The sequence below is a fragment of the Suncus etruscus genome, chromosome 10, assembly GCF_024139225.1.
Source record: "Suncus etruscus isolate mSunEtr1 chromosome 10, mSunEtr1.pri.cur, whole genome shotgun sequence".
NCBI classification, from domain to species: Eukaryota; Metazoa; Chordata; class Mammalia; order Eulipotyphla; family Soricidae; genus Suncus; species Suncus etruscus.
The window spans coordinates 64540591-64612679 of record NC_064857.1 but is presented as its reverse complement, the minus strand read 5'-3'; the positions used below and the strand labels follow the sequence as shown (position 1 = coordinate 64612679).

The 72089-nt window shown below is 35.0% G+C and overlaps 1 pseudogene; it reads left to right on the top strand.

Annotated features, from left to right (window-relative positions):
• Positions 1-12373: 12373 nt before the first annotated feature.
• On the top strand, positions 12374-53656 carry LOC126020209 (dnaJ homolog subfamily A member 3, mitochondrial-like; annotated as a pseudogene).
• The last annotated feature ends 18433 nt before the right edge of the window (positions 53657-72089 follow it).

Below are 72089 nucleotides of genomic sequence, written 5' to 3'. Positions count from 1 at the left end.
AAGAGAGATATATTCACTCTCATCACTAGAATAATCCAGCAGTTTCTCAATGAAATTAAAGGTCAAGGTATTTTTCTGGCCTCCCTAGTTCTGCATTAGTTATATACTTCACCTCCATTAACTTTGATTTTCTTGTTATTTAAGGGGAGCACACCCAGCGATTCTTTGGGGTCAACCTTGGCTCTGCACTTGGAATCACTCTGACAGTGTTCAGGAGGATCATATGAGATGCTGGTAATAAAACCCCAGAAAAAAGTGCACTCCCCTCTGCACTGTATTTATAGTCCCTCTTTTCCACTAACTCTGATTTATTTTTCCCTATTCTAAATACTAAGTTCCTTGCTCTTTTATAATAAGACCAGATAACCTGATGCAGTAAATAACATATTTCACTTTTTGCTTTGTTGGATCTTTTTTATCTTAACTATCTTTGATACTTTAAGTCTTTTAGTTTAACTCTAATTTACATAATGAAGTAATAAATGCCCCTTTCCCCATTAATGCACCTCAAATATATAAAATAGATACTTAAATAAAAATCTCCTGCAAAGATTAACCTATGTTATCAGAGAAACGTACAACTCTTTGTCATCAACTGTCTTTCTGGGGGTGGGTGGGTGGTCCTAGGTAGAATAAGTGAAATCAAGAGATCTGTATAAAATTTATATTCCCCTCATTTCCTTTTTCAGTTTTTCTCAATAACTGGGTTCTTTTAAATAAATAGTTAAATGATTTAAACAAAATCAAATAAAATCTGAGTTTCCTATAACAGTGACATAGCTAAATGAGATACAACATGATAAATAAATAAAACAGGTAAGTTATATTAGAAAATGTTTTGATGGTAAAGCACATTGCCTAAAAAAGCACTGAGTCATGAGTCCAACTTCTTAGAATCTACTAAAAGTAAAATATACAATTTAAAAAGCAATTAGAATCTGTCCAAAATATCAATTTCTACTCTCTACTATAAATTAGCTGGCAATAATTTTCTATGGTAAAAGATTAGTATTTATTATTACAAGAGAAGAGATAATTTTAAAAAGACAATTTATTGCCGATGTCTCCAGGTATATTCTATCAATATAAAATATGTTGGATTTATAACTTTTGAGAGCCAAGTATTAATAGATGAGAAGTTAAGGTTAGATATATAAAATTCAATCAAACTGCAAGTCATTCAGTTAATTCTTTCCAGTTTTATTATTACATAAGTCTTGGAAACTGTAGCCCAAGCAATTGAAATACCATTACCATCAAGTCACTAAAAGACTATCTCACTACTGCCTTTGGCTCTATTTGAGTGTCTGAAGTCATTGACTTCAGTTAAACTATCCTAGAGATTTGCCAAAAGAATGAATTGGAATTGTAGATGAATGAAAAAATATACGTTGTCACTATTTTGAAGCCTTTGTTGAAGGTTGTAGTTGCCCCACTTGGATATACATAAAAAAAAAATCTTCCCATGCTTTGAAAGTGTTAAACAGAATGAATTAAAAACATGTAGTCTTATGGGCCAGAGAGATCGCACAGTGGTATTTGCCTTGCAAGCAGCCGATCCAGGACCAAAGGTGGTTGGTTCGAATCCCGGCATCCCATATGGTCCCCTGTGCCTGCCAGGAGCTATTTCTGAGCAGACAACTAGAAGTAACCCCTGAGCATGGCCAGGTGTGGCCCCAAAACCAAAAACTTAAAAAAAAAAAAGACACACAAAGACATGCAATCTTAAAGAGAATCTAACTGATGACTCTAACATTCTAATATTATCAGAGACACTTTAAATGTTAGGAGATGAAAGTTACAGCTCTCAAAGTTAAAGAAGTTTTAGATGACTAAAGGGGACTATCTTCAAGAACTATGCAATACATATATACATATAATTCCTATATTTTCCAGATCATATAACTCAGGATCCTTTTTAATTTATGTTTTCTACTATGCAATATTATTTTTCCCAAAATAGAATGATATAAATAATAAAATAAGTACTAGAAATGGAGATTCAATGCTTTTTTGGATAAAACACCTCATAGGTATATCCATTATTTTATACTTTTCTTACTATTCTTTTAATAATCGTGTCTTCACAAAGGTTTGTGGAAGTGAAGCCATGCAAGTCTCTCAGAACCAACATTACAATATGTATTAAATTTTCTATATCTCTGTGTTATATTTTTGTAAGTCTAGCAATGTTTCAAGGGTTTTTGATTATAATATCCATTGATGATCTGTGATCAGTGATTTTGATAGCACCTTTGATGGTGCTATTTTAACTGTTTGGGAGGAGCTTCAAAAGGTGTTCATATATCATACCATGCTTCATCAATAAATGGTGTGTGCTCAAGAAATATTCTTTGTTCTGACTAGTCCCCTTAAAACCATTCCAGAAAATCCCCATATACCTATACCTGTCCTCAGGTCCCCCATTCCTGATATATTAAAGTAACCTATTTTCAGTATTACTGCATTGAAATATAACACAACATTGACCTCTACATATTTATGTGAAAGTCATCTTCCACAACTTTAATATAAACTAGAAAAACAATAAATGCTTTGTGTGTAAGGACCAGAAAAGCACAAAAGGACCAAAGCTTGATCTTTTGTAGTACTCAGTTTAATTTGGGAATGTGAAGGCATAGCTATTTTTAATTACTTTATTTAAACATTGACATGTCATTTGTTCATAATAGAGTTGTTTGCTTTTGTATCAGTTACAATGTTGTTCATGACTGAATTTCAATCACACAATATCCAACACCCTTTACTAACCAGTATGTATTCCCTGCCACCATTTTTCTCAGTTTTCTTCCTTCCTTCCCTATGCTCTCTCCTCTGCCTGCCACTGAGACAGATATTCTTTCTTTTTTATTTTTCTCTCATTCTCTCTCCTGTTTTTACATTTTAGACACAATAAACAATATTTAACATAGAAAAGTTAATTTGTAAATAGGATTTTACCCAAAAAAAGGTGCTGAGGGATATGAACCTTAGATAGTGGGGAAAGCTAGGGATTAAACTCGAGTACTTAAGGCTGAGAAACAGGTAAAGAAATAGTTATGCCGTAATCTAGATGGCAATTTAGCCAGATTTAATATCATGGGAGAGATTATTTATGAGCAGAGAGGAAGAAAAAGGACCGTAGCTGCTTTTCTTTTCCTATTTTATTTCTTATTAGTGTTTATCATGGAATAGCCTTGCTGAATCCAGATGACAAGGGACCCTGGGGAATTTGGTATATAAGGTACAGTTGGGTAATGATTGGTAAATATATGATACCACAGCTAAGTTTTCTAATAGTTGACATAGTAAGGTCTAGTGAAAAACCTAGTGGCAAAGCAGGTTAGTAAAATTAAAAAAAATTATATGCTGTGACATCATCTTTGAATCACTATGACAACACTTTCTAACCACAAAGGATCACAAAAAGTATATGGATAACTGAGTTATGTGTATAAACTGGTTGCAACTGAAGAATGTTAAGTATGACAGAGACTTGTCTCATAGCCTGATCTTTTACTTCACCGTAAAAGGATTGTAATGAAATTTCTAGAATCCCCCTCTCCCATCATGCACTTGACATAATGACAGTGCTGGAAATACCATAAATGTTGTGGAAAGAGTGTGACCCCAATCTGAGAAATCTCTATCGAAAGAGCCAAACTATTTTTTCTCAAAAGCCTTCCTTCTCACCACCATTTTAAAATAAATAATTTAAATATACACAGGATTCATTTTGCTCAGGAAATATCTACCTTCAGTTTACCTTGAACTTATTTTTCCTTAAAGCATATACAAAATCACCACCAAAAATTTTCTTTTACTTCACATATTCTAGATTAAAAGCTAGAGAAATCAGTTTTTATATGCCATATTTAAAAACCTACATGAACATCTTTGTGTCATAAACACACATGGACCTGCCAGCCCATGAAAGGAGCCATTAACTTGTTCCTGAATTCAATTCGTTAATTTAGTTTGAGATTAAGTCCCATCATCCAGATTTTAGGAAGCTTGGTCCTCAGGTTAGGGTGAAGTCATACTCTTTACAGGAAAAGAGAAAAAAATCAGTCCCAACCTCTACTTGGTGTCCACTTCTTTCTCCTCTCACAGAAAAGAATTTCAGACCAGATCTCTTAACAATCTGTTCTGCATGGTCAAAACAAATGGCTTCTTTCATCTTGAGCAGTCTTGGGAGCCCTTTTCCCATCTACCAAAAGAAAATGCTTTTGAAGATGTCTTCTAATTTTAATGAAGAAGCTGTGGACACTGTTGAAATGATCTAAAGAAAAGGCTTTAGGCAAAAATTTGTATGATAGAACACTGTTAGTATTTGAGAAAATTGACTCCAGTTTGGAAAGAAATTCTATAATGAAAAACATTGCACCAACCTCATTGCATTCTACATAAAACCTTTTTTCAAATGAGTGGGGGTATGGATCAACGACTTTATTGATGCATACTTAGTAAGACAACTTATTGGAGTGGGGCTCAGGGGATATCTGAGGGACAATCCTAGCAGTACTTAACCAAGTGAGGTGAACCTAGTAGTTCAATGGTTGGACTGGCACTGCTAGGGTCATGGTTGGCCACTTAGGAACCAACATGGAAATACTCAGATTCAGGCAATTAGGGATCTACCTTAGCATCACAGTCTCAGGTATGCAATGTACTGGTATATACTCTACCAATCTTTAGAATTATATCCCTGATTCAGCAATAAAATACCTTTTAAGAGCACAGATGCTTTTTAAGATATAAAGTTCTTGAGCTCTTTTCAAACCAATAGATATCAGTATGATATAAAGATAGTTATCATAGCCACTGAGGTTTTTTTTTTTAATAAATGTAATCATCTCTATTATAATACTTGAATTCTATCAGTGGCTTCAAACTTCTACTACAATATCTTTGAGTAGTATGTTGAGAGATGTTTATTTTTAAGAGAATTCCTGTATTAAAACCAGAGGTAAATGTTTCAAATAGAAAGAGTAGGAAGTTTTCTCACTACTAGAGAGAAAAAGAAAAACAATAACATGGAATAAAAAGTGAATGTTTGACCTATAAGAAACTGAATGATCTGGGGCCGGGCAGTGGCGCTAAAGGTAAGGTGCGCCTGCCTTGCCTGTGCTAGCCTTGGACGGACCGCGGTTTGATCCCCCGGTGTCCCATATGGTCCCCCAAGCCAGGAGCAACTTCTGAGCGCATAGCCAGGAGTAACCCCTGAGCGTTACCGGGTGTGGCTCAAAAAAAAACAAAAAAAACAACAACAACAAAAAAAAAGAAACTGAATGATCTAATTATTCTCTAGTACTTTTGTTTCTAACCTGAGAGTTATTAACCCTTTTTGAATAAAAGAGAAGATGAAAATTAGAGAGAAGAAAGAGGACATTTTAGTTTTTACTGGATGCCAGCAACTTGGTCATGAGATTTACATTTTATTAAATTTTCTTGAATGGCCCTGAAAACATATTATCCTAATTTATAGAAATGACCCCTGGCTAAGTTGAGTCTTGTTAGACCTTGTTGAGCACAAAGTGACTGGCATGAAATCAGCAAATGCACCCGGAAGAAAAATGTTTGCTAACATGTCGTAGAAAGGAAATGTGACTATATATATATATATATATATATATATATATATATATATATATATATATATATATATATAATCTGCATATGTATAAATATATGGAATGCAATCCCTGCATTATTTTGTGTTTTGGGGTAGCCAAATTTGGGGACATTCATGGGTTATTCCTGGCTATTCCCTCAGAAATTGCTCCTGACAGGCTGGGGGTGGGCATATAAGATGCCAGGAGCCAAACCCTGGTTCATTAAAGGCAGGCCCTTTTTAATGCAAACATCCTGCAACTGTGCTATTCCTCCAGCCCCCAATCCCTGCATTATTAACAGTATTCAGAATACAGTCTTAAAGTTGGTTGGAATGTTGCATAAATCTAACAAAAATTTAGCTGTTGTTTTAAATCTTTAAAAAATCTTAGGACAGAAAATTGTTGCCATAGAGTAAGAATTGAACATTATCCAAGACAGACATATTGGCTTTTTAATGATGGTGAAGTTTTGTTCGTTTATCTCCTTATTTAAAAGTCAGTAGAAATTATCTGATTCAAAGACTAGGAATAAGAAGAGTATAGCTGGTTAAAAGCTCTTAGATCCTGTGAAAGTGCTGATTGGTACAAGAGGTCTAACAAGATGGGTGACAAAAGGGTTTGGGACCAATAAACCCTGCATGGCTGCATTCTTCGACAGGTGGCTGCAGAGTTCTCACACTATAAATGAACAGGAACAGTTGGAACTTCCCCTAAACATCAGCCTTCCTGTCAGAGCACTCACGGGGTGATCTGTGGCACTGGCATTCTCAGCAACTGTTCAGAGGCACATTTCTCGTATCAGGTGCTTAGTTTAAACAAAATATGTTCTGTTGCCAAGAAACTGCAGCCCTCAGTCTACTCACATCTTTTCTCGGGCCTGCCATTAAAGCTGAGCCTTATTCATTTGGACGAAGAAGTTAGGTTTAAGTTTAACTCCTTAATTGAGATGCCAGGTTGAAAGAATTAATAAAATAATTGCAAAACTGATTTTGTGAATCAAGTTACCATCATTTAGATGGTAGGTTCCCCCATGAGCTTTTAATCTTTATTTGAATGAGATTTAAAAGCCATGTTACTTTATAAATGAATGTGTATTTGTTTGTTTTGGGGGTGTTTTGTTTTGCTGTTGCTTTTTTTGTGTCATACTTAGTAGTCAGTGCTCAGGGCTTACTCCTGCTAATGCTCAGGTGAACATATGGGGTGCTGAGAATTAAACCTGGGTCAGGTAGCAAAGCAGGCACCCTACATGTTGTACTATTGCTCTCCGCCCTTATATTAACATTTATTTCATTCTTGGGTCTGTTATGAACTTTTTTATTAGACAGAACCAAATTAGGTATATATTGAAAAAAACCTTTTTTTGGTTTTTTTTTTGGGGGGGTGGGACACAGACAGTGACACTCAGAGGTTAGTCCTGACTATGTGCTCAGAAATCAGTCCTGGCTTTGGGGTCCATATGGGATGCCGGGGGTTCAAACCATGGTCCATCCTAAGCTATTGCCAGCAAGGCAGACTCCTTATCGCTCTGCGCCACCGCTCTGGACCAAAAAAAATTTATTAGAGGAATACTCAACCCCTCATAAACTCACCAAGTCTGCGTTTTCTTGGGTCTTTCCATAATATCTGGTAACGGTGATGAGGAAAAGTTGGAGGAAGCAGCAAATAGTGATGAATTTTTTGACTTTGTCAATGCCGACTTATCTAGTCAAAGGCAAGACAAGACTTAAAAGATGTCAAGATGCTTGTTAATTCATCACCTTGATTTTTGGCTGAAATTTGTTTAAATTAAGGATCCAAGTTTAAATGAGTTTGATGCAGAGAAGAAATAAGTTATAGTCAGTGGTGAAATGTGAACTTTAGAGCTAACTGGAAATTGCAGCTGAGTACCTGGAGGGAGGGACCAGAAAACATTCAGCTTCAGAGCCAAGTTGGAGAAGCAGTCAGGTGAGAAGGGAAAATTACTTCCTTCTGATTAGAAACAGAGAGCCCTGGGAATTTGTTCTCCTGATGAGCAGACACGTAATATAATGGAGAGCTTTTTCTTCTTCTTCTTTTTTTTTCGTTCAACTTCTGCCCGGAGAGAGAAATAGCAAAAGTCTTATAACAAAAAGCAAGAGGAAATAGAGCAGGAACTTTCTAGATGATTAGGAAAACCAGGAAAGCAAAAAGGATAACATCTCCTTAATAGACTTAAAGAGACTGAATAGAGGAAACTTGCCGCAGAAAACTCACTCATAAATTCCTTTCCGCCCAGCTGCCTATGAATTTCCAAGTCCCTGTTACATAAGGACCGAGAAGGTTGTTTTGGTCTGAAGTCATCTTAGAGCTGTCGTGTGAGTGTCGTGCCTTGGAATATAGGCTGCCTGGAGTTTCTGTTTTAGAGCTGAGACCTTTCCAAAAAATCTTAGGTAAGGGCTAGAACAATAGAACAGTTGGCAAGGCGCTGGTCTTGCACACGGCCAACCTAGGTTCAATCCTCAGCACCCCTTCAGGCCTCCTAAGCCCCACCAGGAGTGTTACCTGAGTGAAGAGCCAAGAGTAAGCCTTGAGCAACATTATTTGTGACTCCCTTAAAATTCCCCCCAAATAAAAGATAATCTTAAATTAATAACTCAAGCTCTTTAAGGTTCAGCTTCTTTTCTTTTCTTATAAAAGATAGATAATAATGGTGAGAACAAATGAAAATAACCTTTACTTAAATTTAAGGTGCCTTGCAAAAAGACTCAACTACAATTCATTATCGTTCTTCATCTCAAGCTGTTCGTTCTCATCTCCCATTGATTTACCTTTCCCCGGGATTCTCACATAACACCTTTTTCTCTTGACCTTGATTCTGTGGCTCTCCCTACAGGCAATATTACCAGTACTACTCAACATTAATGTAGTCGATGACTCTAATCATTGCATACATAATGGTACCTCACTGCAGATATAAGTTTCTGAATGCCAGAATTATATTTCAACCAAAAGCTCATGTGCATCACAAGGAATGTCCTGCCTTTCATATGTCATCAGAGCACCTCTAAGACACTATTGTTTCCAATAACCACTCAGTCAAATAATGCCTTTACAACATCATTTGTTTTTATTTACTTATTTATTTGGTTTTTAGGCCACACCAGGCCACACTCAGAAGTTACTTCTGGCTTCTGCGTTCAGAAATTGATCCTGGCAGGCTACGGGGACCATTGGGATACTGGGATTGAACCTGGGTCTATCCTGGGTTGGCAAATACCTACTGCTGTGCTATCTCTTCAGCTCGGTCATTTGTTTTTAAAGCTTTAAGTCAGAGGTTGACTACTTTATTTATTATGCTGGCATGGTTTATAAATGGGACTTGGTACTTCCTAAAAGGTGGACTGTGATATATTCCCAACCTCTTAGCATTACAATCCGAGTTCATCACTTAAAACATCTCTTTGCCTCTAAACAATTAACTTTCCAGTGAATACAAAATATGAGTAAGATGCATGCAAGCACATGCACACATACACAGTAAAATAGTCTGCATAAACTAGGGTCTGAAAGAATGTGAAGTTATAATAGGCTGCAATACAACTACTGTGTTGAACTTACATTATCATATTTCTTGCCATTAAGAACCATAATTATCCATAACTGACTTAGACATAATTGGGTAGTTTGGAAATATAAAAAATAATGAAGGCTTAAATCCTTGTACCTTGTACCTTCACTCTCATCTAATAAGATTAACTTTTTCTTGAAAAGATTGACATTTGTCCATATGTGCTCATATCACCTGCCCAAGTTTTTAAAATGAGCCACTTGGCATATTAGCAACTTTCACTCTTTTACATGATGGTTATTCTCCTATTCTTGCTTAAGAAAACATGGCTTTTAATCACACATTTATAGTAAAATTAGAAGGGGTAGAATATTCATAGATATTGATGTGTGAATAGTAGATTTAAGTTCTGCTCTTCAGTTTTCTGTGTCATAATATTACCTTACTCTTAATCCTTCAACCCTTTTTAATAAATTGTCCTATTTGTTGTACAAAAATCTACATGCAATGTATTCTTTAATAAGAATAAACTCAAGGAAAAGCAATAATTAGGTCTGTTGACTCTGTTACCTATTACTCCTTAATCCATTCTTTTGCCTATCAAATTTAAGCACCATTAGATGTAGCCAGTTCAGTTTCTCTTCCCTAACAATAAACATTTGGTTTATTTTATTCAAAATTGCTTAAAAATAATGTTTTACAATTGATATGCTATTATCAGTACTAATTTTAAGTCCTTGAATAAAGTTTTCTAATGTCAATTTAAAATCTTATCTTTGTTTAGCTCTGAGAATTATAGAATTTTTTGAAAGAGTTGAATATACCAAATTTCTGCTTTGAGTTTTATGTTACTTTTTAGAGTAACATTTAATTTATTTACAATTCTAACATTTAGAAGTCAGAGTTAAATATTTTATTGTATATAACTTATAGAATGATAATATTAACATGCCATCACTATACTTACTGTACTACTACAGACTGTTAATTAGACCAATGAGGTCACCATCATTGGATTAGTAATTTATAGTTAGTGATACTCATATGGTATTTTCTTTTTTTGATAACTACACCTTGCAATTCTAATTGAGTATTCATATTATTACAGGTGTCATTTGATTCAAAAACATCATAGTCTAATCTTAAAGAGAATTATCTTTGACATTATTTAAAAGTTTATCATTAAAGAAAAAATTATGTCCTCCTTTGATAAACAGAATTATACTGAAATGTGATTTGTTAGAGCCACACATGGAATAATCTGTAAGACAATTCCTAGAGACCCAAATTTGTAGATATGGGAAGCAGAATATGAAAAAAATCATGGTATTTCCCAAAAAGGAAGTTTCTCAATCTCTAAGTTTACATGTGGATATGAAACAGCTGTGTCAAGATTGACAAAACAGTTTATTTCAGAAAAAAAAATTGAGGTCCATGGAAAATGGTAAAAATCCACTGAGGGACAAAGCTTTTCTTGATCCAAGGTGACAAGTCAGAAATATACTACACAGTCTAGCAGGCTGGGTATTTGCAGTATAGAACAGTGATAAACTGACATTTCTTACTATTCAGTCTTGTTTATCAAGCATAAAGTTATATTTTATTATTGCCTTCTCTAAGTACCTTTATAAGATGAATGCATATTTTTAGTTTTATATTTTGGATAAATCAGAACATAATTTAAATAAATAAGCATCCCTATGCTCATCATTTTTGTTTAGGGATATACACGACTAAGCAAAATTGATCATATTCAATGGAAGGACTATCACGTGGGAGAAAGAAATGCTCTGAGTTCTAAATGCCATTATGAAAGGACACAGTTTACCACCCTGTGGCCTGAGATTTGAGATTATGGATATGGATTTATTTTGATGTGGACCTATGTTTTCTATTATTTGTAACAAAGATATATTACTTCAGACACCCTCTTAACCCCCAGCTATCTGGGTTAGAAATTGGAGGCAAATTTGGTCTTTCAATAGTTTTGCATGCAGGGTGTTCTACCCACTAAATACATTCATGTTGCTTCCCACACAAAGTTGTAAACTGACTCACTTAAAACTGAAATGGAGAGAAAGATCAAGTATATATTTTGCACTTGGGGTTTCAGGTTCAGTCTCTGAGGGATTTTTTTTTATACATTATTTACACAAAATAGTCCCCTCAGCCTTGTCTAGAGTAACCCATAAACAAATGCAAAAATCAAAAAGCAAAATGCTGAGGTGTCTCAGGCTGTGGTCAGAGTAAACCTTCTAATTAAGTCATATGAATTTGCTCATCTTCACTAAAATGAACTATAATGCCTCCCAGATCATGTCTCCAATTTGGTCTTTGGACAACATTAATGAAATGGCCTATTGCAGTTTCTATTTATTTTCAACTATTTAACTTGAGCAAAATTAGTGGAAACAGAATTAATGAGATAATAATGGGAACCAATTGACAATCACAGGTTCCAACAAATAGAAGTGTTGTTTCTTTTGCTATAATTTCTCCAGAAAACTTTTACTTGTGGCAAATAATGCAGATATTTCCTTTGTTTTCTGACTTACTGTTTCTGGTTATTTTGTGGGCTTATAATACTAAATCATGTGCTACATTTTTACAATAATAATAACCTTTCATGTTCACATTATCAATGAAAATATGAATATTGAATCATAATAAAAATTGAAGACATGGGCCCAGAGAGATAGCACAGCGGTGTTTGCCTTGCAAGCAGCTGATCCAGGACCAAAGGTGGTTGGTTCGAATCCCGGTGTCCCATATGGTCCCCCGTGCCTGCCAGGAGCTATTTCTGAGCAGACAGCCAGGAGTAACCCCTGAGCACCGCCGGGTGTGACCCAAAAAAAAAAAAAAAATTGAAGACATGACATTTATATTGCCAAAACTTTCTCTCCTGCTCTGAAAAGATCATGTGATAAATTCCGAATAATCCCCTGGTATTAAATATAATTCTCAATTACTGTAATTACATGTGTGGTGTCTCTTTTGTAAAGCAGAACAATATATTAATATGCACAATACCAAATAATAACAGTTGATAGAGACTGAGACAAAACAAGTAAATAACATGAGGAAAATAAGTTCTAAAATATTATGACTTACGTATGTTGATGTTTTTATGTATACAATTTGCTGTTGTATCGTGTAATTGGGGTTCAAGCTGACAAATGATAAACAGAATTCCTGGAGCTCAAGTCCAGTGAAACTTGACCCATGAGACCGGATGATTCAGGCCATGCTGAATCTGCACATTACAGTAATGCTGAGGTCCAAGACCACACCTGATGGTGCTTTCATGCTCCTACAGTTCCAGGTATTCAACTCCAGTTGAAACCTGTACCCTAATCAACCTCCCACAGCCAAGTTTTACATAATTTTTAAGATAAAAAAGAAAATCATTACTATCAAAATAAAATGTATAGGATTATTAATACAACTAACTAAATATCTATTAGTTGTAGGGTTTATATCACCAGTTTTACTCCCTGCGATAAGAATATTTTTTATTTAGAACAGCTGACTAGGCTATTTTTCATTTTATTGGGTAATGATAAATAATCTGCCAGAATCAGACAGTAAATCAAGTATCTAATTTATGTAGCCGAGGCAGAAAAAAAAAACATTATTACAGACTAATGGAAGAAGTGTCATTCTATATTAACCCAACGTATGTTTCTTGGAATGAGATTCAGAGAATGTGCTCTAAGATACCTGCTTAGGTGTGGTTGTCTTTCATTCCGAGCTTAGAATTGTGATGCATTGTGATGCAGATTTTAAAACAAAGTAAACACATACATTAGGGAAAATGCTATGCAACTGTTGTGTAGAAATATGAATTTGCTCTGAATATCTTTTAATTCTAACAGCTCTAAACATTTGCACATATTAGCTAATAATGAAATCCAAGATTAATCAGAAAGTCTTTCCAATGACACATCATTATGTGGTGTGAAATAACGTCACACAACTTAGTAAAGAAACTAAATTGTTTTCAGATTAGTATATATTAACAGCTCTCCAAGTGAAAGTACACAAGGATGACTTCTTTCATTTCATTGGTACATCTTAAATTATTTTGAGGCTTATGCGTCTAAGTGGGATCACACTCAATAAAAAATGTAGCTGTAAAAAAATGTAGCTGTATCTACATTGTAAATAAATTCTGAAAAATGCACATGCATAAACAAACAGCCCTTGGGATATGTGACAGTATTTCTGCGAACTGATTTTTAAAATCACTTAGTTTTTAAATACATTTAAATAATTTTCACTTTTGTTGACTGTCCTGCCCCTCAGGATCCAAGTGCCCTTCTTGGTTTGATGTAAAAAGGAGACACTCTCTTCCTTGGTGGCTAATGATGAGAATACTGCAGGAGACTATGATCGATGGCATTTATTTCCCCAGTACCTTGGAGCTGTGAGCCAAGTGAGGGAGTTGACAGGGGTTTATACTTGGTGATATAACTGGAGATAATCAAGTGATTTTTTACACATTATTTACACATCACTTCTGTCAATCTGATGGCACTCTAAAGAAGAGAGTATCCTCTCTATGGCACTCTATTGTATTCTGACTTGGCAAGTAGGTTAGAACAATTATATTTTTGACAATGTAAGAGCCACTGCGTGTGATTCATATTTTCTGATTAGAAATAGTATAGGATGTGATTAACACTCACATCCCTAAAATACATCAAGGAAAATATAGTATGATGATTTTTTTAACTGTAAGAATCGATAACTGTGGAGTGAATCAATTTAATTTTTTACCTAAAATACGATATGTCGTCCTTTATAAGATGTTATTTATTATGATTTCAACGATAATATTGAAAAAGGAGATAAAATCTTTAAAACACAAACAACACTCAGTTCATATTTTAATGGCACTATAGTTTAAACTCCATTCTTCTATCAATGAAATAGTTTTTATTTTAAATCTAATTATAAGGTTGAAGATATAAAAATTTCATCGTTCATGCTAAGAATATATGTTCTTAAATTGGAATAAATATGGGTGGTAAGCTTTCTGTAGAACAAAATGGCTACTGTTTTCCAAATCAACACTATGATTAAATAATAAAATGATCAACTATAATAAAATATTGAAATAAAGTAAGGTTAAAATTAAATCAAACAAAATAAAAATGCAGATAAGTAAGTAGATTAATAAATCGGTTTTTCTAAGTATACTTTAAATTGCCTTTTTGTACTCCTCTTTACTTAACTTTTTAATTCTCCTTGTTTCTCTAATGCAGGATTTATTAATTTATCTACGACACATGTAAATACAGATACTCAACATTTAAGACTATGCATATTAAAGTTTGTATGAGTACATAGAAGTATCTAACTGCTTTGAATGTCTAAGAACATCAATGATCAAGTATGATATAATAGATTAAGTAAAATAATAAATGAAGAAAATATGACATAAAACTAATGCATGCTTCACCTAGGAATAACACGACCTATCACATCTATCAAAGATTGTCAGTCCAGGGACCGGAGAGATAGTATGGAGGTAAGGCGTTTGCCTTTCATGCAGGTCATTGGTTCAAATCCCGGCATCCCATTTGGTCCCCCGTGCCTGCCAGAGGCGATTTCTGAGCATAGAGCCAGAAGTAACCTATGAGCGATGCCGGGTGTGGCCCACAAACCAAAAAAAAAAAAAAAAAAAAAGATTGTCAGTCCAGATAATCAGGGGGTATAATACACGATTGTTAATAATGCTTGTCTTACATTAAATACAAATTTCTGTCTTAACCAAGTGATCCATTAGGATAATTTTAAGGGGTAAAAGCAAACAAAACTTATGTGTTACTTGCCCAGGTTCCTGGCTCAAATATTTGTCAAATATGTCTGTGCATTAAGAGATGTCTTGAACTTCACTATCTACCCCAAAGGTGAAGGTAAGGAAAAGAATTTCTGATGCCCTTGATTCAAGGACAATTTAGATTTAGACATAAATATGTATATATATGAAGAATCCATTAAGACTCATTCTTGAGAAGATTATAAAATAATTCTAAATTCTAAAGTGATGAAGGCAATGCCTTTTGTGCTCATTTTGATAATTCTAGAACTCAAAGTTCACAAGATCTCATGAAGCAGCAGCAGCAGCATGTGTAGAAAGAGTAAAGTTTGCTGAGATCCATAAAGTTGGGTGCAGGAAGCTATAATTAAGCAAAAGGAAATAACTGTGCATGTGAACAATTCAACACCAGGTAGATATAAAAATAGAGATGCAAGTTCTGGCAAATCACCCGTCAAGGGGCTAGCAACTGTATTTTGGGGCTGCGGAGAGACAATTAACATGAGCGGCAGGAAAGACAGCAGGTAATGCATTATAATTATCAATCAATAAATGCATGACTACATAGATCAACGTTTAAATGTCTTCAGACTTAAGCAAAGGGTATAATGGGGCTATAATTACTACTATTTGGTGAAATCCCAGAACAATATAGTCAAGGTCAAACATAACACTGAAATATAAAAATGTTGGGTAAATGGTCCAATTACAGTGCTTGAGATAAAATCAGGACAATTTATGCCAAAAAATTACAAAAAATATGTCGTTAAAATTTTAGTATATATTGGAGTTTTAACTGATTCATATTTGAAGCTCAGATTAACACATAACTAATCAGGAAGTCAAATAAGTTACTTTCAGTTTTTAAGGTAAGTTTTGTGTATGTTTGTGTAAAGGGATAAATCATTTAGTCCTCATGAGGGGCCAGAACAATTCAACAATTTACTTGCTATGCCTGAAGATAATATAAACAACATAAATAATACCTTTCATTTTGCTATTAATAAGTGTTTAAAATGGGGAATTTTGATACACTTAAAATGTACATGATTCCCAGTTTTACAAATAGCTTCAACTTACATCTTTTTGTTGTGTCACTATTATTGATTAGTTTAGATTTGGTTTCTTTCAGGATGCCTTAAACCAATTTTGTTGGCTAGCCCTAAGTGTTCTAGCTGACAGATTACTCTTCTTCATGTCAGTTAAAGGGGATTGCAATGATTTTTCTGAACTCTGTAAAAAGTGTCATTAAGGATTTCTTCCATAGTAGGTATTGGCTATTGCCTTCAACCCTGTTTTGACATTTCATTTATTCAAGTGTGTCCTTGTTGCTTTCTCCTCATCCAAACTCAATAATTATGGTGCCTCCATTTTCTTAGAGATGAATTTCCAGAACAAGTCTAGAAAGCTAAAAGCTAAGAAAACAGTTGATATATTTGCTCTAAAAATAATAGAAGGCATTGCATCATAGAAGAACTTACAGTCTAAAAATAGTTTTTATCAAATAATTAAACATAGTATTTTCTCTTTTAAGAAACAAATAACTTCCCATATCGAGAAGGTTATATCATGAATACTTCTCATCAATATTTATTAAAATTCAAATCTAAATTTGAAAATGAGATTATTGATTTTGCATCACTGTTGACAAAATGAACAACTATCAGAAGTATAAAACATTAATAAACATGTATCTCAAATATTTTATTTTGCTTCAGGATAAGAGTGGGTACAGTGAATACAGTGAGTAGAACATTTGTCTTACATACATCTCACCAGATTTGAACCCTCCAGGGTCAGTAAGTCCTAAGCACCACTGTGTATGCTTTCAAATCAAAATGTTTTATTATTCTAAATACTGTTCTTTTTAAGCTGGTAAGCTTGTACCATTTTATCCTTCCATCCATTAATTTTAGTTGACAAATCAGTGACTTCTCCATATTTCTAGAGTGACTGGATCTTCTACTGCAGTGTATTTCTTCCTTGTTAACTTCAACATCATCAGTATAACACCTCCAAAGTGAACATAGTTATTTCATTCAACTTTAATATATAATTTACACCTCCTTTAACTACATGTTCTAGGTCTAGATCTTGACATTTTTAATAGCTTTATACCCTACAATGGAGGATATCATCTATATCCCTACTTCACCAATCCAATTATTCTAGTTTTACCAATCTGAGACTTCATAAACTCTAATTCACTGATAATGTGATTTTAGAGGTGCTTTGACTGATGTTAAAATGAAAACAAAATAAAGAGAAAAAATAACATTGGAAAACATATATTGTAATCAAAATACTTTTGAAGCAAATAAATATTTCACTTAAGAAGAAGACATATGTATAGCATTGAAGCAAAGCATGTTTAGTGCTAAAAATAGCTATATTTTGGCATGATGTTACCTAACTTAACAAGTATGAAAATATCAATTAAAAACTTTAATATATGGGTTTTATCAACCAAGCATTATAACAACTTTACATTCTAAAAATTCTTTCTATGTACCATTTTATTACTTTGTCACCCTTAATAGCAAAACTCCTTGCAAGTTGTCTATCTACTTTTCTTTAACTTCCATTGTTGTCTTCTATCCTTTCCAAAATTAGTTTATATGATTATCCTCAAAATCCCATCTGCTTTACCCTATCCACTCTACTGTGTCCTAGAGAAGTCAGTCTAACAGAGAGCATAACTTCCTGAAAAACATTCTGTTTGGACACACTTCTTTCACTTAATTTTGAAGCAACACACTCTTAGAATTAGCCTCATGCATTAGCATTAATCACTATTATTTCTTTTCTTTTCTTTTTTTTTTTTTTTGGTTTTGGTTTTTGGTTTTTGGGTCACACCCAGCAGCGCTCAGGGGTTACTCCTGGCTCTATGCTCAGAAATCACTCCTGGCAGGCTTGGAGGATCATATGGGATGCCAGGATTTGAACCAATGACCTTCTATGAAAGGCAAACACCTTACCTCCATGCTATCTCTCTAGCCCCTATTATTTCTAATTTACCATGGGTTATATTTCTTTTGGACTCTGAATGCTGACATAGTCCAGGACTTCATTTTTATCCTTAGACACCATCTGTGAACACTCTCGAAATTTCCCTTGGAAACCTTATTTCAGCCAAAGACATTATATTACCATCTAGCAGTTATTCACTATGAAAGCATTAACTTAAGTCCTAAAAATTCCCAGGAACCAAGATTTATACAGTTCAATAGTTACTTGATAGCCTCATGGTAGGCATATAAACAGCTGTACCTTAGAAATCTAAATTATTTTCTTCAGTTCAGTATTATTGATTAATAATACGAGAAAATATTCTAAATGTATTACCATTTTATGCTAAATTAAATTAATATATTTAATATATATTTAATATATAAATACATTAAAGTCAATATAAAATATTATTCAGTTTAATAAAAATAACATTTAATAATTTTTAAAACTATCTTACCAATAGGAAAATGAAGAAATAATCATTCAATGTACTTCTTCACATTGTACTCAACCATACATGATGTCATTTTATGTCTAAAATATAGACCAAATATTCCTGCCAGTATCATTCTATATTCAACTTTCATTGTATTTAGACAAAAAGTTCATTTAGCGTTGTACATCAGATTGTATAACTCTACTTAAGTTTGTGAAGTGATAGCATCATACACAAGAGTTAATGCAAAATTGATTAACTACTAGACTCAAATCCATAAAATTCATCAAGTAAAACAGGCAGAACTTTAAATGATATTGACCCTACAGGCATCTTGAATATTCAATGTCATTGGCCAAAAATAAATAAATAAAAGCAAACAAATGGACCTGCATTAAACTAAGTGTCTTCACCTCAGGAAGCTCACCACAAAGAGTGATGAGTTTAGTTAGAGAAATAACTACATTTTGAACTGTCCTAATAACGAGAATGTATGAGGAGAATGGAGAGCCTGTCTAGAGTACAGGCGGGGGTCGGGTGGGGAGGAGGGAGACTTGGGACATTGGTGATGGGAATGTTGCACTGGTGATGGGTGGTGTTCTTTACATGACTGAAACCCAAACACAATCATGTATGTAATCAAGGTGTTTAAATAAATTAAAAAAAAGACTGAAAAAAATAACACCAACTGACTAGAAGAAAATATTGGCTTACTACACATCAGACAGAGAGGTAATATCCTAGATTATGAAACACAAAATTTAACAAACATACCAACCATAAGAACAGTCACATGAAAAATCGGAAGGAAAAATCTGAGCAGCACAAAGAGGACATGCTAATGGCCAGTCATTGTATATGAAAAAATGTTCTTAATCACTTATCATAATGAAATACAAGTTCAAACAATAAAATCAATAAAATATTGTTTTACTTCAATGGTGAACATGTTCACATTAGTGAGATTGACAAGAAAGAAAGAAGAAAGAAACAAAGAAAGAAGCAAAGATAGAAAAAGAAGAAAGAAAAAGAAAGAAGAGAAAGAAAGAAACCTGTCCTGTGGGTTAAAGGAGCACTTAACTTATGAATGTATGTTGTCTGGTACAAACTCATGAAAATGTCATTGCGAAAATGAAGAATTGAGCTGTGATAAGACCCATTGTTTTTAGTCCTTGACATCTATGAGTCCAAAAATGTTCTTTTGCAGTTATTTGAAGTTCTATGTTTATCGAAGCACTATTCACAATAGTGAAGTTCATAATGTTCCAACTCTAGAAGCAATGTGTCAATAACAGATGAGTGAATAAAGAAATGAGGGTATAAGATAATATCCTAAAATTCAAAGCCATGTGGACAAAACAAGAGGTATTATGTGGAGTAAAGCTGGTCAGAGGGAGACATATAAAATGATCTTAGTCTTAATTTTATAAATAATATGGGCCATGACCAAAACTCAACAGTGAACAATTTTGTACAAGCAGTGCTTAAATAAATTAATTATATATTAAAAAGATAAAAATAAAGAAATGGAGTAGGGTTAATTAGAGAGGATAAAAACAAAATTGAAAGAAAAAATGGGATCAGAAGTCAGCCTTAAACAGAAGGAAACTTAGAGAATATCTTTCAAAAGTGAGCATAACTGAATGAAATTAAGGCACAAATTATTGACTCACTGGTGTTTATTGATATGGAGGTTGTGCTTGAAAAACATTATATGCCAAAACATTTCCAAAAAACCAAGATATTACCAAATACCCATTACCAACCTTACCAATGTCAAAGCATGATGTCAAAATAAAACTTGTCTTATTGACACTCTTTCATTGTGTCCTTTAACTATAATCAAACCACTTTAGTCTCCCCTGCCTTTTTTTATGTGGGTAAAGTTTTGGCCCCAGACCTGTGAAGAGCCAAGTCAAATGTTCATGAGTTCTGCTTTTTCTTCCCTCTTGTAAAGCACTGTCAATTCCAAATGAGTCCAGGAATCAAAGCAGATGAAGAGCAGCCATAAGAGAAGAAATAAGTGTTCTTTTGGGCTTTTTTGGGGGTGGTGGTGGGGGAGACACACCTGAAGGCACTCAGGGGTTACGCTTGGCTCTGTGTTCAGAAATCACTCCTGGCTGGGGGACCATATGGGATGCTGGGAATTGAACCCACATTAGTCCTTGGTCAGCTACATGCAAGGCAAATGTCCTACCACTCTGCTATCACTCAGCCTGAATAAAATGTTCTTGGTGCTGAACTAAAATTACCAAGGGGAGGTAGCTTTTTTCTTGACTGCCTGTAGCCAACTGACTTCAATTCCTGGAACAACATATGGTTACCTGAGACTGCCAAAACTGGCCTTTGAGTTCTGAACCAGGATCAATAAAAATAATATAACATCTAACATCTATTCTTTATAGGAGCCACATGCATTCCAGTTGTCTCATTGGTAGTATCTTCACTCCATAGTAGGAGACTTACAGTTTGTTGAGCTCTTTGCTTCTCTCTCTCTCTCTTCCTCTCTCTCTGTCTCTCTGTCTCTTTGTCTCTCTGTCTCTCTCCCTCTCTCTCCCTTTGCTTCTATCTTTCTGTTTCTTTACCTCTATCTCCCATTTCTAACAACCTCTTTTTCCCTCACCAGGCACCTGAGTTCATTCTTGCATTCAAGGTCAGTTTCTTCCAGTGGTGTGACCCTAACTCATGCGTCTCATGAGCTCTGAGCACCCTTACAGGAAATAGTATCACTAGACCTTGGCATTGACACAAGTTTTTAAGGACTCAACAGCTCCCTTTCCAAAGTCCTAACCTCTTCTAATAGGACATCATGTGAGTTTAAGGATTCTTTCCCAATTCAGATATCAAAACCATATTATAAAGCATTAAAGTACAAAGAGCTAAGTGTACTAACATGGGAGAAATACCTGAACCTTCTATCCATAATCCACACTTCTACTTCTTGGTTAGTCAGGATTTAAATACAAGGCTCCCTAAATTCATATTTGTGTTCCAGTCATAGGTCAAATAATAATGAAAGCAATGTTTAGGAAGTGAGTAAACATTTTATAATCAGAGCATTGGGATAATTATCTCTAGTCCGTTTCTCAGTGTGTGGGTTTTATGGAACTTGTCTTTGGTAACTTATTCTTTACCAATTAACTTTTATCCTGTCTTTTTTTCATCCCATTGGGCACTTATGCATCAGAGGATACTAAATTTACCTGGCAATATTGCTGAGAACTGAAACTTTTTCTCCTTAAACAATGTTCTTTATTCACTGGCCTTTGTAATTAGGTTAGTCCACAGATGCAGAAAGGTTAAAAATGACTGGTCTACCACCTTGAAGATAACTACCCAGACTTTGACTGTTAGATAGGATAAGTGCCATTCAGCAGACATAAATAATGAGAAATGTCTTAAAAAAAACACATAATGCATAGAATGGACGCAGCCCACACGTGGTCCATGCACTAATAAACTAATATAATCATGACTATTTTCTCATCTAGAACCAATTAATTTTTTAATTCTAGAGTTTCAAGGCCTTTAGCAGCTACTTCATTTTTATTTGCATTTTATAAACATAATTGGAAAGGCAATGTATGGATACCATTATCATTCCCATTTCCTAAAATGTCAACAAGGAAATGAAGAAATCAATCATGGGCTCTAAGTCTAATAGACCAACTGTTCTTATTCTACTTGAAAAAAATGCTTTGTTTTATGAATTTTGTTTTGTTTTGTTTCTATTTGTTTTTTTGTGGACTACCCTTGGTGGTGTTCAGGGCTTACCCCTGGCTCTGTGCTTAGAGATTATTCCTGGAAGGTTCAGGGGAGCATGTGTAGTATTGAGAAACAACCCAGGAGGTCTGTGTAAGGCAAACAACTTACCCTTACTGTACCTTTTTGTTGTTGTTGTTATTTTTGTTTTTTGGCCACACGTGGTGACACTCAGAAATTACTCCTGGCTCAGAAATTGCTCTTGGCTTGGGCAACCATATGGGATGCCAGGATATCAAACTGCGGTTTATCCTAGGCCTTATGCCTGTGGCCCTGCGCCACCACTCTGGCCCCAAGAATAAATTTTTTGTTTTTCGGGCCACACCTGGAGGTGCTAAGAATTTACTTTTGGTTCTGTACTCAGAAAATTGCTCCTTTAAAGCTCAGGGACCATATAGCATGCCTGGAAATGAACCTGGCTACATTTCCGGTCTGCAAGGCAAATGCTCTACTGCTGTGGTATTGCTCTGGCCTTCCTTACTGTACCTTTAATTTGGCCCCATATCTCCTGAATTTCTTAATTTGTATAATTTATGCTTGGATATCATTATCTTAAATGATTTTTAGAATTTGTCTCACAATTAAATTAATATTTCCTAGCTGGAATCTCCATTAATATTCCTTGACAGCAGTCACTCAAAAAACACCAACATTTTTCACATGTTTGAGACCTGGCTTCTTTCAATTTAGGTTTCATGTTTTCTTAGATTCACACAGGTTCTGCACTTCTCAGTCAACACTATTCTCATTTGGGATGACAAAGTAACTGTTTTAGGGATTTTCCTTCATATGAATGGATTTTTCAAAAATTTCCAGGAGTACCTTCCCCAGAGGTAATGATGAAAATGTTTCATATATTGTGGTTATCCTAGGGAATCACAACTCACTCAACATCTTTACCCAATTTCACAATGAGGACCACAGCTATAGCTAGAAGATCACAGGAACAGACTTTCTATAAATTATGTCATATTGATGACAAAATATTAATTTTGACTTATTCTCTACCTGTCTGCTCCATCTTTGTTTTCTAAGAGAAAACTATGTCCTAGGATTCCCATTTTTTAATCCTCTGTTTCTCTCTTTGCCTTCTAAATGAATCCTAGGAAATTGCTACCCATGACTTCAATATCAGCTTAACAGCTGTTTTCCCAGGAAAAATCCCCAAAGCTCTAGAGAGGCTAGTGTCACTGTCACACTCTAATAAGTCTATTGCTTTCTCACACAGAACTTGTTTTAGATTGCAATTCTTTGGAGAATTCTCATAATTACAAAACTATTTTTATTAATATCTATCTCTCACAAAAAATAGCAGTTTCCTGTGAAGTGAAAGAATATATGCTATATATTCCAATAGAACTCAGTTTCTGAGTCCTATGAACACCTTGGATTTCCCTAGGCTAGACATAAAATATAATCTTTGAATAGCTATATAACTAATATTATTTCTGACAATACCCACTTAGTTATCTTTAATAACCCAGAAAGTTACAACTCAGTACACTCAGCTTTCTCCCACTTGCAAGATTTATCTTGACTATCAGCAGTCACTACTGGGGAAAACTTCATTCAAGAAATTGTAAGAAATTGTGCCTATGGTCTCTATGAGATTCAATAGGTGAACTTTTGCCCATTGGTTTCATTTGATGTTGCCTGAAGATAGTCTTTATTCTCTACTCCCTCTTTTAGACTTTTCCAGTCTTTTTAATAAGATTTAATTTTCTCCTTCACAATCAGAACTTGTTAAATATAATTTTTGCCTATGGACAGATATTTTGATACATTAATGGCTTAAATCAAAAATGAGTCTCATACCTAGTTGATAAGCTTACCTACTAAAAAACTTATTTTTTATTATACATAAAGCAGATGACTTGAATTCTTTGCCTTATTTTTAACAAGTTTCATGTCCCCAAACCACAATCTACAATGACCTTATAAGTATAATCAAGTTTAAACATGAACTTTCTTTAAAGCCTTGTTTAACTACAAAGAAAAATATATACAATCAAATACAATCACAAATTAGAAGTGTGTTTTCCCATAAAGTCTAGTATTAGTTGTCTCAACTTATGAGATAAGAGAGCAACAGAAATGAAACTTAACCAACTCTCAGAATACTTTATAAGATTTTAAGAAATTGTTTATTTTTTAATTATCATTTAGTCATTTAGTTAGGTTTTAAAGCATATTAATGAGAAAAATACATGATTTAAAAATGAAAATAACATCCTTATTCTTGATTGTCTCCACATCACATCAAGCTGTTGGACAATATATATATTTTCTTTTTTGCTCTTTAATTTTCTCACTTGTAGTGATAAGAGTATCCAAATTCTTTTTTTTTTTGTTTTGTTTGTAATTTTGGCGGTCACAGCCAGCAGCAGTCAGGGGTTACTCCTGACTCTATGCTCAGCAATAATTCCTGGCAGGCTCAGGGAAACAACGGGTTTCTAAGAATTGAAACTATGTCTGTGCTGGGTTGGCTGCATGCAAAGAAAAATGCTCTTCCACTGTGCTATCTCTGAAGTCCAGAAGGTATTCAATTTTTATATCTAATTTTATCTTCCCAATAAAAAGGTGCTGTAATATACTGTATATGTTAATATATTTTAATATGACAGGTATTATGTTACAATTGTTTTCAGGTTTGGAATAAGAGTAACAAAGGAGTTTTTATGCATTATTTTTAAAATGATAATTAAAATTTTGTTGAATTGCTCAAACATAAGAATCTTGGTTATGTATTAAATGTGAGAAAATATTAAAATCCAAAGTTTTTATATTCTATATCTGAGGGTCATCAGAGTACCAGATCCATGTTGCTCCCACCTCACAGCACTCTAGCCTTAACCAAAACACCCATCACCCAGATAGGTCACAACAAAAGCTTTTAATTATCTCTTAAGGTTAAAAATAGGAACACTTTCTCAAAAATTAACATATCAATAAATTTATTCAAATATGCAAACTAACTGGGCTGAGTAAAATAATAATCATTATTTAAGTAAAGTTTATTTTAAGGGTTGTAGATCAAGTATAGAGATGGGGTGAATTCTGAGCTCAGAGTTAGAAATAATCTGTGACCAATTGTAAAATTGTAAAAAAAAAAAAAGGAGAGGAAATAAAAAAAAGAGAGAGTTAAAGAGAAAGAAAAGAAATAGAGGAAGAAAGAAGTTGAAAGAAAAGAGAAAAGGAAGAAAAGAAAGAAACCAAGAAGGTAGGAAAGGAAGAAAAGAAAGGAAGGAAGAGAGGAAGGGAGGGAGGGAGGAAGAGAGGGAGGGGGAGGAATGGGGAGGGAGGGAAGGAAGGAAGAAGGGAAGGAAGGAGGGAAGGAGGGAAGGAAGAAGGGAAGGGGAGGGAAGGAGGGAGGGAAGGAAGGAGGGAAGGAAGGGAGAGGGAGGGAAGGAAGGAGGAAGGAAGGAGGGAAGTAGGGAAGGAAGGAGGGAAGGAGGAAGGGAAAGAGGGAAGGAAGGAGGGAAGGAGGAAGGGAAGGAGGGAAGGAAGGAGTAAAGGAAGGAGGGAAGGGGAGGAAAGGAGGAAGGGAAGGAAGGAGGGAAGGAAGAAAGGAAGGAGGAAGGGAAGAAGGAAAGGAAGGAGGGAAGGGGGAAGGAAGGAAGGAAGGAAGGAAGGAAGGAAGGAAGGAAGGAAGGAAGGAAGGAAGGAAGGAAGGAAGGAAGGAAGGAAGGAAGAAGGGGGGAATGTTACCCCCCACTTAAAGCATGCACCAGACATGGCTTTTTTCTTCCCTGGTGCAGTGCCTTCCTCTCAAAGAATTATTTGCCAAAAGGCCCGTTCAGAAGTCAATCATTTGACCCTTTGCGTGGATCATTGGCAGTAATTTCAACATGGCTGTAACATTACATTTTTCTCTCTATTTGGCCACTATAAAAATCAGGCCTCAGCTTTCCTTCAAACAAAGAAAAGACGGTACCAAAAGCCCGCCAAAATTTCCCCGCTGGCTAGCTTATTTGTAACTCGTATGAACTGTTGCCAGCAGCTTGTTTTTCTAAGTCTAGCTATGATGGTAAAAAATTATTTCCGTTCCCCCAAAAGATCTACTTTCCAGAGACCAGATAAACATAACAAATATTTTTATCTCACTCCTCCTGGTTTCTTGAAAAACCTGTTTTTCTCCTTACCCTAAAAAACAATTTCTCTACTAACACCCAACAGGACTTTTCTTCACCTGAAGAAGGGTCTTTTAATATGTAGATTTAAGGCTTGTTCCCTCATTGTACTTTCTCTGGAACATCTCCCACTCTTTGTTCTCCCTGACAACACCCTGCATTTCAGAGCCTGTGCTTAAAATATCATCGGCTGAAAAATAAATTTGTCTCTCGTCCCTTGGACGAGGGTCCCCATACAGTGTATTTTGTGTGGTCTCATTTATTTCATTTTCATATTTTATATTCGTCCACTCGTGCTCCCGCTTCTCTTCCTGTGAAAGGTTCCCAGACCCCACAAAGGTTCTGCTTAGCAATGCTGGCCATCTGCAGCAGGGGAAGGAAAGGGAGAAGGAAGAAAGGAACAAAGGGGGAAGGGAGGGGGGATGGAGGGAGGGTGAGAAGGAGGGAGAAAGGGAAGGAAGGAGGGAGGGAAGGAAGGAGGGAGGGAGGAAAGGAAGGAAGGAGGGAAGGAAGGAAAGAATGAGGGAAGGAGGGAAGGAAGGAAGGAAGGAAGGAGGGAAGGAGGGAAGGAAGGAGGGAAGGAAAAAAAGGAAAGGAAGGAGGGAAGGAAGGAGGGAAGGGGAAAGGAAGGAAGGAAAGAAAGGGAAGTATGGAACAAAGGGGGGAGGGAGGGGAGGGAGGAAGGGGGAAGGAAAAGGGAAGGAAGGAAGGAAGGGGGAAGGAAGAGGGAAGGAATAAAGGGGGTGGAAGGAATGGGGAAGGAAGAGGGGAGGAAGAAAGGGGAAGGATGAAAGGGGAAAGGAAGGAAATGAGAGAAAGGAAGAGGAAGGAAGAGGGAGGGAGGAAGAGGAAGGAAGGGGAGGAAGGAAGAGGAAGGAAGGGGAGGAAGGAAAAGGAAGGAAGGGGAGGAAGGAAAAGGAAGTAAGCGAAAGAAAGGAAGGAAAGGACAGAAGGAGAAGGAAGGAAAGGAAGGAAAGGGAAGGAAGGAAAAGGAAGAAAGGGAAAAGAAGGAAGGAAAAGAAAGAAAGGAAGGAAAAGGAAGGAAAGGGGAGGAAGGAAGAAAGGAAGGAAAAGAAGAAAAGGGAAGGAAGTAAAAAAGGGGAAGGAAGAAAAGGAAGGAAAGAAGGAAGGAAAAGGAAGGAACGAAGGAAGGAAGGAAAAGGAAAAAGGGAAGGAAGTGGACAAAAGGAAGGAAGGATGGAAAGGGAAGGAAAAGAAACAAATGAAACAGAAGGAAGGAAAAGAAAGGAAAGAAAAGTAAGGAAGAAAGTAAAAGGAAGGAAAAGGAAGAAAGAAAAAAGAAGGAAAAGCAATAAAGGAAAAGGAAGGAAGGAGAAGGAAGAAAAGGTAGGGAAGAAAGGAGATGGAAGGAAAAAGGAAGGAGGGAAGGAGAAGGAAGGAAAGGAATGAAGGAAGGAGAAGGAAGGAAAAGGAAAGAAGTAGTAGAAAGGAAGGAGTAAAGAATGAAGGAAGGAAAAGAAAGGAAGGAGTAAAGAAGAAAGAAGGAAAGAACAAAAAAGAAAGAAAGAAAGAGAGAGAGAAAGAAAGAAAGAAAGAAGAAAGAAAAGAAAAGGAAAGAAAGAAAAGGAATGAAAGAAAAAGGAAAGAAAAAAGGATGGAATGAAGAAAAAAAGAAAAAATAAGAAAGAAAAAAGAAAGAAAGAAAGAAAGAAGGAAGGAAGGAAGAAAGAGGACAAAAAGGAAGGAAAGAAAAAACAAGAAAGAAAAAAAGAAAAAAGAAAGAAGGAAGAAAGAAAAGTAAGAAATAAGGAAGGAAGGAAGGAAGGAAAGAAAGAGAAAGAAAGAAAGAAAGAAAGAAAGAAAGAAAGAAAGAAAGAAAGAGAAGAAGAAAGAAAAAAAGAAAGAAAGAAAGAAAGAAAGAAAGAAAGAGAAAGAAAAAAGATTGAAAAAGAAAGAAAAATAAAGAGAATGCAAGAACGGAATAAAGAAAAAGAAAGGAAAGAAAGAGAAGAAAAAAAGAAAAGAACGAGAGAAAGAAAGAAAGATAGAAAGAAAGAGAGAAATAAAGAGAAAGAAAGAAAAAGAGAAAGAAGGAAGGAAGGAGTAAGAAAAAAGAAAAAATGAAAAGGAAGGAAGAAAAAGGAAAGAAAAGTAAGGAAGAAATTAAAAGGAAGGAAAAGGAAGAAAGGAAAAAGAAGGACATGGAATAAAGGAAAAGGAAGGAAATGGAAGGAAGGAGAAGGAAGAAAAGGTAGGGAAGGAATGAGATGGAAGGAAAAAGGAAGGAGGGAAGGAGAAGGAAGGAAAAGGAATGAAGAAAGAAAGAAGGAAAAGTAAGGAAGGAGTAAAAAGGAAGGAGTAAAGAATGAAGGAAGGAAAAGAAAGGAAGGAGTAAAGAAGGAAGGAAGGAAAGAACATGGAAGGAAGAAAGAAAGAAAGAGAAAGAAAATAAGAAAGAAGGAAGGAAGGAAAGAAAGAAAGAAAGAAAGAAAGAAAGAAAGAAAGAAAGAAAGAAAGAAAGAAAGAAAGAAAGAAAGAAAGAAAGAAAGAAAGAAAGAAAAAGAAAGAAAGAGAAAGAAAGAAAGAAAGAAGGAAGAAAGAAAGAAAGAAAGAAAGAAAAGAAAGAAAGAAAAAAAGATAAAGAAAGAAAGAAAGAAGAGAAAAGCAAGGAAAGAAAGAAAAGGATGGAATGAAAGAAAAAGGAAAGAAAGAATGATGGAATGAAGAAAGGAAGGAAAGAAAGAAAAGAAAGAAAGAAAGAAAGAAAGAAGAAAGAAAGAAAGAAAGAAAGAAAGAAAGAAAGAAGGAAGGAAGGAAGGAAGGAAGGAAGGAAGGAAGAAGGACAGAAAGGAAGGAAAGAACAAGAAAGAGAAAAGAAAGAAAGAAGAAAGAAAAGAAGAAAGAAAAGTAGGAAATAAGGTAGGAAAGAAAGAAAGAAAGAAAGAAAGAAAAAGAAAGAAAGAAAAAGAAAGAAAGAAAAAGAAAGAAAAATAAAGAGAATGAAAGAAAGAACGGAATAAAGAAACAGAAAGAAAGAATAGAAAGAAAGAAAGAAAGAAAGAAAGAAAGAAAGAAAGAGAGAGAGAGAGAAAGAAAGAAAGAAAGAAAGAAAGAAAGAAAGAAAGAAAGAAAGAGAGAGAGAGAAAGGGAGAGAGAAAGGGAGAGAGAAAGGGAGAGAGAAAGAGAGAGAGAAAGGGAGAGAGAAAGAAAGAGAAAGAAAGGAAGGAAAGGAAGGAAGGAAGGAAGGAAGGAAGGAAGGAAGGAAGGAAGGAAGGAAGGAAGGAAAGAAGGAAAGAAAGAAGAAGAAAGAAAGAAAGAAGAAAGAAAGAAAGAAAGAAAGAAAGAAAGAAAGAAAGAAAGAAAGAAAGAAAGAAAGAGAGAGAGAGAGAGAAAGAAAGAAAGAAAGAAAGAAGAAGAAAGAAAGAAAGAAAGAAAGAAAGAAAAGAAGAAAGAAGAAAGAAAGAAAGAAAGAAAGAAAGAAAGAAAGAAAGAAAGAAAGAAAGAAAGAAAAAAGAAAGAAAGAAAGAAAAAGCAAGAAGGAAAGAAGAACAAAAAGCTGGAGAAAAGTATAAAGGTTGAAAAAAGAGAAGTGGTGAAGGAAGTGTAATAAGGGTGTGAGAGGAGTAATTCCCCAGGAAACTAGCGTAAACTATGAAATATTTTAGATTACAAGTAGAAAAATAATGATAATAATAAAATAAACTATGCTTCTAACAGAAATAAATGCAAGATGCCAACCATATTTCATCATTTGCATTAGCTTTGCAAAGTGTAAACTGTGTAAAAAGCACATTGAATATACATTGAAGACTCATAACTTTGCTCAGAGAAATCAACAATGAAAATTTCATACATCAGTTCATGATTGGATAAGTAACTGCTGTATGGTTATGATTTTACTAAATTAACTTATATTTTAATAGAATTCCAATCAAAATCTCAGCAGGAATATTGCTAAGAAATTCGTAATAATATTAAAAATTAATAGGACAATAAAAATTCCTTGGCATTCGAAGTAACTTTTGCCTAAATAAACAGAGCTGTCCTAATATATTTCCTGGTTTCAAATTTTCTTCATAGCATAGTAAAAAATAATTCCTCAATTTTAGATTAGTATTTGTTTAAGAATAGACAGATACATCAGTTTAATTTATTCTGCCATCATGATGAAAAAATCAATTAAAAATAGGAAAGCAGCTGTAAGTGTAAACACACAAATTAAAACACGAAACTTAATTCTTCTCGTTGAAAATAGGCGATTTCTATGTATTCCTTTTTCTTAGAGCTTGTACTTTAGAAAACTTGTAATTATGAGCTTTCTCAGACTCTTTAAATTGTATTTAAATCTTTTCAGAAGCTGAACAAATCTTTCACCATCTTTGCAAACCAGGAACACCTCTCTGAAAAACCCATGAACCATCTCTTTGAAATATCATCATTAATGGAAATAACAAGCCTATTTCTGTGTTGGTCTTACTTGGATTCAGGCCCAGTTCCAAAATAGCAGCCTATCAGAGGGATAGAAATAATATTTTTCCTTTTGACAAAGTTAATTATTGAATACAACGCATTTAATGCAATGTTGATAAATTAATATATCTGAAAAATCAGATACACAATGCTAATGGGTGTTGTCATGTTCTTACTTGGAGACCAGTTACTGCTTATTCTGTAAAGATGTCTTTAATTAGTTATAGTTGTTGGGCTCTTTAATAGGTTGGATTTCTCCAGTTTTCAGTCTCTAAAGATTTTGTGCTGTGCATAACATTCTGGTTAAATGCACAATGAATTTTAAAAAGTTTTTTTTTCCTTACTTTTTCACCTTTGTGGTGAGTTTTCTGAGCTGAGCATATTTTCCTTCTTGCTTTTCTCCAACCTTATGTGTCACTAATACCATCCCTCATTGCCTATAATTTCAGTGTCTCCTTCTGAAAATTCCTTGCATAGACTAGGCTTTCTTCCAGGAAAGCCAAATGTTTAATCAAGTTTCCTTCACTTTCAGTACTCTATCATATTCTGCATTCTTTTTCTCAATGACCCTATACCTTAGAATTACTTCCCCCTAATATTTAATACCTGTGCCTTTATTACACTATCTGCAGACAAGTATCCCTCATCTTTCGAAATTTGTCTAAACATAGCCAAAACATCATTCTTCACAGGAACCAAACGTTTCCTAAAGGGGTTGTGTGTTCTAGTCAATGCCCCATTTTATGTTGTATTTTTCCAGGGGGACCCACTTTCTATCTCATGTGAAGGTTTGCTTTGCCTTTTAGATGATACAGTCTGTGAAGAAAAGTTTCACAACTGTCTCATCCCCAGCAATTAGCGAATGGTAGACATGTAATCCCTCTCCCAAGTGTTTGCTGACTACACACATGGATACCTTCATTAATAGACACCATGATGATAAATGAGATTGTTTGCGGTGATCAATCACACACAGTAGAGGAGTACTTTGTCTTCATTCCCATAAAGTCTCACAAACACAGTCTGAAAACTAATATCTAAATTTCACAAACTATCCAGTTATATGATGTACCCAACTTATTTCTCAAAAATTAGTGATAGCATATCATAAATAAAGCTAATAATACCTGACATGTACTTTAGGTAATTTCTCCATTTTGGGGGCAGGGGTGGGTCACACCAGCAGCTCTCAAGGGTTCCTCCTGGCTCTTTGCTCAGAAATCGCTGCTGGAAGGTTCAGGGGACCATATGGGATGCCGGGATTCAAACCACAAACCTTCTGCATGCAAGGCAAATGCCTTATCTCCATGCTATCTCTCCAGCCCCAATTTATTCATTCTTATCTCTACATAAAGAGCACTTTCTTAGGTTTGTGATTCTTTATTTCCAGGAAAGTTTTGTTTTGTGTTTATTTATATACTTGTAAGTATATTGTTATTTAAATCTCTATATGTAACTTACACATGCATGCTTATACATTTATCTGAGATGTAGTTTATGTATGTATACTTATATTAATGTATATTTATTTGGGCTTAGAGATATATTAAAGAATAGTCATATAATGTTCTGCAATAAGTTTATAGACACTCAACTGTCATGATGGTGTGCTCTGGGGAACTTGCAGCTGACATCAAGGGTCATGGGTTCTCATTATTCAGCTATTTCTTTAGACTAGTGATATACTGAATATCTAATATTACTATGCAAATAGTAATTCACAGGAAACATTGAATGTGATGTCAAGCATTATTCCATGGATATTTTCTGCCTGATTGTTCTCTGCCTATTGATCTGTTCGCAAGTCATCTCCCAGTTGATATCTTACTCATTTAGGAGCTCTCCTTGATCATGAAGGCTTCACAACAATGATCTTTCCTCATTTCAGTTCTGCATATTTGTGTATTGATATGAAAGAGTTGACTGTGAGAGCAGACACTGAAAGTGCCATAAAGGAAATACTAAAAGACAGAATTTCAGAGGAATCTGCAGACTGGGTGAGGAGTCCAATTGTCAAAGATGCTTGTGTTACATATGCAAGGACCATAATTGGCTCCTGGAACCCTGAAAACTACCACCTGGATCTTCTCCAGTATCAATCACTGGGTCCAATCAACACCACTTTGCCCACTTGAGCATTGAACTGTCTAGCCCGGTTAGCCAACTCATATGGAGTAGACCCCAGGTCCTATGATCGTGGTTTGGAAACCCTCATTCACAAAACTGACAAATTCAAGCATTGTTTCACATAATTATCTTCCAAGAAGAAAGAGAACTTTGTGCCAAAGTAAGCAAAAATAACTTGAATAAAAATAGGGAAAATGTCTAGTTGTCTTTAGTTATTTTACTTTTCTTGATGTAACATTGTTGAGAACAAAGTTCATGAGTAGTTTTGTCACATGCTCTGTTTGCCTTTAGAATATGGGTATTTCGGGGCTGGAGAGGTGGTGCTAAAGGTAAGGCGTCTGCCTTGCAAGCACTAGCCAAGGAAGGACCACGGTTTGATCCCCCGGAGTCCCATATGGTCCCCCCCAAGCCAGGAACGATTTCTGAGCACTTAGTCAGGAGTAACCCCTAATCGTGAGGCCCCAAATAAAAAACAAACAAAACAAAAAAGAAAATGGGTATTTCTTAGTCAATTAGGGATTCAGCAAGCATTGTGCCTTACTTTGACCAACCTAAGTTTGGGCACTGTTTTTGTAATGTTTTGTTTTGTGGCCATGCTGGTTTACTCAGGGTTTATTCCTAGCTCTGTGCTCAGGAATTACTCCTGGGGAATTTAGGGAATCATATGGGATGCTGGGATTTGAAACTGGATCAACCATGTGCAAGACAAGCACCATACTTGCCTGTTATAATATAGCTCCAGCTCCTGAACACTAGCTGTAAAGCATATCAATATTTGATAAGATCTACTTATTAGAACCATAAAGGATAATTTTGATTCCAGAAAATGTTAGGGTTCTTTTGTTTGTTTTTGTGCCACACCCGGTGATACTGAGGGGTTTTTCCTGGCAATGCGCTCAGAAATCGTTCCTGGCTTGGGTGATTATATGGGACAGCGGGGTATTGAACCAAGGTCCATCCTAGGTCAGTGCATGCAAGGCAAGACGCCCTACTGCTTGAGCCACTGCTCCAGCCCAAAATGTTAGTTTTGATTCCAGAAAAGTCACTATAATATTTTGATACACAAAAAGAAATGATGGGGGGAAGTGTGTGTGTGTGTGTGTGTGTGTGTGAGAGAGAGAGAGAGAGAGAGAGAGAGAGAGAGAGAGAGAGAGAAGGAGGCAAGAGAGATTAAGAGGAGGAAAGGTTTCAGAAAAGGTAGAAAGAGAAAAGACAGCAAAGAACAAAATGAAAGCAACAACTGCATTTCCCTCCCACCTTCCTGAGAGTGATAGTTCATAAAGCAGAATAAATTGCAAGTACCGAGATCTCCTGAGTGTACAACTGAAGAATTTAAAAACTTCCTTTCAAATCCCACTCGACTTAACCTTTATCGTTTCTGAAGTAAATTAATTCTCAAGTAGAGTATGTGAGGGTCTTTCAGGTGAGACTGTAAAACCAAAGTTTTCTCGGCGGTGCATGGATATTAAACATCTCTCGACCTCCTGTACAAAGATAAAGTTAATCCGGGGGTGACCTTGCTGGGCCTCATTTCTGCCTTTCCATTTGTGAATGTAGCAGCTCCAACAGCAAATCACAGAGCCTGGAGAATGCCACAGCCAATTCCCCACCAGGCATTAATAAACATTCATAAGATTCATATATCCATTGTAATTAAAATATAATGCATTAATTCGATTTTTCTGCAGCATTTCAATAGAAACTAGAATGTATGCTTATGTGCATGGATTTATGATATATATGGGTATACAAGGACACTATGAATAGATAAATATTGCACTCATGTGAGAAAATACAATTGAATAAAATGACTAAGTTATGTGTGTTTCTTAGTTATTCATTTGTGGGGATTGGTTGGTTGGATAAAATTTGGGCCACTTTCTTAGAAGGTGCCTTTTCTTAATCTTAAAAGTGATTACTGGTGGAGTTCAGGTTACCCAACGATGAGCTAAAGATTAAATTGGCAAATGCATAACTCCAGTTTTGGCTTCTGGAACATTTCTTATATAAAACTAGTCATTAGAAATCTGTAATCATTCTATTAAGAGTATTTCTCCACATTTTTAATATGTATCCATTTTACAATGTTTATTGGAAACATTTTGATAAATTATAATTATTAACTTGATTTGAAACTGTAGCATCCTTACATTGAATCTTCCCTTCATATAGATGATAAATCCTAAATTAAATTGAATTTTTATTTGATCATTTGAAATAGTAGTATTCAATACTCTTGGTTCCCATATAATCTCTTTATTCTCTCTACATTTTTAAAAGTATTTAATAAAATTTATAGATGAGTTATAATTTTTGTAACCAAGAAAGACCTCTGGAAATGCTAATGATTGCAAATTTTATTCTTTTTTATTTTAAAATTATAATAGATACAATTCTTAACATTTATATTGAAAATTATGTGGAAATAATTTCTTATTAAATGATAGCATAATAACCTTTCATCAAGGCAACAAACATTGGTCCAACTCTGAGTGATATGTGGAAGAGACATAATTTCTGTCCTAAGTTTTGGATAAATAAAAACGAAGGTGAGTCATTACTCTTGGTTTTCTATGCCTCATGCACTCAAGTGGTGTAGCTTTGCAGATTTCAATTCATTTGATTCCCAACCCTAATTTACAAAATTGTTTTATTTATGCTTGACTAACTATCCTGCTAGATACTAAATTGTATATATATTCTCATATACTCTAGAGTACCTGGAAAGTATAGATGCATCAGTAGAGTTGGGTGAGTAACCTACTTAATCATTATTTTGAAATGTAGATAAGAAAATAGAACAAAGCTTACAATCTTTGTACAGCTTCTTCAGACCAGAATATTCTTCACCAAATAATGATGCAGACTATCCCACTATCAACTTGTCACACCTGAAATATTGCTGTATCTGTCAGTTGATTAGTGACAAAAATTTATATGTTCAAACCATGTCACATATTCTTTTAGTGTATTTTCCTTGCTGCTTTTCTCTGGGTCATTTATTACTATTTGAGATATCAAATAATTTTATATTTATTTATATGTTAAATTAGTCTTCATTTGTAAGAAAGGTACTTTAGAAAAACACATTTTTATTCAGCTAGTCAATGGTTATGCCCAATATCTGAACAAAGAGTTATGAAGTTTCCAGTAAAAATATTGTCTTTCTATTTGTATTTGCAATATTCATAATTATTTTATTTCCATCTAAGCTTACTCTGATGTACTTTGTGATTTTGTTAGCATAACTATGCATTTGTTGACCAATTATCTAATTATAATGTCCCAGTTTATCTTTTTTTGATCTTCTATATTCTTCAGTATTCATTGTCTGAAAGTGATCCAGCTGCTCACTTTTCTTTATCAGTAGTAAGATGGTGTATGCATTTATCCAATTTTCATATATCTGAATCTTTATCATTAATTTTTGTATTTAACATTTTAAACATTTATACTTGCATTTAATTTATTTTTTCTGTAGATAAGTCTTTCAACTAATGCTTAAGATCTGCATACTTGAAATGATTGTAGATACAACTGAATAAATATTAATATATATTAATTAATATTTACCAGGTTTGTTTGACTTTTCTAGTCAATGCACTTGTTTTTTGCTTCATTATTCCTCTTTTCTAGTGCCACATTGTTTTAGTTGAATATCTGAGATTCATATATTTTATTTCCTTCTTTGCAGATGAGGTTTACTTGAGTGTAGTGCCTAGAGTTTCTGATATATATTTAATTATTCCAGTTCCATCCTCTCTTTCTTTACCACTTTACTTAGATACAAATAACTGATTCTCAGAATTTTCAACTTCTCTTTCTCATTCCTATGGTATGGTGGTTATCTGTTTCATTATCAACACTCTAAATTCAGTCATGTTCTAGTTATGTTTGCTGAAATAAAATAATTTTTTGTGGACTAAAATGGAATTTTGTTATGGTTGTCCTATTTTCTTTGTAAGCCAGTCTAATAAATAGGAAATATTTTTGACCTTGATACACTCACATAACCTTCATAACTTTAGCATCTATTTGTTTGTTTGGTTTTGGGGTCACACCTCGCTGTGCTCAGGATTGGGAACCAAATGGTCTAATGAATATTTAACTCAGGCAAGCCACAGTCAAGAAAAATGCCTTACACACTGCCCTATCTTTCTGCCTTGAAAACATCATTTTAAAGAAAAAAACAATATTAGTTCAATTTGGAATTTAAAAAGTTAAATAATTTTAGTTTGGTTCATAATTTCTGACTGTATTTTATTTTATTCTAGCCATTTCTTTCTCCCTAAATATATTTTATTTTGATATATTCTACAAAAAATTTTACTAGCAACACATTCTCTAAATTTATATTTCTCAAAATACAATTTTTGTTCAATTTTGTAAAATGACAATTTTCCTGGCTGTAGAATTAAATTTTGGTAGTGTTTTTAAATTTTAATTCACCAATTAAATATTCAATCTTTCTTTTACTATATATTTTGTAAAGAGAAATTTATTGTAATTTTTATCATTGCTCATTTACAAAATGCTTGCTTTCTCTGACTTCACTCAGGAATTCTTCTCATCTGGGGTTTCCAACAGCAAAATACCTGGGTGATATGCCTCAATGCAAATTGTTGTCGTTTTTATTGTGTTTGGTTTGGTTTCCTCATGAGATCAGTTCTCCAACTCATTCTAATGAATTTGATTTTCCTTCCTTTCTGTTTTAGGTAGAGTTGGGCTTTTATTATTACAAAGAAAGGAATGATAATATCTCATCTATTTTCATGTGAAAGCTGAAGGTGAACAGTTTAATTTATTCATATATCAGAGAAATTAGAGTATAGTAAAACATTCATTGTAACATTTTTGGAGTATCAGAATATTATTAGAGAAAACAATTTTAAAATTCTGAAATGTCAACTGTTTTTAAAATGAATTAACACAAAATTGGGGAAGAATGGAAATGGGGGACATTGGTAGTGGGAATGTTGTACTGGTGAAGGGGTTGTTCTTTTTTTATAACTGAAAGTCAACTACAATATGTTTGTAATCATGATGCTTAAATAAAGATATTAATTTAAAATGAAACTCAAAATTTGCTGCAAATAGTTTAAACCTAGAGAAGTAAACTAAATAACTGGGAAAAACACAGAGCATAGCATTTTCAAGAGCCTTTTCTTGTTGAAGACTTTATCACATAGTAAAGACACAAATTTCTTCTGAACTTAATGAAATTTTGTAAAATATAGGAATGGGGAAGGAGAGATTGTACAACTTGGGTTTATCCTCGGCATCCATTATAGTTGCCCAAGCACCTCTAGGGGTGAATCCTGAGCAAAGACACAGCAATAAGCCCTGAGTACACCAGGTCTAATCCAAAAAAACAAAGGCAAAAATAAATACAAAAAAAATAAATTTGCTAAAATAAAACCAACTTATTAAGATTCTATCATTTATCGGGTACAATTACAGGCACCTGTGAATCAAAGAAGTGGGGGAAACTATGCTCCATGCACTAAAATATTTGTAATTAGTAGGAAGCATATTAATTCATAATATTAATTAATTAGGGGCCGGAGAGATAGCATGGGAGGTAGGGCGTTTGCCTTTCATGCAGGAGGTCATCGGTTCGAATCCCGGCGTCCCATATGGTCCCCCGTGCCTGCCAGGAACAATTTCTGAGCCTGGAGCCAGGAATAATCCCTGAGCACTGCCGGGTGTGACCCAAAAACCACACACACACAAAAAAAATATTAATTAATTAAAGCCTCTGTGGTCTCTCTGTCACTATAAAGCACACAATATATATTGACCAAACTAGACTGATAATATTGGTTTTATTATTTATTATGAAAGACTATAACATTTCTAGATTAGATACTACATTTACAACTCATGAAAGTGTTCTTTTCTTCGCTCTAAAGAGACAGACTAACAGAGACATAAAAAGAAACATTTTCTATCTAGACTGTGTGTGATTGCATATTCCAATGCACTGTTTCAGAATCTGGGAAGCACATATTTTCTAAGGAATTTATTTTGCAAAATGGAATATTGCAAAAATCTGTAAGTGAAAATTAACCAAGAAATCAATGTGTTTTTTTCCCAAAATTATATTAACAAACACATCTCAAAATATAAAAAAGAGTTTTTCTGGAAAAGTAGTATTTGTCAATTAAGTTTTTCAACTTTACTTAATTAAATGATCCAAGTGCTAATTGGGTTTCTATTCTTTGCTGAATTACACAAAGCTTTTATTTTCATTTTCTTCACCAAGATGTTCAGTGCTAGAAGATCTTTCAACCCAACAATTTTCCAAGTGCTAACATCATCTTAGCTTTTGTAGCTCTTTAATCTTGATTCTACAATGTGCTTTTTAAAATGGTTAACAAAACAAAACAACTGTTAACCACATAATTTGCCAAAAAGTGCTTACTGTTTGGAGCAAAACTACAAACTGGAAATGACTAAAGGCTAAAAAAAGGTCTTTGAATGTTTATAATTAACTTTAATTCAGAATGATGTCAAAGGTAAAATCGTACAGTTTATCTCTAGCACAAAATTTCTAGACACACGCACACACACACACACAAAATCAGCACTTCTATTTTTATCATTTCTTTTGGAATTATCTTAGCTGCTGTCTTTGGGTATGAAATAAAATTAATAACTTCCTTACTGCCATGTCAAGGGTCATTTTAAGTTTAAAGAGAAGAAAGCAACATCAACATTTTCTTCAGTGCTAATTTTTCACCAATCTTTCTAAAACCATTCATTAAGAGACTGCTCAATAGAATAGCAACTGGCCAATAGGGCTTTAGTTGACTTTGTGATGTACACAACTCCCTAGTGGAGAATTTAAGATTTCTCTAGAGGCTTTAGCTTTCTATTGTTTGCTTGTGTTATGGGACTTGGGAGCGCAGTGTTGACTGTAAACCAGATGACAATTGAAAGACTGTTGGTGACAATACAACCTCCTCAGACAGCTTGTATACAATAGCAATTGACAAGCCAATCTCTCTCCACTTGCTTCAGGGAATGAAGAGGGAAGAGAACAGAATGATCAGTCAGAGTCTTAAGACCCAATGATGTTGTTTTTATCTTACTTTCTTAATTAGGAGACTAATATTGATTTGACCCTAAATGCAAGTTTCCTAGATGTTAAGACATTAAGAAGCATTTAAGTTAGAAATCACTATTTTGACAGAAGTTCTTGTGTATTTAGGATGATTGGATAATACCCTGTAGAAGACTTATTTCTCAAAGTTAAAGCACTAGATCTCTTTATAATAAATAGGGAAAAATTAATGATGGGTGAAAGTGAGGAGAAAAACATAGATTATTGTCTTGATTGGCTCTTCTGCATCTAGAGCTATGCATCCTGGAAAGCTCTGGATTCTAGGGCTGGTGTTTGTGCCCCAGTCCCCAGGAATGAGAGCTGCCTAAGGGGCAGGATGACATTGGTGTGGGTGACACTGAAAATCACACAGGCCTTGTGCAGACCTTGTCAAGATTCAGGGAATCGGTGTTAGAACCCCTCTGGGACACTGTCCCTGAAACAAATGGCAGATAGAACTGTGTAGAGAAATGTTCCAGGGAACTGTGTAAAAACAAGTGCTCCTGGGATTCTTGTTGAGGTGAAAGTTTCAGAAACATACTTCCATAGATGGGAAAAGACAGCAAAAAGAAAGATACCATTTCCCTATAATTAGTGGTTGCTCTTAGACTTGGCTGCGGGCTTTTTCTCTTCTTTCACAGAGATCTCTGTTTAAGGGAGTCATTACTTACAAACCTTTCAAGTCATTTTTATTGACCTCCATTTGCTCATGAGGCATTCATAAGCCCCAATGTTTATGCATATCTTCTCCCTGAAGCCTCATTTCCCTCCTACTCTCCTCCTGCTATGGCCCTGTCTATGTCACCCTGCACAAATCGCAGTTCCTCTTCTCCTATATAAGAACTGTTGGAATGAAATAGAGTATCTCTAGTCATCAGCCTGGAACCCGTTCTTTCCTGGTCATCAGCTGGGGGGAGGCATTGTAGGTCCCAAATGCACTGGGAGAATAAAAGTTGTCCCTCATTGACTGACTAGATCAGCACACATAAGGACTCAAGTGCAAAAGATTGAATAGCTCTACAAAGGTAGAGTCAAACATATCCAAATTATTGTCGAAGAATGAGAAATGTATATTCTTCTGTGCTTTCATTTTTCTTCCTATCTCAATTGTGTGGGAAGCCCATTTCCTTTGTGGCCTCTGGTTTCCTAATAGAGGGGAACAATGGAACATCTATGTGCATAAATTATCCCGAGTAGAGGGATGGGAAGACAGCACAGCTACAGAGTGGCAGAGACTGAATCAGAAACCAATTTCTTTTCTTTAGTTCTTCATTGAGTGTTTTTTGGCAGGTGATTGACAGATATTTTTCTAATTTTAAGGGGTGGGGGGAGTCCCCGGTTAAAAACTTAAAAGTAAACTTTAAACTTTCTCTTTTAATCCACTCAAGAAAAGCAGATAAAAACCTCCCAAGTTATCCTGCTTTCTCATGCAAAAGGTCGGAATTCAGCTTTCTAGGAGCACTTAGACTATGTAAGACCAACCTCACCACCTTTATTGTGTGTTGTCCTCGAAGGGGTCATCTATAACCTTTCATCTCTAAGTTTTGTTGGGTCTGGAGAAATCTGTGAGTTAAAGCACTAGTCCTAACTCCAATTTGAAATACCCAAAGTCATTTGTATTTCATCCATGAACATTTTCACTTTGCTTAATTGAGGTCTGATTGCAGTTACTAAGATTAGAAATGTTCTATCATTTGTACTCACCGCCGTTTAACCTAAACACTCAGAGCTTTTTTATCTGAATATTATTACAGACTCCACCTTAGCACTTTTTTTACATTTTAGTTTAGCAAAATGCGATGATTTAGTTACTCCTACTTGAGTTTTAGACATACAATGACCCAACACTAATTGTACCAGTAATATCAGCTTCCTCCACTTTTATTCCCAAGATTTCTCTTCATCCTTCCCATATCCATCCTGTCATCTCAACAAGCATGTTTTTTAAGTTTGGTTTCTAAAGTCTGGGCCTCATGATGTCAGAGCTGTTAACTCTCTCATCTTGATATTTAGCTTTCTCATTACTTACTTATCATTACTCTTATACAAAATCACATAGTTTGCTCTCAATTATAAATATCAGATAAAATTGTATTGTTTCTCTAGTATTAAAATGTTCTAATCTAGACATTCCTTTTTCAAAGATTCTATTATCATAATAAGTTGGAACATTATTTGGTAGAAAATTTGGGTGCTATATTTTATTAACACCTGTAAGGTTGGAAGCAAAGATGGCAGTTAAGATAATTGGTTCTATAACATGATTCATATTATTTGTATTTTAAAAAGAGATCAATGTTGTAAATATCCATCTACTCTGTGTAAGTCTAAATTCAAATTGGTCTTTCTCTCTTCCTACTCTGTTCTTTATCCACATATACTGTCTTTCCATCTTTCCACACATTTCTCTTCCAGATAGTCATATTCTCCCTCAAGACAATTCTTTCTCCTTCTATGTTTGTAATAGCCTACCTGCTCGGTCCTATTGAATTTACTTCTCATTTTTTGATGACCACTAGATATTTAACTAATGATTAACAATTAGCTGCAGATTATGTAATACCAACAAGACACACATGTAGAAAGATTTAAGAGAATCTATACATTAAAATAGGTAGGGGCTAGAGAGATAGCAGGGAGGTAAGGCATTTGCCTTGCATGCAGAAGGACTGTGGTTTGAATCCAGGTATCCCATATGGTCCCCTGAACCTGTCAAGAGATATTTCTGATCTTAGAGCCAGGTATAACCCTTGTGAGCTGATAGGTGTGACCCAAAAACCAAAAAAATAAAAAATAAAAAAAAATAGGTAGGTTCCAGCTGATAAATACTATGGTTCAGTGTGAGTATTCACATTTGGACAGAAATAGCTTTCATATTGATCACTGAAATAAGACATATTAATTAGCAATGGCCCTGGAACCACTGGAAGTCCAGTGTTCCTGAGTTCTTTTAGAAAGGGGCAAATTGCTGCTACCTCATTTAGGGACTCCAGGTGACTCACCAGTGAACTATGGTTTATGAGATTATCATATCCACTGAGCATTTTGTCTTGTTAATAGAGAAGCTTTTCATTTTTAAATGCAGATACTACATTTGGACGATATTAAATCTCATACCATTCCCAAAGGTGTCAGGGAGAAGGTGGGGAGCAATTTTTAATTTCTAGAAACACGAAAGTAGGTTACAATATGGGGTAAATTGACTCTATTTATCTAACCAGCAGTGTATATCAAATTCCCAGAGCTGTGAAAATCCCATGACTTGAAGTTGGAGAATCTCTAGACAGAATTTATATTTCCTGGCTCATATTGACAGGAATTACTGGGTCCCTTAAGGGCTACATGAAAATAGTATGTTCTAAAAAGGTGTCAAACCCTGCCACACTATCGTAACTTCTCCCTCTTTCTTTCTACAAATGGAATTTAGTGTTTTGGTAACTAAAAAAAAAATAGCCCTTGTGAAGACAGCAAGGGGAGACATGAGTCCATGCTGCTATTGCTTCTCTGAGACTGCTCTCCATACAAAACATTAAAGGGTGAGCCTTTGCCTTAGGCTATGAGTTTTAAGATTCCTCTGCCATGAAAGTCATTTTCCTTATCCTCACCCTTCTCTGAAGATTTATTCAAACATGGGTATTAGCAACACCTTTTGTGATTTCTTAATTTAGAAATGGGAAAAGTGAAGAGTTTATCTTTTGAAATATATTAAGGTGGTTTGTTTTTGAGGTATTGGTGTCATGGATTTCATTAAAATTCAGATGGTGGGAAAGTATCAATTAAAAGACCATTGTTTATTTCTTATTCCCTAAAATGTCAATTAATTTTAAGTACATGTAGAAAATCTTTCATATCATTTTTTAACAATGATATCTTAATGCTTTCTCCTCTCTGTGCTTTTTGTTATCAATGTATTACCACATTATTAATTATGTTTTAAATTAAAAATGTTAAATATCATGGTCCAGGAATATATATAAATGTATATCCTGGAATATTCATGAAATACATATATGAGTATGTGTATACATACATATATATATGATATACTATCATAATTTCTTAAATAAAATATGCTAATCCCATAAACTGTATTTCTATGTAGAACCAGCAAAGCTATAATTTTCTACATAGAACACATTAGATCATAACATAGCCAAGAAAGCTTTTATTTGACTATAGGGATCATAATTTTTGTCTATAGCATGTGCAGTACTAAGGGCTGAGACATTAGGGACAGAGAATAGGAAATTTTAAAAGATTAAGTAAAGGCCTTTCTTTATGGTCCCAGGAATGATTCTGCTCAGTCGCAGTTGTCATAATCAGTCTTCTGTAATTAAAGATCTTGGTTGTTGCACAGATCCTAAGATGAAGCCTGGGTGTCATGAAATGTTATCTGATTTCATCTCATCATTAGGTGGCGAGGTAGGTCAACCTACCCTTAAATCAAGTTGTTGCTGTTTCCTTGTTGTCAGGGATCATGTGAACCTACCCTGGAGCAAGCTGGTGTCAGAGCAGCATTAGGACCTCCCCTAGAGGAGTTTGATTTCCTATGCAGAACTGCCATTTCTAAGGCTGGGATCCAGACTATGGGATTAGATGGAAAATGTTTGATCAACTGAGGCCATTCAAATGTACCCATTCAAATGTTTCAGGGTGAAAAGCACACTTGAACTATAAAATTTAGATCTTGTGGTTAGACAACTAACATGCCTGGAGTCTATCTATCTTATGACAGTATGCTTAATGAGAAGAAACATCCTGTATCACTTAGACCCAGAGAATTTTCTTTCTAATTTCCCCCAATATTTACTACATCTATGAAAAGAAAAATCAAAATCCAACAACAACAACAAAAAATACACTGTCACATATGAACCCCATTTTTATAAATTATTTTTCTATATTTAGCGGTCAGAGTGATGTGCAAGTGGTAAGGCGTCTGTCTTGCCTGCACAAGCCTAGAACTGACCACAGTTTGATCTCCTAGCATCCCATATGGTCCCCCAATCCAGGAGCAATTTCTGAGAGCATAGCCAGGAATAACCCAAGTATCACTGTTTGTGGCCCCAAAACAAAAAAAATATATATATTTTATATATTTAGATAGGTACTTCTGCCTTTTACATAGAATCATTGAACATGAATCATTTTATTCTGCATCATATTGCTATGTCTTCCTACAAATTGAGAAAAAAAAAGAGGAAAAAAGTGGATGGGACCCAGAGGCCAAGTGTTCTCAATAGCACTGAGTAGAAAAAAAAACAGTCAAATTGAAATGCCCAAGCCAAAGTCAACAACAATAGAATCTATAACAATATAAACATAAAATTGACCTTTTACACTAGTAGTCCAGGAGGCTTAAGGGTGGAGGTTTGTGATGCATGCTAGAAACTGTAGTGGAGGGAGGTCACCTTCACCATATGCCTGAAATACAACTGTGAAAGATTTTGTAATTTATAATGGTCTCAAAAACAACATATGAGAAGCCAATTTTGGTAGGGAGTTTACCTTAAGGGTGGAATAGGGAATGGAGGAAGAGTAGTATGAGTTGACCTGGGACAATGGCACTCTAAAGGAGTCTGTGGTACAGAATAATTTATGCAAGAGATACTACCATTAACAGTATTGTAAATGACAATGCCTACAAGAAAATTAATTTTGTAAATATATATGTATATGTAGGAATTGCAATACCTAAAATATTTAATTTTGTAAACATATATAGGAATTGTAGTACCTGCTTGATATTTATGGCAGATGATAGTTTTTAGACAATCAGATAGATAGATATCTGTGGTTAATAAAAGCATATAAACTTGCAATCCACATGGCCAGATTAACATAAACTTGGTTGGCATATGTATTTGGTATTTCCCACATATAGTGGAGAGGTAGTAAGGAGAAGAAAGTTAGTCATGGTTCAAATAGTTAAAGGTCATGGAAGAAATAAGTTGTGTGAAATTATTAGATAGAACTATACAAATAAATTATTAATATAGTCACATTTTATATTTGAGAAAAATTTAATTCATCCTAAGTTCTGAAATATTCTTTTGTAAAAATCAAATAATTTCAAGTGCCTTAAAATACTAACTGGACAGAAAAAGTAAATATGTTATAATTAAATGTCTGTTTGGGGCATTAGATCACAAATAAAATGTTCATTCGAAAATTACCTGGTTATGAATATTGCGTTATATGATTCACATTTCTAAATTAAGTGTTTTCCTACCAAATTTAAGTTTTTATTCATTCTGTTTCATAAGTGCAATTGCAAATATATTGGAGTATTAACAACTTTCTAAATCAGTGAATAAATTCTTAGTATGAGAAGAAAAAACATGACTTTTCCCAAAAGAAAATATTTTAAATGGTATTTCCTTAGTAAGTGCTATATCTTTAATTATTAAATCAGTTTTATTATATACATTCAAAATTATACCTCTTATCAAATAAGACAACACAGTGGGATCATTTTCTAGATATGTGCCAGAAAAAAATGTTTTTCTCTGTGGAATGATGGGAAAAATAGTGATGTTCATGCATAATTTTAAACATCCATTAAAAACTTTAATTTATGTTAAAATCATATTCACTTAAATTTATTTTTCAATCTTGGCTCAGAGTTTTAAACTGTATCATTACCCATCAGATTCTATTAGGAGAAAAAAGTATAAGAAATTACATATTTTTCTGTTATTTAAAGCATTATTGATCTAAAGTCAACTGCTGCAATAGTCGTCTTCGCCTGTTCACTGTCCAGTGGGGTTCCCCACATAAACTTTCTATTCTCCTGTTCTCACTTAATAGAAATGCAAAACTCAGGGCTAGAGTGATAGCACAGTGGTAGGGTGTTTGCCTTGCACCTTGCAATGCGGCTGGCCTAGGCCAAACCTAGGTTCCATCCCCAGGGTCCCTATGGTCCCCTAACCAGGTAGGGGTAACCCCTGAGTGTCACCGGATGTGGCCCAAAAACCAAAAAAGAAAAAAAAGGCAAAATTCTGCAATGAAATGTCACCTTTTTAACACCTTGGACTGTACTGATATGTGTCATCTTCAGCAAGAAATAAGTCAGAGAAGAACAATGCCAAATGGGCACAGAAAAAGTGAAATGTAAAGAAACAAATCAAGGGAATGGACAGTTTCCAATGAAAATGAATCCTTAGACTGTCAATGGAACAAACAGTGACCAAATGTGTGTGGAAAGAATGAGGTGACAAGAAGGGACATATAGATAGAGGAACAAGTTTGTGAGTGCTTCCGCAGCAGTAGTGGTGGTGATGGTACATTAATGTTTTATACCCAAAATATAAACATCAATACCATTGTTAATCTTGTCATGGTAATAATAAAATAAAATGTAGAAAGAAATTCCTGGCTCAACAATATCAATGCACTGTTAATATCCTCTCAGAAGAGTTTTAAGTGACTGTGACAGTTTATAATAGTTTATAGTGATTATGAATCTGGTGTTGAACATGTAATTAAATGATAACAACACGCTGTGTGTGTGCATGTGTATGCGTGTGTGTGTGTGTGTGGTGTGGGAAACAGAAAGAGCAGGAGATGTTCTTATAAGCTAATACAATTTTGTTCAGTGAACTTTATGATTCAGCATTCCCTAATTTGACATTATTTAAACTCATTATTATTTCCTGTCAAAGTTAAAGATTTAAATCATTACAGAGTACATTTTTCCACTGTATATAATCATTTTATTGCAACACAGATTTTTTAATTCAAATCTACAAAAGAATAAATCAAACAAAATAAACAGACTTTATTGAAGTTGTCAGTCTTAACTTCCAACTACTTGCCTAATTCTATAAATGAAATGGAAACTTAAACATGTCATTGACGTTAGCAGTCTTCCATAATTGAAGTTCATCTACATTGGTATATAGTATTATGACTATTTAGCATTTTTAAAGGACATATTCAGGGACTGGAATGATAGTACAATGGATAAGATTCATCTTGCCTTGGGGAGTGGTGGCGCAGGACATAAGGCATCTGCCTTGCACGCCAGCCTAGGACTGTCAGCAGTTTGATCCCCTGGAGTCCCATATGCTTCCCCAAGCCAGGAAAGATTTCTGAGCACATAGCCAGGAATAACCCCTGAGCATCACCAGGCGTGGCCAAAAAAGCAAACAAACAATAAAAAGAATCCTGCCTTGTGTGCAGTCAACACAGGTTCATTTCTCATTCCTCATTACAGCACATGGTCCTTTTAGCACCACCAGGAGTTATGCTAAGATACAGAAGTAGTTCATGATCAACACCAGATGTTACATATTAAGTATGTTTTATTATACTTATTTTATTATAATTATTTTATATTATATAATAATTTAATTTAATTAATCAATTTAAGCTTTAATTTAATTAATATGTAATACACTTTATACTTATTTTATTATACTTAGTATAATATTATACTTATTTTTCTTACTATTTTATTTTCATTGGTGCATTTCTATCTACACTCACCATTATTTTTTTACTTGCCACTATTTGATTTAAGAATAACTAATGCCCAAATATCTATGTTCCTATATCAAGTCAAAAAGCATCCCATTTTACAGTTATCTTTCACATAATTTTTTCTTTCTTTAGAGTGATAAAATCAAGATCTAGATCAAAAACAGTTGAACACTAGTTACAATTGCAATGTAGTTGATACTAGTACATCACAGGGAAATTTGCCTAATTGCCATCTTTCTAAATTATTGAGCTATTAAGCAATTAAAATAGATTGCATCTCCTAATTTTACAAAATGTACTTTTTATAAAACTTTAAAAGAATAAAAATAATTTGAATTCATTAGTTCAATAGATATTTATGGAGTGTATCTTGTAGGTCAGACACTTACTAAGAACATAAATTTATCATATATAATAAAGAGAGTTGCCATATGGAGAAAATGAAAAACACGGAACTAGTACTCAATGGGTCAAGTACCTTCCATGCTTGATGCCAACCCAGTTCAACCTCCTGAACCCAATATGAAACCTTAAGACTCCCTGAAATAATCTCTGACCACAAAGCCAAGAATAAATACTAATTAGAGGTAGGTATAGGCCCCCCCCAAACCAAACAAACAATACTGAAAACCCAGCTGAATTTGAGATTTAGAAAAACAATACATACGTTTTTTGTATGTCTGTGTCATAAAATGCTTAGAAAAAAATTTTTTTTACTTTTTTTTATTGTGACTGAAGTTCATTACACAGAATTATTTACAGTACATAGTGACAATGAATGAAGGGATTTCTCACCACCAATGTTGTTCTCCCTCCACTCCTTTTCCCAGCTTGTCCCCCAACTATCTCTCCTTTACACCCCAGAATCCTAGTGTAACTAGTCTCCACCTTACAGCTTGTTATAGGTTGGGTATCTATTCTGTTTGGTGTTCCAGTCTGGTCAATTTTTATTTACACTACATGTTCATATGACTGGTCCTGGTATCATTCTTTTCCCCCCTCAAATTATGAGGCTGAATGATTCAAATTATACTATTCTATTGGAGATAAAAAGGTTAAGGAAAAGAAAAGAAAAAACTTGATATCAAGTACTAAAATAGAAAGAAAAAATATCACTGAATAATATTCACAAAAGTGAAAAAGAAAGAAAAAAGTGGAAAGAAAAAAGAGAACTGAGATAATATCAAAAAACAAACAAAAAATAAAGCAAAACAGCACCAGAAAAAGTGGTGCAGTGGCAGGGCTTGGTGTTAACCCATCATTTGTTTTTTTTTTTCTGGATAGGCACAGTAAGTATTGGGGAAGCAAGGAAATACCCATGGCCTAAGAGATCAGGGTTTCTCCACTCTTGAAGCATATTGTCATGGGAACAATCACTGGCTCCATATCTTCCCATTGCCATATCCCAGAGGTTTTTTTTTTTTTTTTTTTTTTTTTTTTGTGGTGTCAGGTACCTTTCCTCTCAGTTGTGGATGAGAAAATAAGGCCACTGTAGCAAGCAATCTGGTATTTGTGCAGGTGCTAGGACAAGGCCTAGGATAGAATCTTTAAGGTTCTACAAGTACTGTTCCAACATTGTTGGTGTGTTCAGTTTTTTATATCATATGCTCCATGTTTTTGCTCGTTCCCTAAGCCAAAGTCTAGAAAATTATGGTTCCAAAGGTTCTGCTCAGTCTCTGTTATCAGAATTGGGCCTCTGCACTAAGAAATCTTGATTTTTGTAGGAGACCTGGGCTATAGCCTAGGGTAGGGTTTTTCTGCATGGGGGAAATCTGACCCCGGGACTAGCTGGCAGTCTGGGGGATACTTTGGCTAGCTGTCCAGCTAGTGTCCACCACATACCAGTGCAAGGGGCAAACTCCTGGCATGTGTGGTCTCCAAGCCCAGCTCTCGACTTTGTAGCTTGTGAATAAATGTAGAGGGGAGGAGTTTTCCTCCACCCCATCCCATCCCTGCTTAGGAAAATTTTATTCTAAAATACTCTTTATTCTATATCTCAAGTTCAACTTCAACTGAGCATTTTATGTCTTACCTGGTAATTTTAATCAAAAGACCTATAGTAGTATCCTCTTTTAGTTGCCCCAAGCAGGGTGGCATCTTCCTTTGAGACCTTGCAGCCTTGGGATGCTCTGACCTTGACTCCAGGTGTCAGCCTCACAGGAGTTAAAAGTTATCATTTTGTTTGTGCTGCCTCTTTCCACATCAGTACCCCCATTGAACAAAGAAGATTATTGCCAAATTTTAGGAATGTTCTGAAGTGCCAGTTAGAAGGACCTCAAGAAAGCCTATAACCTGCTTGCCAAGAAATATTACCCAAACAAGGATGAGCCGGAAGCCATGAAGTTCTCCCAGCTGGCGAATGTTTATGAGGTGCTTAATGACCAAGTGAAGAGGAGGTAGTAGTATTTTCTTTTTTAGTAGTTGATACCAATTTTTCTCTTCTCTTTTCATTAACATTTTTATCTCCAACAGAATAGCATAACTTGAATCATTCAGCCTCATAAATTGAGGGGGGGAAAGAATGATACCAAGACCCGTCATATGAACATGTAGTATAAATAAAAAATGACCAGACTGGAACACCAAACAGAATAGATACCCAACCTATAACAAGCTGTAAGGAGGAAACCAGTTGCACTAGGATTCTGGGGGGTAAGGAGGGATATGTGGGAGACATGCTGGGAACAGGAGTGGAGGTAGGACAACATTGGTGGTGGGAAAGCCCTTCATTCATTGTCACTATGTACCGTAAATAATTCTGTGTAATGAACTTCAGTCACACACACACACACACACAAAGAGGAGGTAGTAGGACACATATGGCTCAGCTGGCATTGACCCTGGCACCTGAGGCTCAGGGCAGAATTACTGGAGAGGGGGATCCCAGTGTGGACCTCGAGGAGCTATTTAGGCAGATTTTTGGAGAGTTCTCTTCTTCTCCATGAAAGATTTCCAGAGTGTTCACCCAGCCTCAGGAGTATATCAAGGAGCTGACCGTCAACCTGGCAGCCAAAGGAATCAATAAGGACTTCACAGTGAGCATCACTGACATGTGTGAACAGTGACAGCAAAAGCAATGAACCAGACACCAAGCTGCAGCACTACCACTACTGCTCTAGCTCGGGCATGGAGACCTTCAACAAGAGCCCCTTTGTGATGTGCTGCAGCTGTAGGTGCTCTGATGGCTGCATCTTCATCACTACCCCCTGTTTTCTGTCCAGAGACTCCAAGCATGGTAAGCAGAAGACATAGAAAGTGGCAATCCACTTGTGTCTGCTGGAGTGGAGGATGAGGAGATGGTGAGGATGTCAATGGGGAAGATAGATGTTCTTTTTTTTTAATTTTTTATTTTTAATTATGAGAATAAAGATGCAAAGGAAGAGGACAAGGTAAAGTTACAGTGGAAGGACAATCACCCATAACATAATTCTCAGAAGTCCCCTTGCTGATATCTTAACTTTGAAATTTCAGCCATAGAACATTAAGATAAATAAGACAGAATCCATGTACGATTACTTTGTCCCTCAACTCCCCAGATTGTAACACATTATATTTCTTAACAGCATACAAGGCAATCTAAAGCCATAAAACTTACATAACTCCTTAAACATTACAGGCATAGTATTTTTCTACATTTCCATGTACATGCATATTAACTTCAGTTAACCTCAAATTTTAAGTGGGTTCTTTTTAAGGATTAGAGTCAAAGGAACACAGTAAAAATGGTGTTAGAGTGGCAATTGTTGTTTGCATAGGCCCACCAAAATATGAGGGACATGGAAAGGAATAACCTTGGCCTAAATACAAAGAGACCCGACCCCTGAAGTTTCCTGGCACAAGACCAACTCTAGGCTCCAGGCAAGTTAGATCATCCAATCCAAGACATTGTCTGTAGTGCCAACACACTTTTATTTTTCACACAGTCTCTGTTGTTGGTATCATGTTTCTGTATTAAAAATCCTGGAATCTGCATATCCTACAGTGAAGTCAGGATGTGGAGCGTCCTCTCCTTTCACGTCACAATCAAAGGGCAATGCAGGGAGCCCTGTCCTGTATGCAGGTCATTGTTGTTGTTAAGTCTTCTCAGTGTTAAGGTGTGCATTGTGTGTAACAATCCCAAACTGTTTCAAGATACATAAAATGGACACGTATTTCTTTAGAATATTTTGTGTTTTTTCTCTGACAGCTATAATTCTTACTAAATGTTGTCTTATACAGTGACAATTCTAACCACTTTTTATCTTCTCTTTATGAGCTGTTTAACAAAGAATTTTGGTGAAAGAGTCCCCCAGTTTAATGCTTATGATTGAACCATATCATGGGAATCAGTTGGACTTGTTCTATGGTCCCCATATTTGCCAATAACACCACTTGGCATTGCTCCTTTTTTGCATAGGCACATTAAAATGGGAAAATACTATACATACAAATAAGATCCTATCTAATAGAGATTGGAACACACAAATCTTGTAGTGCAAAGGGACCTTACACCCTGAACATTGAAAGAACAACCTGGCACAGACCTCAGAAGAAAGGGCATTTTCCATTCACCCCTGAACCAGGGAAGCCATCCACGAAACATCCAGGCTTGTCTATAACATCACCTGGAAGTAATCCTCTACCACGGAAGACCCTACACTGCTTAGACATTGACCTGCTCAAAAGAGACTTCCCTTAACACTGAGAAGACTTAACAACAACGAAGATAGATTTTCATTGTGATCAGAGTACAGAAGAGCCCCATGTTCCAGAGAGACAGAGGCTACAACCACTCTGACCTCTTCATTCCTATAGTCCAGGATATTCTCAGGGGCACAGCCCAAGTTTAGAGCCTGTATGAGAAAATCAAAGTGACAATCCCTCCAGGCATAGAGTTTGACCAGAAGATTTGGAAGGGTGTGAAAGGAACGGTATAGGTCAACAACTATGGTTAGAGAGATTACTACGTGTACATCAAGATCCATATTACCAAGGGACTGAGATGGAGGATTCCAAAAGGTCTTTTCAGAGCCCAACACAGACTTTCCTCCTGCCCATAACAGTCATGTGACAGCACCAACATGTCCCCTCAGTTCCTGTGTATAGACCCTGGGCAGGCCCATTATGCCTCCAGGGCTGGTCAATCACCTGGTAGCTGGACCTCTTCTTGCTCCCGAGGAAACCCAGACAATAGACCTACAAATCTGGGGCATGAGCTGAGTTGAATTTGAAACTGGATGTGGGGAGTTGATAGCTAAAGAATTAAAGTCCACATTTTTAGCTTAACCTGGAAGCAGATGCTGCACCAAGGGACTGATTTTTTTCCCCTCAGCAGACATCAGTCTGACAGATTGATTGCCAGGAGCCTGGGGCCTTCACAGCTGCCATCCGGCACCATCCACCCTTGGCAGGAGCCTTCTTGATCTTCTTGAATTTTAAATCTCAGAAGTCTGAGCAGCTGAAATATGGGCTACTGCTGCATGTCCCCCAAGTCTTACAGCACAGATAGTCCATCCTGCTAGCATCTCTCTGGGTGGCCCCTCAAGACACCAAGGGTGAGTAGGTTTGACGCCCATCCCCTGTACCCATTCCAAGCTCAGCCCTCACACTCACACTGTGACACTATTCTCAGAAGGGTCTGAATAGTCTCATGGAAGAACCACACATCCACATCATCTCTAGTCTGGATGTAGGAAGTGTCACTTCATGATTGCAGGCCATCCAGTGGTTTCTAGCTGTGCTCAGAAAGAAAGGAGGGAGAATAAGTCTGTTTCCCCTCAGTACAATAAAGCATCTCTTAGTGTCTGAAAAAGAAGACATAAAGTAAAAAGAAATTGGAAAAAACTTAATATGAAATCCAAAAGATGAGTAAGATAAGTATATAAAGATAAAAGGAAAGGACTTTTCATGTAAAAATAAAAGTTAAAAATAAATAAAGAAAACACGAGCTGAAGGCAGTGTGGAAAGAGAAGGGCAGGGCATTCAAATGAATGCAAAGAGCAGAATTAACATCACAATGCAATGGTTATTATGAGGTAAGCATCCACTAGATGATGCTCAGAAATCCATTTTATTCTGACCTTGTTGGTGGGCGAGGATCAAACTTACCTCTTTCTGATTCATTAGGGACCAAGAATATTCTCCCCAGCTGATGACTGAGAAAGAACAGGTCCCATGCTGATAATCAGAGATACTTTATTCAATTCCAATAATGCCTATATAGAACAAGATAAACTGGGATGTGTGCAGGTAACAGGTCATAGCAGAAGCTTAGTCAGGGGAAGTGAGGTACCAGGGAGAAGATTAGCATAAACACTGGGGTTTAAAGATGCCTCATAAGAAACACAGTGTTGGTGTATATGATCTCCCCTCTAAAAAACTCTGATTGTGGAGCAATGGCCCAGAATCAAGCCTGGTTACTGTCTGTTGATTGTAAATGGTGGTAAGTCTTTTTGTGTTGTCCATACCCAACTCTGAAGCAGTTTCACAAAAGTTGAATTTTTTCTCTACAAGGTTCCATCTGCCAAGTAGTTTTGGAAACAGTGTCACAGGGGGGGATCCTACTTTGGCCACTAATAGTCATACCATTGAGGTTTCTGACTATAGAGAAGTGAATAGGCTAAAGTGATAGCATGCCTCTTCTTAGATCATGATTACAAACAGAGGTGGAGATCATATTTGGGATCTCTCCTCTGACTTGGTTCTCCATTCTTCCTCCATCTCCATCTATATCTCCCTTTAGTCCCTCCCCTGTTTGTTCCTACGTTCTAGTAGAACCAGCCAATACAAAACTTAGGTTTACTTAGCATTTCTATTACCTGTCTAGGAGGACTCAGGGACCCTGCTTCTGGCTGAAGTTCTCAGAGACTTTGTTTCTAGTTGTCATCCCTGTTGTATGCACCACAGAGTCAAGAATGACCCCCGAGTGTATATAATTAGTTTGGAGACATACCAGTCTCACAACTCATTTTCTATAGAGCTGGCTTCTCTGTTGGAGGACTATTTAAACTATTAGTGAAATTAACTTGCCAATACTTCCTAAATATAGAAGTGGATTAGAGGAAGGAAGAGTGGATGCTCACACAATCTAGTTAAATTTGCTATTTTATTACAAATGTCATTTTAAAGTTTCCTGAACTATAGAGCAATGTTATTCATTGCTAAATGTTCATTATTTAGAAAGTTTCTATTCTTTCTGGATATTATTTTTGCTTTATCTTATTACTAGAAAGGGACTCCAATTATACAGCTGTTGTTAGACATTTTCACTTCTATGTCTTGGAAACATTTTTTCTTATATATTCATTCCTTTGGCATTCTACTGTTCAGACTGATACTTTTCCAATGCTTTCAGGGGTTTTCAGTAATTTTCTCTTCCACTGATTTCAATTAAAATTCTATACTTATTTATAATTTTCAACATATAGGTACATGTCCTCTATGTAGAATTTCAACTGACTAACCCACTTTATACATTTTAATTGTCAGGTAAAGTTTCCAATGTCACATATTTTCTTGAATATATTTATTTTAGTTTTTGTAATATTTATAACAGATTTGCCTTTTGTTGGTCTGAATCCACTGCTAAAGTTCTCTGGGTCTATTTTTTTAATAGACTTGGTAACAAATACCTGAATGCTAATGTATTCATTTCCTAAGGCTGCTATAACAAAGTACCACAAACAGGGTGGCTAGAAGCTATAAAAATTCTATTATTTCACAGTTGAGAGCCAAAGTCTGAAGTTAAGATTGCTGTAAAACTGTGTTCTCTCTTAATGATTTAAGAATTGTTCCTTGTTTCTCACAGTATCCCATATCTATAGGCAACATTTGGTGTTATTTGGCTTATGTCTCTATTATTCCAGTCCTGACTTAAACATCCCATTATATCTTTCCATTATGTGTATATTTCCTTGTGTTGATTTAAGTCCCACGCTCCTCTAGCATGATACCACTTTAGCATGATTATATGTGCAAAGAGCTCAACCAAGTTCTATCCCCAGCATGCCAGACGGTCCCTTGAGCTTTGCCAAAGTAAACCCTAAACTAAGCCAGGTATGGGACTCAAAAAAGAAAGAAAGAGAGACAGAAATTAAAAGAAAATTTTGTCTTTTCTAAGGAAACAAAAAAAGAAAGAAAAAGAGACAGAAATTAAAAGAAAATTTTGTCTTTTCTAAGGAAACATATGCGAGATTGATTTATTAGCTTTTCTAGTCTCCATTTCAAAAAGTAGTTTCTAGAAGGCCCAGAGAGATATATAGAGGGTATAGAGGGTAAGACATATACCTTGCATGCTGCTGATCCCTGTTCAAATACCTGCAACATAGATGTTCCTTCCAAAAAGATTCTCAGTCCTTGAACACAAAATAAGAACTTAGCTCTTAGCACTGAGTACTGCTGGGTCTTGTCCCAAAATAAAATTAGCCAGAACAATGTCTTAGATTGTATGGCATTATAAGATTTTCAGAAACAATAATGGCTTTATGTCCTTTAAGTATTAATCTTGTTTCCAACAGCCTTCCTTTTTGCAGTGTAGATCACAAACTAATAAATTGGTCATTTCTCAAATTATTAGAAAAACCTTGAAATCTAATGTGAAAATCTGGTAGAACTATTGTTTTAACCATCATGTTCTGAGACTAAATATTCCTTAGTAGTTTAAAAGGGGGATTTAGCAATGATCATTCACATGAGATTTTAAAATTAATTTCTACTGAAGAATTGTAATTTGTAATACTGTTGAGAGGGTTTTATGCAGTTTAAATGTACAATAAATATAATTAAAACTAGTTTAACCTTTTATTTCATTAATATTTAACTAATTCCTAAAAACAGAGGATATATTTCACCTCTGACAATTGGTCCTATTTTTGTTTTGTTTTAGTCCACACCCAACTATGTTCAATGTTTACTCTTGGCTCTTTATTTAGGAATCAATCATGTCATTTTTCTGGAGACCATATGATATACCAGGGATTGAACCCAGGTCAACGTGGTAATTGCCTTACCTGGTATATTATCTCTTTGGTCCTGTGATGATCTTTTCTTAATATATATATATATATATATATATATATATATATATATATATAACTTCTTAGACACTCACTAAGATGATTGATAAATGTGCTTTAAATATTAAGATCGCCAAAATTTCTTCAAAGAGAGAAATTGTTCATGACTCCTTAACATATGGAGAAACCCAAAATAAAACTACTGCTTGAAAACTTGAAAAATTATATCTAATATTTTGACAAGTATCTTGGGTGCTACACAGTTATTATATCAAAAACTGACTCTGTTACTATAAAATTAATATGGCAATAACATAGTAATATAATTTACTTATAAAATCATAGGACTCAACTTTAAAGAGTTTTGAGGTTCAAAGACACAGAAACAGTACAGTAGTGAGTCATGCACTTTCCACACAGACAAGTCTGGTCCAATCCCCAGCAACACATATGATGCCAGAACACCACCAGGATAAATCACAGTACACAATAAACAGGAATAAACTCTGAGCATAGTCAGGTGTAGCCCAAAAACCTTCAACCCATTTTTATTGAAACAAAAATTTGGGTTAACCTTTTTAGGTGACATTAAAAATAGTATGTAATATGTCATGTGGTCCTAACTTAGACTCCATGTGATTAGACAGAAATCATCCAACTTTGAACCCTAGATCTCAGACACAAATCTGATACAGTTCTCTGCAACAGCTTCAGGAAGCAAACTCCCTCTGGGACATTCTTAATACTGCTCAGACACCAATATGCGCCAGTTTTGATATGATATCCTGACAATAAGGAAATATTAAGAACTAGATCTAAGAGCAGGTTGTCTTACCTCACTACCTAACAATAAGATGAAATCAGAAGACACATCATCCTTTGATCTGTGCAAAAGCCAAGATTACTAACTACAGAAGACTGACTGTGATAACCATGACTGGGCAAAACTGATCCTGGGACCAATAAAAAGACCGTAGTCTAGGCTTTGGCCTATGACCGTACAACAACCAAGATTTCTAATCTCAGAGGTCTGGCTAAAATAACTTTAATTGAGCAGAACTTCTGGAAATATAAGGAAAGACTATATCCTAGGCTTTGTACCAGGATCGGTGCAAAACCCAAGACTGATTAAAATTACAGTGTTGGAACAGAACTTTTAGAGATGTAAAGAAAGACTTTACTCTAGTCTCCATCCTATGACCTGTGCATACACCAAGGTCTCTAGTTATAGAGGTCTTATTTTATCACCCATGACTGAGCAGAAAGTTTCTAGATAGCACAAAAGAACCTAAGGAAGAGAAAAGGAGCATGTACAGAGCCTATAGTTATTCCCATGACAGTATGCTTCCAGGGCGGAGAAACCCTTATCTCTTAGGCCAAGGGAATTCCCTTTCTAATCTCCCCAATATTTACTGTGCCTATGCAAAAAACAAAAAGCACAATTAAATTTTTTCTTATTGTTGTTGTTGCTGTTATTGTTGTTTTTTTGTGTGTGCTTTGTTTTGCTTTTATTTCAGAACTGTGGTTATTGTTTGGTTGATGTCTTTATTGCTGTGGTGCTTTTTAGGTTATTTTGTTTGATTTGTTTTTTAGTATGGTTTTTTTTTATGTTTTCTTCCCTTTTCCCTTTCTTCTCTAAAACTGATTTTTATAGCCTCTACAAGGACTCCTCCCGTTTTTTTATTGTTTGATTTTTACACCCCCCTTTTTATTCTCTTTCTTTTTCTTCCCTTCAAACAGAACCACATAACTTGAACCATCTTGTTCTGTCTCACAAATTAAGAAGGAAATAATGGAGGGTACCAAGATCAAACAGGTGTATGAACATTGAGTAGAAATAAAAAATAATCATACTTAAACACCAAATTCAAAGCCAATGACAACAGAATCAAAACCCAATCTACAACAAACTAGACACAGAGGGACCACTTATACTAGCATCTCGGAGAAAGGAGGGGGATATGGGCTGCATGCAGGGAACAAGGGTAGAGGGAGGACAACACTGGTGGTGAGAATGCCTCTGATTCAATGTCACTATATACCTAAAATATTTCTGTGAAAGATTTGTAATCCACTTTGGTCAAAATAAAAATCATTTACTTATAAAAATATAGAAAAATAGTATGTAAAGGAAAATGGAATCAATATATTAAGTTACTTTCAAAGTCTATTCACAAGACTATCTATATATCCACACATTTATTTGGATATGTATTTATGTGTATATGTTTTTATATGTGAGATATTATTGTGTTTTACAAGAGTATCACTTTGAGTGACAGAAAAGATACTGAGGTCAAATTAATGCGACTACAGAAACATGAGTTGTTGATGGATGAGAAATCTCAGCATATAGCTAGTTCATAAACTTTGTGCCACATATCCAAATACCTTTGTCATAGCTCTTTTTATTCTTTCAAGATTTTATAAATCTACCTTCTTCTAGTCATGTTGAATCCACATAGAACTTTATGGGCTAATAAAATTATCCATTTGGTTCTTCATAAATTGGAGTATTTTTTCAAATAGGCTTAACCCACAAGCTATAAGATCTTGCAAAGAAATTAAATGTGAGAAAATAATTTTATTATATTCTCAGTGTAAGAGGAGATTTTGTATTTTAAAAACTCTTTCTTAAGCTGTGTTCCATGAAGTATGTTTAGAAACCAAACATGTGTGTTTGTTTTGTGAAACAGGTCTGAACACAATGTAGGAAATGATGTGCTTCCTTTAGATTTTCATAAAAATAATCTGTGGGATGGGATGATAGGACAACCATATTAAGCAACAAATTTGCTTTTATCTTTATGAAAGTCAATCTAAAATACAATAAAACTACTGGATTTTTTTATTTTTGATTTTTGTGCCACACTGGGCTGCACTCACAGGTTACTCCTGTCTCCGCACTCAGAAATCGCTCCTGGAAAGCTCTGGGGACCATATGAGATGCCAGGAATAAAACCCAACTCCATCCCGAGTTGGCTGCATGCAAGGCAAATGCCCTACTGCTGTGCTATCTCTCTGGTCTTGAACTACTGGATATTTTTTTTAGTGAATGGAACTCACACAATGATCTGCTTGCAAGGAAAAATAAATGCAGATGCAGCTCTTATATCTTTCCCAAAATTAACTAAAATGTCTCATTATATGTCTAAGTTGGGTTATAAAATCATTAGAAGACATATAGAAGAAAATCTAAATGGCTTTGGATTTAGTGACTCTTTCAAATACTTCTAAATTATCAAATTCTTCATCTAATAAAAACATCAAAAATATTTTCACTTTGTGAAAGACATAAAAAGTTTTGACAATGAGGCAAACTAAAAATTTTTCTTTAGAAGACATAGATGACAAAGGACCACTGTCCAAATGCAATAATAAGAAACAACTGGATAAAAAGACTTTCTTATATACCTCACCAAAGAAGATATGCAAGTAACATATGAAAACACACAAAAATATAACGTCCAGAAATTGCTATATTAAAAGAAGAATGGACTGAGTAGTATCTTAAAAGTCCAGAACACTAATACCAGCAAATATTAATAAACAGGCCAGACCAAAAGGACATTTAATATCTCGTTAGGAGAACATGAAATTAAAGTTGATGTATCAAAATTTACTACATAGATAGTTCTAATGGTGTTATGGTTCATGGTATCAATATATTCATTTATTATACAATATAACACCAAAATTATAGCCTGTAAGGCAGATGCCCTACTGCCTGTGCCACTGCTCCAGCTCTCTTGTGTCACTTCTATTCTGTTCCCCTCCCTCACTTTTCCCTTCACTTTGTATTTAATTATTTTTATTGGTTTTGTATTTCAGTTCTAAGGGTTTGCAATTGTTTGGCAGTCTTTTGTCTCTTGCTTCTTTAAACAACATATAAAGAAGATAATTCAATACTTATCATTCAACCTCAGACTTGTTTAGTTTAACATGATATCCTCTAGTTATATCCAAGTCACATAAACCCACATAGTTTATTTTATAGCTGTATAATATTCTGTATATTTCCTTTCTTTCATTATTTTATTTATATTTTTTAACATTTTTCTATTGTTGCTTTAATTTCATTGCTTTTTATTCTTATTTAAATAACAATTTTAAAATATTGATTTGGAATTCTCTGGATATGTTTCAATTCTTTCCTTGAAATTTTTGTTTTGTTTATCCCTTTTTATTTGAAGTTAGATATTGTCTTTTATGAGATGAGTCAACCCACTGTATTCCCTTAGTCCAATGCATAAACGTTGTATTAGGTATATGGTTTCAGGAGACTTCATTGGACCCAATCATCATTCAATCAAGAGGCAGTATCCAAACTTAGTTTCTCTCTTTGACTCTTTCTTCACCTCACAAATCTCATCCTACTACGAAGAATGCTGAACTCTCTTTCAAGACTTTCTAGGAGATATTCAACCAGTACAATTTTCTTCAGTTGAAATCACATATTTAGAAACTTTAGTTACACTTAAAAATATCATTATAGCAGCACATAGGTATATTTTTAATGTTGTCTGTTGACCTATCCTCCTTATTTCATAAAACACATTATGGGCTGTTACATCATTTAGAATGAATATGAAGTCACAATAATATTAGTTCCAGCATTAGTAATGAAATGAGAATAATGTTAGACCAAGAGATGGGGAAAATCTGATAAAATGGTGCAGTAGGTAAGAAAATCTGAGATCCAAGAATAATTTAAATTTAATAACAATGTCACAGTACTTAGGAGCCATTAAATATTGTTATGGCTGTATCTGACAAAACTATTTATAAATATGTTCTGCACATCATGCAAGTATAAGAAAGTAAAGTTTCTTCATTATAGAAAATAATGTTTTAATGTATTAAATTTGACTTTGCTGAGTTTACATGGCTGAGAGTGGCAAAAAGAAAGATATTATCATTATAATGTAGGAGACATATTTGATGGATAAATGTGCATACAAAACAGCATATGCATGGTAATTTTTGTTTGTTTGCTTGAGGATCACATTCTGACATTTTCAGGTATTACTCCTAGTTCTATTCTCGTTTTTTTATGGATCCAAGAATGGAAAATATATGAGTTGCATGTATGGTAAGTGCCCTATTCATTCTATAAATTCTCTGGCCTGTTCTTAACATACTTCACTTTCTCCTTCCCTCCCACTCTCTCTCTCTCAAGTTTATTTTGCTTGTTTGGGGGCCACAGCAGGAGGTGCTCTTGGCTTACTCCTGGCTCTGTTTTCAGATATCATTCCTGGCAAGGCTCAAAGGGCCACCTGGAGGTGTTTTGGATCAAACCCAAAAATGTATAACAAGCACTTTCTCTGCTTACTATCTCTCCAGCCCTACATACACTGATTTAATATAAAATATGTGGAAATATCATCAGTCTTCTGTAATATACTTACCTTCATCTTCTCCTGAACTCGAGCAAATGCATCCAAACTAGACCTAGAGAATTTGGAGTTTCACTCTATTTTCCATATTCATAAGAAACATGCAAGAGCAAGCAGGAGCAGATGGTAATTTTTTTCCCCCAAGGAGGAACCAAATGCATGAAATTTCAGCCTCGGATGCTAATTTTTCAGGTGTATAAGCCTTAGTTGACAGTGCTTATTGCTATGATCACATAGCTAGGTCTCAGCTTTTCCCATTACTGAATGCAGTAAAGGTGCTGCCTTAAGCATCACCTTGGTATTGGTTTGACAAAAAGAGCCTTTAAAAGAGAGGCTTTGAAACAGATATGTTTGTTGTTAACAATAAGTTTAAAATTTCCTCTTTCCATTTTAGTTCTCTTTTTGTGCTTAATAGCAACATTCATGGCAAAGTTCAGAAATTTTCTCAAGTTGTAAAGCTTGACTAATCCAACTGAAAAATAATGATTCAAACTACTTTATTGGTACATTAATCAGAACAAAGATCAGTGTCTGACTTCAACATAAATTTTGACACAACTGAATATATATATATATAAGAGTTTATCAGGAAAATATTTATGAAATAATCTTCAGAGAGATAAACCTGTATATAATCCAGAAGAGTAACTATGGGATGGTGGAATTTTCACTGAAGATTTGAAAGAATGAGATCAGAAATGCAAATAACTAGGGGAAGAATTTTCCAAGAAGGAAGAAAAGAATAAAATTGTACAGAGCTATCACGTAATAGATTTCTGACACTGCCCAAAGCACAGAGTCATACATAACAGATAATATGATAATTTTTATATTATCAGAAAAAACATCAGCAAATAAGATGATAATTCTGTCATTATATTGCTTCTCAAAGTTCTCTTGTGTTCTGTTCCACTTTCTCAATGATTAAAGCCCATTAGTAATTAGAAAAAAATATAAATAAATGGGGTAAGCATACAGCAATATAAAGAGAATAATTTCTGTCTGGCCATGTGTGATCAAATGATGCTCAGGAAACTCAAAGATTGAACTGAGGATCTGAAGGGTACCTGACAAACATCCTTTCTGTTATATTATTTCGAGCTGAAAATTTACTCAAAACATTAAATTCAACAAAAATAAAATAGATGACTCACAATAAGTACCAGAAAACTGAAGGTGATGTGTTTTGCCAGGTCAAAAATCTTATCAGAGTTGTTTAAAATAGTGGTTTTTAACAGCAGACCAGTTCTAGCACCAGGGTGCAGAACGTTGAAAACTTCTGTTCTACAAACATTATTTAATCTTGGACACTGCATAAAAGATTTAAATAAAAACACTTAATATTTTAAAACATTGTGAAATAGCAGTTCTAGATATTATTTGCAAAATTCTTTGCAATGCATAGAATATACCCATTTCCTGTTTGAACAACTGAGGTTTAGAGGCCTTAAATGATTCCGCAAGGTTAATGAAAAGGAGCTGTTAGTGCATCAACCCCTGGGGCTCTGAAGGACACCATTGTTTCCTTTTCTTTTGGCCTTTTTCACTCAGGCAAATCCCATTTTCTCTGTTACAATCATCTCCTCTCTCAATAAAACTATTTTGCTTCAACACACAGATCAATGGATGACATCTTGGCCTGGACCCTCTAACCACTAGAACGTGCCTAGGAATAGACTTTGTGCAGACAATACTTCTGAGTTTGTGTTTCTATTTCAAAATTATCTTTGTTTCCAAATGCAATCTTTCCTCCCAAATAGTATCCTTTATTTGTCTGTTCCTCCCTGAAATCATTCTCTAAGATCTATTATCAATTATGAAGGTGATGAATTGCTGCATTAATTTCCAAAGAGCTGTTTCAGCAAGCTGTCAAGTATAAAATTTCTTCAAAAAGCACGAAGGTCACAATTTGTCTTGTCACTGCCTTAACAAGGACTCATCCTTGCTCGTGATGCAATTTCTTGTCAGGTTTGATCTGAGGTTGGTGCTTCATAACTAATTCAAGACCAAGATCAAGTTGCCTGGACACCCATTTCAAACAGGATCTGAGGGTCTTTTGAGATTTATTAAATGAAGCATCAAATGGTGGTAAAAAAAAAAAAAAAAAAAAAAAGACCCTGGATGCACACCAGGTCCCAAAATCACATTTGACGATTTTGAATATTGCATATTTTGAATAAATGTGATTTTTAATCTTGAATATTATAGGGTACGAAGGAATTGTGCAAAAGTTCCTTTAACTTAGCACCCGGTAAGAAAAATGATGGCTAGGATCAATAAAATCGAAACTTAAATTTCCCAAGTAAAACGGACTTTATATTTGTGCTTTTCTATTTCTGTATGTGTTGATGTTATCCAAGGGATTTTATTTATTTGGTGTTTGGTTTGGATTTCGGCTGGATTTTGGGGTCACAACAAGCCATACTCACATTCTACCCTCAGCTCAAAGTTGAGTTTTCTCTCCCAACTCTAGGATTATCTTCCTTTTGGTGATGGCGCTCATGTCACTTCAAGGGAATAGGTACATTCAGCAGTGATCAGATCTTACTCCTGGTTATGTGCTTAGGGAATCACTCCTGGGGGTGGATCTGAGGATGAAGCCTGGGTCTACTATGTGCAAGCCAAGTGATCTACCTGAGTGATCTCTCTTTTGCACCCTTGGGGTTGATTTTAATCACTGCTAGTTTCTCATATTTGAGGTATGTTAATCAATTCCCTTTCTCAGAAGTTCTTCTCTCCTTTCAAAGAACTCTCCCTTGCCCCCCTCCAATCATTCATGGTTTTCATTAATTTTTTATGTGAATGAACACATTACTTCATTTACTAAGATTCAAGCTGAATAAATGTGCCCCTCCTGCAAATTCCTGTGTTAAAATGCTAACCAGGCGTCAGGCATCAGGCAATAGAGGTTTAGAAGATTAAAAAGGCTCCACCCTTAGCAATAGGATTAGTGACCTCATTAGAGTTACCAGTCAGTTCTTTAGCTTGTGAATCTGAGAACAAGAAAAACTAGGTGTTAGAGCTGAATTCACCCACTCCTCAACCAGGCCTTTCCCAACCTCCAGAATTGTGAAAAATAAATGACTTTTTTAGCCCAGCTGGTGCTTACCTTTGTTGGAAGGGACCAAGAAGTGCAATCAATAATTTTATTTATTTATTCTTTAATTATCTTACCAGCTCCACTGAGCAAAGGTTCTGAAAGTTCAGAATTGTGCAAATATTCTTTTAAGTTAGCACTAGTTAATAAAAAGGATGATTAGGATTAAAAAAATATAGAAACTTAAAGTACCCAAATATTAGGGACTTTGGATTTGTGCTTTTTTATGTATGTATGTCTTCATGGAATTTTATTTATTTATTTGGTGTTTTGTTTGGGTTTTAGCTTGGCTTTTATTTTATTTTATTCAGATTTTTATAAAGAAGATCTAGAGGGCCTGTCACAGATTTTAAATTTCAGAAAGTCAAGACAAATATAGATTTGATGCATTTTAAAATACATTTATTCTAAAAGCAATGAATAACAATTTTTAAAAGTTTTGCTTTTATTTCAAAAAAGAATAATAACATTTTCAAATTTAAATAGCAATTAGTAAGCCCATTTGGGGTCTTTCTTTGTGAATTTTCTTTGAAAACACCTCTCATATTTTGAAGCTAACATGTTTCTTTGCTAGATTTATGTATTTTCACTGAATTTCATTCTTGTTTTTAATATGCTTAGCTAAGCTTGAAAAATGCAAAGACAAATGCAGACATTGTTTGTGCACAATAAAATTCATACCAATTCATTAGTAAGGAGTTGTTTTTATTTTAAGATGTAGATAATGTAAATGAAAAAATATTGAAAAATGAATAGCAGTAGACTGAAATTAAAAACTAGTAAATATTAAAAATAGCAGACATTGAGATGTATACAGAATGAACTTCATGACAAATGTTTTAATAGATTTTCCCTCTAAATTCTTAATTATTTTCACCTACCTCATTTCAAAGTTTGCAGAATTTTCTATAAAGAAGGGTTATAAAGAAAGGGGATACAGTATTTTTATAGATGAAGTTAGAAAATTTTATGTTGCAATATAATCTATAATGTCTACCAGATCCCTAATTTGGTAAAATTCAGTGTGTTTTGGAATTGTTAAATTAAATAAAACTGCTAAAGCATCTCACATAAGATGTAGAATTTCAGGACATTTAAAAAATTTTATTTTCTGTAATATCTCAACCTATAAACACTGAATTGAAGAAAAAAGGCATTAGCTAGGGCTGGAGAGTTAGCACAATGCTCAGTATTGTAGTTGACATGTCTCAGACCAAGTTTGATGCCCAGTACTGCAGACCAAAATGTAGGAAAACACCAGGGAACTCCAGGTCCTGTGATGTGTGGGCTGGTGTTTTCAACATTTGGGTTTTAGCATTGACTTATCCATCAATTGCCCAAAATAAATAGGGTTGTAGGAGTATTGCCCCTCTGCCACTTTTCCACCAAAGTAATTAGCCAACATTTCACCACTGCTCATTTGGTATTTGGAATTATGCTGTGATATTATTTTTTAGATCAATTTTTATGCAAGAAATTTAATTTTTTCCAACATATTTGATTCATGCCACTTAATTATATTATCAAATAATACAAAAGCCTGTTGTTTTTGTCATCAAAGTTTATCTCTTCCTTTATATGAGTTACTGCTCTTAATGTGAGCTGAAATAATTTTCATTATAATTAGCTCCCCAATGTCAAAATTATTATAATTTATTACTTTGTTTTGCATTCCACAAATTTTATTGGCATTTTTTCTCAGGCAGCTCTTTACTAAATATGCAATACATTCACATGTGTATTCGGGTCAGGATTTTAGTTTCTTACTTAATTTTGTTGAGATTTGAACATAAATGTTTTTTTTTATAAATTGTAGATTTCTGGCCTAATTTTCTTTCCAAACTACTTGGTCTTATTCCAGGGATTTTTCAATTAAGAAAATAAAATTTATGATGGATAGTGACAGCATTTACAGCTAATTTGGGCTAAGCTATGTAACTTTTAAAATAAAAATTTATGATCATAAGAATCCATGTTACATTTTCTCAGAAATTTAGAAAGAGATCCTGCAGGATATATCCCTGCTATGCCTGTTTGGGGAAAAAAAGAAAACTAAGAAAGTCTATTCCTTCAAATACTGAGTTTAACTAGTTTGAAAGGTAGGTGCTTACTTTTAGTGCTAAAACTAAGCAAGAGAAGATACTTGCTTAAACTTTTTAATCTGCAATTACTGTATTTATAAAATAAAATTGGAGTAGAACTTCTATGTAGTTGTTTGAAAGTCGTTCTTTGAGGCGGGAGAGAGAGGATAGAAGCTAAAGTGCTTTCCTTGCATGTGGCTAACTCAGTTCAAATCCTTGGTATTACATATGGTCCCCTGAGCACTATCAGGAGTGATTCCTGAGCTCAGAGTTAGGAGTATGCCTTAAGCATAGACAAGTGTATGCCACACTCCATAAACGCGTACCAGAGGGAAAAAAAAAAAAAGAAAAAGAAAAGCAAATGATAATACTTTTATGCTCATCAAACTAGAACAAACCTGACACATTAAATGATGGCATAACTTTGAGAACAACATAATCATGTTCAAGGAAAACTTTTTAATGACTAAGTTGTTGGTAAGGTTTAATGTTTTACTGACTCTTCATACCTGGTATATAAAAAGAACTCAACAAATACATCCATTTTTAAAATTTAAAATATTTAAGTCTTAAAACAATTTAATATTTAAGGAGTAGTTTAAGCAGAATAATGTCTTTTTAGAGTTTCAATTAAGTAGACCTAGTGCTAGAGCTAATTACTAGAGTGAACTCTAAAAGTCTTATGTTATTGAAAGTTTAAAAAGTAGCATAAAAGAACAACACCAAAAATAAAAATCATCAATGTCATTGTGAAACGGGAGAAAATCAAGAAGTAATCTTCAGTTAGCATATTTTTTCTCTGAGTTCTATGAACCCACTCACCTTAATGTTGTCCTTGCATTATTGATGATTACAAAATATTAAACATACCTTTATGTACTAGTAGCTATGGGGATGTCTTCTTGTAAAAAGCTCTTGTTCAAGTTTCTTTCTTTCTTTTTTTTTTTTTTTTTTGGTTTTTGGTTTTGGCCCACACCTGATGACGCTCCCGCCTATGCGCTCAGAAATCCCTCTGGCTGGGGTGGGGGAACCATATGGGATGTTGAGGTTCAAACCCAGGTCCTTCCTGACTCCACCCCATGCAAGGCAAGAATGCAACAGCTGTGCAACCATTCCTGGCTCCTTGTTTAGGTTCTTTAGCCATTCTTTAATCAGGTATTGCTACAAAATTCTCTGAGTTTCTTGTATGTCACGAATATCAATCACATCTTCCATATACATCATGGATTATTGGTGGTTCCATATCTGAATAGAAAAGAATCAATGGACATATTTTTTCAAGAAAACTCGTTTTCAGGTACTGGGGTCATAAATAGTAGACAAATTAAGTTTGATCCCAAACAATATATACACCCTAGGCATGGATCTGAGCACTTTCAAGGGGCACTGGTGGTCTCTGCACACAGACCTGACCATCACCACAGACTGGATATCAGCATCGCCTATCAACTTTATCAAAAATCTTCATGAGTGGGCCCACGGCACCAAGTTGAGGGGTGGAGCAAAATTTTTGTTCTATTTTGCATAATATAACAAAAAGTTTTCCTTTTAATATAAAACACACATATTAAAATTTTTACATTCTTGGGGCCGGAGAGATAGCATGGAGGTAAGGTGTTTGCCTTTCATGCAGGAGGTCATCGGTTCAAATCCCGGCATCCCATATGGTCCCCCGTGCCTGCCAGGAGCAATTTCTGAGCCTGGAGCCAGGAATAACCCCTGAGCACTGCCGGGTGTGACCCAAAAACCAAAAAAAAAAAAAAAAAAAAAATTTTACATTCTCTTTGCACACTATTTTACTCTTTAATGTATGTTACATATCCAGCATTTTCTAATTAAAGTTAGCATAATTTCAGTTATATCATAAAGCACAAAGCTAGAGGCTGCCATAACAAATATGTGGATCAAGTTAAATATTGAATTATAATCATTTGGTTCAACTAAATGCAGTATCAAAATGAAACTACTGAAGTAAGATAACATGAAACTATTTATATCAGCAAAAAAATGGTAGGACACACACAAGTCAATTTTGGAAGCAGTTCTATCTTGGGTCAAAATAGAATTTTGTGAAATGAAAAAATAGAAATATTTGTGATCACAGAATTTATGAACCATGAGATAGACATGAACATTGTTTTGAACTAAAAAATGCAGTAGAGTAGCAACAATCATCTAGGAAATTGAAGGGCATTCAAAGAATGTGAACAAAGGTGACTCAGGTTGATAGATAACAGTGACAGAATTCACTCACCTGACCCAAAATCAAAGATGTCAGCATTAAGAAACCTATTCAGGGCCTGGAGAGATAGCACAGCGGTGTTTGCCTTGCAAGCAGCCGATCCAGGACCTAAGGTGGTTGGTTCGAATCCCGGTGTCCCATATGGTCCCCCGTGCCTGCCAGGAGCTATTTCTGAGCAGATAGCCAGGAGTAACCCCTGAACACCGCGGGGTGTGGCCCAAAAACCAAATAAATAAATAAATAAATAAATAAATAAATAAATAAATAAATAAATAAATAAATAAATAAAATAAAATAAAATAAAAAAGAAACCTATTCCAACAAGTAACAGATGTTCAAGAGATGGCTGAAGACATTCAGTGGGTTGACTTTTTGACAATAGGAGAATGATGAGAGAGAAGGCAAAGTGCAGGAAAGTGGAATATGTTGGACATTCTAGAAGACAAGTTGAACAGTGAGAGTGAGGATCAGTCCATGGTATTTTCAATTAGAATTGCAAAACACACTGGTTGAGGGACCAGTTAAGAAGAAAGTAGCACTTCAACTACATAGAGGTAACAACATAGAGGTCAGATGGCCATAAAGAAAAGTTAACTTCAGATTAATTGATACCACAACACTTTCATTTTTTTATCACCCAAGGTATTCCCAAGGGTAGATGTGGTTATGGATTTTGGGATGAAGAAGAACTGCTGAAGGGTAAGAAGCTTTCTCAAGATGCCACTCCTCGAACTCTTATGTAACACCTGTTCTGGGAGGGTCATTGCTTTTATTGGCTGGAACTTTAGAGAGAGTGGGGACTCCAATTCACTTGTCTGAAATCACAATTGAGATTTTAGGGGGACAGTCTTCATTTTGAAAATTCCACATCAAGGAAGAGAAAAACCCAATATTCAAGTGGAGGTATTTAATTTTCTTTCTCCAGACTGAAACAGTGGCACTGAAATAATCTTAAGTAATGTATGAAACATGACCAATAGTTTTTAATGAAACCATTAGTTATGAAACATTGATTACATTAGTTGGTAGTCAGATGTGACATACAGGTGAAGATGTTATGAAAATATTTTTTCTGGGGCCAGAGAGGTGGCTTACAAGCAGCTGACCTAGGACGGATGACAGTTCTATCCTCCCGAGTCCCATATGGTCCCTCAAGCCAAGAGCATTTCTGAGGGCATAGCCAGGAGTAACCCTTGAACATTACTGGGTGTGGCCCAAAAACCAAAATATATATATATATATATATATATTCAAGTTTCAAATCATATCTGGATGTTAACAGATGACTATAGATAACAGATAACTAGTTGAGATACAAATCATTTTTAAAAAAGTTCTTGACTTAAACCTCTTATGTTTGACAGAAAAATAATTCCAGCGAATCTAAAGCTGCCTTTCTTCCCCCAGCTATAGCATGCAATATTTATAAAAATTATTTATATGATATCAGAAACAAAAAATAAACCATTAACACTATAAAATTGCCTGAATTTCTTTAAAATAAAAAAAGGTTTATCATTCCTGTAAAGCTCAGTTCTCTATAGTGACTTCTCGATCTTTATGTCAAAATAATTTCTAAATCTCTGCTTTCATCCACATTAGTCTCAAAATACAACTATACTGATATTCTTCTCTGCGAAACAATGGTAAACTAAGTAAAATAAGTTACAAACTTGGCTGCATACTAAAATAACCTTGGTACCTCTCTGGCCAGGAATCACCTCAAACCAATTAAACCTTTATGGTGGAATTCAGGCTTCTGTGGTATCAATGTATGGACAAAGATGAATATCTGAGCCTTAGGCAACATTTCTCAAGCAGGTCCCTC